Below are 66,465 nucleotides of genomic sequence, written 5' to 3'. Positions count from 1 at the left end.
GTCTGGCCTGGACAGATCCCTAACAGGTCACTCCACCAGGAGACAGGCCAGGCCGTGGCTCTGCCCGAACACTGGCGTTTACTCGCTGTGTGACTTTAGGCATCTCCTCACCTCTCTGAGCCTCAGTTTCCCCCTCTGTCACGAGGAGCTGGGGGGTAAGCTGAACATTTTCAAGCAGAACTCCTTTCTAGTAGAACTCCTTTCTCCAAAAAATTGTTTGCAGAAACCTAACATAGAGCAGAGAGGAAGGAAACCCTGAAACATATAGCTCCTTTAAAGTGTGTCAAGCATCGTCCTAAGCACTTGACGTTCACGACCCTGTCTCTCCTGACAGCAACCCTGCAGAGTGGGTGCTGTTAGCTCTCCATTTGACAGATGGAGACACTGAGGCCCTGAGGGGGTTGGTTATCCACAGCTAGTGAGTGTTGGAGCTGGGATTCTGAGGTGGTTGGATCTCAGTAGTGAAAGGAAAGTCTTTCCAACCCGTTGGGGACATCCCCCGGCACCCAGCCCATGATCTTCCATGCACACACACACACTCTGCAGCTCCTCTCAAGGTCTAAACCACAAGTGACTGATGAGACTGAGACACTGAGGTTTCCTGCCCCCCCAAAACCCACATCACTGATGCTGAGCAGGGCCTGGGAGGCCCACAGGGCCCTGCTTGGCATCATCACCGAAAGGTCCCAAGGCCCAAGGCCCATGGGCTACCAGCTTCCAGCCTGTGCTGATCTCTGAGCCGCGCTCACGCAGCCAGCAGAGCCCTGGTTTGAATTGTCCACCCACAGCCACCTGCACAGACCTTCTTCCTTTGAAGAATGAAGTCACAGTGCCCCCTTCAGACCAGGGGCAGCCAGGCCTGAAAGCCCACATGATCCCTCAACTATTCACAGGGGGTGCCTTGCATCAGGAAATTTAAGGAGGGGGATGAGGCCTTCCCAGGCAAGAAAAATGCCTTGGCATTTAGACTCAAGTAGACCTGGGTTTGAATCCTGACTCTGCCTATGGCTAGCTGTGTGATCCTGAACCATCTCAGTTTACTTAGCTAAGTCTCTGCCTTCCTGTCTGGTATATGGGAATATACCATATATTTATATTCCCATATATGGTATATATGGGTATTTATATTCCCATATATATACCACATATGGGAATATACATCAACCACACAGTATGGTCTTCAGGAGATGTAGCAGGCAGAGCACATAGTAAGTTCTTCCACTTCCCTTTGCCTCTACTCTGATAGAGAAAAGTAAGAATCACCCTGCCTTCTATCTGTCAGTAAACAATCATTTATTGAGCACCTAGTAGGAGTCAGAGAAAGGAAGACACACACAAGCATTTCTGATAGAGCTGCACTAATCAACGTGGTGGAGAAGGAGGAGGGGGAGGGGAGGGAAGAGAACTCCACTGCTCGAAGGTGTTCAACTAAGAAAAAGAGCCAGTGAAAAAGAGACTGGAGTGCGGGGCTTGAGGCATGTGCTTGGTCGCGTCTGACTCTTTGCGACCCCATGGACTAGTTAACCCCCAGGCTCCTCTGTCTATGGGGACTCTCCAGGAAAGAATACTGGAGTGGGTAGCCATTCCCTTCTCCAGGGGATCTTCCTGACACAGGGATCGAACCTAGGCCTCCTGCATCAGCAAGCAGATTCTGTATCTGAGCCACCAGGGAAGCTTGGCAATGGGAGATAGGTACTAACAAATTTATTGCAAGGAATTGGCTTATGTGATTGTAGGGCTGACTAGGCAAGCCCAGAATCTATCAGTGAGGCGATCAGGAGAGGCGACCAGAACTCTCAGGCATGGCCTGTGTACAAGTGGGACTCCTTCTTCTGGGAGACCCTGCTTCTGCTCTGTCAACTGATTAAGCCAGGCCCACCTAGATACTCAGGATGATTGCCTTCACTTAACATCTGACGAGGGATTTCAATAACACCTTCAAAACGCCTTTGCAGCAGCATCTAGGCCCCTATCAGGTTGAATGATGGGGGGCTGTAGCCTAGACACATTGACACATAAAACTAACCATCGCAGGGCACTTTGGGAGGCTCCATGAAAGGGCCGGTAACTGAGTAGGTCTCAACTTCAAAAGGTAGAAAGTGGGGACTGGGATTCAGGCATCGGGGGCAGCCCTGGCAAAGGCAGAGGGGGTGGGAACGTAAGAAAGAGCCTTGGGAAGCGGATGTGGGTCATCATGGCTGGAGTCCCATGGGAATACATTACATACAAAGGGATAGAAATCAAGGAATGGTTTAATAAATAACAATAAACCAACACGATGCATTCTCTTAAAGGCATCCTTATGATGCTATAGAACAACATGGAAAAATTTTCTTGGTCTGATGGTCTATGCAAAACCACAGGAGATGAAAGGCTGGTTGAAGGCATATGAAAAGAGTTGTTTGGGGATAGGATTCTGGGAGGTTTGAGCATTTTTAAATGCTCTACTGTGGTCATATTATCTCTTTTTTAAAAGGGAGACATTTATTTTTTTAAGGGGAAAGATTGGTATTAGGCTATCAGCTAGAATTGCTCGTTCATTCATTAAAACGACAAAGCTCAATGTCTGGGAAAGAAATAGAATAAGCTAATTCTAAGAAAGTGGAAACAGATGGAGACCAGCAGAAGACCCAGACTCTGTGAGGATGAGAGTCCGGGAGGCATGCCCTGTCATCGCTGCAGAAAGCAGGGTCGGTGGTGGGGGCCAGGGGGAGCTCTGCTTCTCCCGGCTCCCCCACTTCCCGCCAACCCACCCCACCTCCACACGTGTTTGCAAAACATTCCAGGCCCATAAAGTGTCCAAATGCCAGAAGGGCCTACATGCACGTCGGACTGAATGGATCTGATTCAGCTCTCTAGTTGTTCCTGGAACAGACGTTGAATTCCCAGAACCCCGTCCATCTCCCCACAGACAGCTCTGGCCTTTTCTCAGGGAAAAGGAGAAAAAGCCCCTTGGAAACTGTGCTCAGGCCACTTCTCCCTGGTATCGAGGCTGTTAGCATGCGTGCGGCACCACAGCCTCCCCTGCCCCAGTACTGACGGTGGTCTGCAGTTCACCTCGGTAACTGTCTATAAACAACATCCTTCCTCAGTGATCACGTGAAACAGATTTTAGAAGAAACCATTTATTCCAGGAAGGTGTCCCGGAAAGGGCTCTGAGCTGGGTTTGGGAGACCTTCCTTCTTTCTAGCTCTGGCCTCGACTCCAACCTGAGTTGTCTGCGAGATTTTACTTATTTATGGAGCAAGGGTTTTCCAAGAGACTGAGATGTGCGAAACACAGTACAGGCGCGGCGAAGGGTGGGGAGACGAGCGAGGCGAGATGAGCGAGGCAGGTGTTATTTAATACCACAGTTGCTCATGCGCACGCGCACACAAGGCTGTCGCAGCGAGACCGGAGGCAAAAGGCAAAAGTTGACAAGATCACCCCTCGGACTGAGGAGAGAACTGTGTGGTCTCACGGGCTTCCCTGGATCAGGTGGGCTGGTGATGTCCCAGCGACCTGCTCATCTCTCCGTGCAGCTGTGGAACTGTGTCTGTAAAGCATCGCTGGGGCTGTGCCACACGGGGGCTCCTGCAGCAGACTGCCACCCCCCCCGGGTCCCCCCCGGGTGGTGCCCGTTCTGGACACGTTCACCACGTGCTTTGTGCACTTGACATGGATGGCCTTGTTTGCTCCTCACAGCCAGCATCTGACAGTTGAGAAAAGCGAGGCACCATGAGGTTAAAGAGCAACCCGATGGAGGGGGACCAAATTCCAGGTCTGCCTCCGCAGCGGGTAAGCCTGACCACTGGGCCAGGCCTCTTGTTTGTGACCTGGGTTTTCGGCTGGACCCCTCGGGCTGTGTTTCCCTCTTTCTGTCATTCTACACACAAGCTCTGACATCTCCGTCACCTGTACAACTACTTGTTTTTTTCTTTTTTGGATTTCATTTTTTATTTTCTGGCCACACTATGCAGCACGTGGGATCTTAGTTCCCCAACCAGGAATCGAACCCACCCACCCCCTGCCCCCTCCCCCCTCCCGCGTTGGGCGCGGGGAGTCTTTACCACCGGACCATCAGGGAAATCCCACAACTATTTCTTTAATAGCGACTCGCTTCCGAACTGTTAACTGTATATCACCAACTTAAATGGAAAATGAGTATCATTTGTCACCAAAAATGCCCTGTTGAAATAAATACAATGGACCATAAGCAAGCCTGTTAAAGTCTGGTTAGATTTGGGTTTCCAGCCCAGGCGCTGGGCCTGCTAGTTTTGTTGAAAAGGGAGTTACAAACCATCAGAGGGGTGATGAAGACACACAGCCCCAACCTGACACTTTTCTCCAGGGTTAACCTGGAGTTAGTGTGGTTGCTAACCACATTGAAAGGAGTGGGCCTATGACTGGGGGTTATTTACCATCCAATCCACAACCCTCGCTTTGGGAACTGTCTCCCAGCTTCAGTACACACCCACGAAACACTGGGTGCAGTTGGTCACCCAGTCAGGGTTCCATAAAGGCAAACCCTGGCTCTGGTGAAAGTCATGCTGTGTGTCCTGGGGCAGCCACAGCCTCACAGCCCTTCAGAGATGGATTCTTGGGGAACCAAAATAGACTCCCCTCTGGCACTGAAATAGAAATGAAGAATTTCCCTGGTGGTCCAGTGGCTAAGACTCCATGCTTCCAATGCAGGGGTTTGCAGGTTCAATTCCTGATCAGAGAACTAAGACCCCACAGGCTGTGGGTGGCATGGCCAAAAAAAAAGTGGAAATGACTCTCAGCAGCACCAAGAGCCAGTGTTTATGTGATTCGACAGAAGGAAATACTTTTAAAGTTAAGTCTTCTTGGATCCAATTCTGAGGGAGATAGAGAACAAGTGAATCAGGATGTTGGATGTTTTTTTCTAAAACATCAGTTTGAAAAACAAAGGAAAATCCCAACTGTGGAGTCACCACCCCGTCACCTCCACACAGACACGAGGATCAGAGTCTGGGGGGAGCATGGGTCCATTCCCCCACCCCCAGCTGTGTCAGTGAGAAAACTGAGCTCCAGGGAAGGCTAAGGGACTCCCTCAAATAGCACCCAGAGGACGGCACGCCGACCTTTGCCAGCCCCTGTGTACCCAGGTGCCCACCACAGCCAGCTCCCCACCCCCCAGGCCTTCAGATGCACCCCGACACCTGAGTGTGTAATCCCCAGATGTATTAGTTCAGGTCCAGTAGTAGACTGAGAGGCCACGATCAAGCTGCCTAATATGCAGAGGAGTTTAAAGAGGGTCTACTTACAGTGTAGACAGCATGTGAGGGTGACCTCTGCGGACAACCCTTTCCTCCCAGCCCGAGGCCTGAACCACGAGAGGAGACGGCAGTTGTCAGAATCACTGGACTTGGAAAGCCCCCAATGAGAGCTGTGCCCCGGCGCTGGGCCCAGCCAGTCCCTGGAGGCCCTCAAGGGAGGGAGCTAGGAGCCAGATCCCCTCCTCCTTCCCCTCCCTCCCCCAGCCTCCTGCTGCTGGCCTGGGGCCAATCCCCACAGAAGCCGGACTGCAGCCCCTCCCGGTGTGGTCTCTGCATCCTGGGGCAGGGCCAGGGAGAAGCAGGAACGACGGAGCTCCCACACACGGAGCATCCGAAGCAGATGCAGGGAAACTAGAGTCGCCCCAGACCCCCACCTCCCCGCTGGTCTTCAAACCGCCTGCTCTCTGGACAAGGGAGACAGAAAAGGCCCCCACTTTGTTTTGAACAGGAGAGCAATGTTGACGGACATTAACAAACAATTAGGATCCCTACGGGCTGACTCTGCCAGAACCAGGCAGACCCGTACCAGAGGGCATGGTGGGGGGGTATCACTACCCCAGGGTGACAGAGCTGGGAGGCCCTGGGTTCCCTGGGTGGCTGTCACTGTCTCGATGGAAATGGTGACCTCGGCAGGCAAGCTGATGGCCCTTGCCTGGACAAGGAGCCCCACGGGGAGGGGAGCTCAGCTCCACCCTGCCCACCAAGTCTCCAGCACTGAGGGTCATGTCTGGCTTCTCCGTGAGACCATGAGCCCCTGGAGGATGGACACTGTGCCTGTCCCCACATCGTGTCCCGGCACTGGGTGTGTGACGAGTACTTAATAAATATTTAAGTGAAGACCCCCGTTTCTCTCCCTAGAGGAGAATGCATGCGTTTTATGGTCTCCAGTCCCACCATCTAAACATCTCCATTGTTTCTCCTCCAGGGAGGCCCTCACTCACCTCGCCCTCTGAGTCCCAGTGTTCTCGGCCTGGAAGAGACCAATGTTCCCATCCATTCATGAGGACACGGTGCCCACCGCTGCCTCCTTTGGGTGAGTCAGAGGGGCTTTACTATTTCCGGGACAGGGGTGTGGGCACTCTGGGGAACACCTAGCAGAACATGCCCCTCTTCTCTGGGACGATAATGGAAGCCCATTGGAAACAACACGCAACGTTAAATCCGGAGTCAAAAGTCCTCAAGGGCTGGTGTTCAAATCCCCCAGGGCCTGTCAGGGGCAGAAGGGAGAGGACTGACTGTTCTGCTTCTGGGCTGGGTGTTGCAGGAGGAGGGACACACCATACGGGGGGTCACATGTGAACCAGCGCAGGGTTGAGGGAAGATGTGAAAAAGAAGAGATGGAAACTCTGAAGGCAGCGCAAGAAATCAGACGGAGGCTGAGCCAGGTCTCCATGGAGACAGGATGTCTTCAACGCATGGCCGACATCCGAGGAAGGTCTGGACACTTTAAGGAGAGAATGTGGCGGGGGATGGATCTTGAGTGGAAGCAGAGAAAAGGGAGGGTCAGTCCTGAGGGGCCAGTGTTAGGGAGAGTGGGCAGTGGGGCCCAGCTGGGGCTTCCTATGGCAGGTGTGACCTGCTATGGGGATGACCAATGTTCGTCTCAGTAGAGGCCATGGAAAATGAGCCCGATCACTCCCAGTGAAGCCCTCCCCAGGCCACCTTCTAACGACCCTGTGGCTCCTCGGAGTCCGGTATGGGCCAGGTGCCATCCTTCTGGGAAGGACTACCTTGCGGGAAAATTAACAAGTAACATCAGGTGGGACACTCTGGTCTCTAGAAAGCCAGACCACAAGAGACAGCACTCCAAGTCTGGGGCTCTGGGGAAACAGGGCTTCTCTTCCTGCAGAAATGGGGCCAAAGGCTGGACCAAGGGGAGCACGCAGGGCAGATCTTACCTTCAGAGGCTCCGCAGAGAAGACTGCCAGTGTCCACGGGTCAGGACTTTAGGACTTGTCTCTGTTCCATGATGTCTGGGGCCTCACTTGGAAGACGCACAGGCTAGGGGACCAGAATCAGCCAGAGGTTATCTGGGGCCAGAGGATCCACACCCAGGGCGACAAGTCGGGGCCTCTGCACGGAGCCTCTCCATGTGGCTGCTTGAACATCCTTATAACGTGGCGGCCAGCCTCTTCTCGAGCAAGAAACCCAAGAGGCCCAGGAGGAAGCTGCAAAGCCACGCACGCCTTAATCTTGGAAGTCACACACTGCCACCTTGGGTGGAAAATGAGTCACTCAGTCTGGCCACATTCACTGGAAGAGGAATTAGACTCCACCCTTTGCAAGGAGGTTTATCAAAGAACTTGTGGACATATTAAAACCACCCTCCATGAGAAGAGTATTTCCAGTTCCATCGCTTGCTCCTTGAAGCACTCAGGGACAAAGCTTCGGACTGTCCTTTTTTTCTCTTCTTCTGCCTCATCCCTGTCACGTCCCAACATCTCGTCCACCTGCCAGAACCTGCCAGTGGCTTCCCCACTTCTGGGTTCTGCTCAGGCTGCTCCTTCTGCCTGGGGCGGGGCCCGTGCCTCTCGGCCCCTGTTGGCATGCTCTTCATCCTCTGAGCCCCAGCTCTGGAGTCACCTCCGAACTCCCCCACTCCTCCCACCTGGGTCCCTTGACCCTCCTGCCACCCCGAGGCCTCATGTGCCTCATTCCCACACTGGGTCTGAGGTGTCAGGAGCTCTGGTAGGGCAGGGATGTGTGGTGTCCCTTTCCGGCTCCCTACAGCCAAAGTGGAGCTCAACTCGGAGGAGATGCTCAAGAAACATGTAAGGATAAATTGCGTCGATGAGTAGGTTCATCACAGGTCCCCAGTCTGGCCCTTCCAAGATAGTCAGCTGCTCCAAAATGTATAGGGGCTTTTCCTGGGAAATCCCAGAGGCAATCAGCAGATTCTTTCCTGTAATCTATTGCTCAGCTCCTCTCCCTCAGGTCTACCCAACAATCAAACTGCCCAGGAAGAATCCCTCCACCTCCACTTTTCCCACATCCACCCAAAAGAGCACTTGGAACACATTCAGTTAATCCTGCCCTCTGCCTTGTGCTTTTAGCTTTTTGATATGTCTTTACACCTACTCTTTGATTTGAACCTTGCAAATAGCCACACAAGGCAAATCAATGAGAGAGTGATACTCTAAAGAAAAGAAAGTGGAAGCTCAGATGTAATTTACCCAAGACCACACAGCTAGGATTGGAGCCCATGTCTGTCTAAGTCCCATGCCTCTTTGTCGAAGGCAGAAAGGAACTAGCCTTAGAGAAACACTTGCAGAAAGTGAACTGCCCTCTGGTCTCTCACCCCAGAATGAAAGAGAAGCCAATGGGTTAATGATAAAATCAGCAATGTGAGAATAAGGACTGGGACTTCCCTGGTGGTCCAGTGGTTAAGATTTTGTCTCCCAAAGCAGAGGGTACGGGTTCAATCCCCGGTTGGGGAGCTAACATCCCACATGCCTCGGGGCCAAAAACCAAAATCTAAACCCAAAGCAATGTTGCAACAAATTCAATAAAGACTTTAAAAATGGTCCACATCAAAAAAAAAATCTTAAAAAAAGACAAAGAACCAAGAGTGGTGCTCGAGTTTGACACTGTTTATTTTAATAAGTTCACACACACACACAAAAAGGTAATTATTCTTGTTTATTGAACTGAGTGCAGTGCTTGGGACTTTTGGTACTTATCTCAGATCCTCACCACAATGCCAAGAAGATTTTGTTATTCCTAGTTTATGAAGTAGACCATTACGATCCAGAGAGGTTAGTTAACTTACTCAAGGTCACAAAGCTAATGAATGAGTCAGGACTGAGCCCAGAGGACTCTCTGACGTCAAAGCCCCCACCTCCCTTTCCGTCAAGCAACCTCAGTTCATCATCAATGCTATGCTGATGGAAGGTAGCGAAGCTTGACAGCTACCCTCTGCCAGGAAGAGACAGGGCGTGGGCAGATGGGCTGTGGTCTCGGAGCCAGGCTGGAATCCCCCTGTCTGGCATGATACCACTTTTCTCTTCTAATTAATGGCTCACTCACAGCCAGGCCACAAGAGGCTGAAAGAGACCAGCACCCTTAGGAGGAGTCCCTGTGATAAGGAAGGAATGTGCTGTGGATCTTCCCACCACGGAAGCTTCCAGGAGGGCCAGCATCTAAGACTCACGCTTGTTCATACGAGTGATGGATGCTGGCCAAGGAAACCTCCCAGTCGAGCCTGGAGGCCAAGAATACAAGCTCTCAGTTTAAGTGCAAGGAGCACAGGCACCTTTCCAAGACCCGCAGGGACTCAGATGCACCCGGACTGTCTATGAACACCGCACAGCAAGGGCCTGAGTTCCACCCCTAACCGGATGCAGCCCTTGCCCTCTGCGCCAGTTGCTGCTCCTTCCTCCCTTCACCCCGAGGTGTAACTGCCTCTTTTCCACTTTCTTGCAGCGCCGAAATGCTCAACCTCACCTCCCGGGTCCTTGAACCTGCTCTCAACGGGACTCTGCCCGAGAGCAGCAGCTGCTTGCAGTCCAACTTGGGGAACTGGCTCAACACCATCCAGCCCCCCTTCCTCTGGATCCTCTTCCTGCTCGCCGCCCTGGAGAACACCTTTGTCCTCAGCGTCTTCTGCCTGCACAAGAGCAGCTGCACGGTGGCGGAGATCTACCTGGGCAACCTGGCCGTGGCAGACTTGATCCTGGCCTGCGGGCTGCCCTTCTGGGCCGTCACCATCGCCAACAACTTCGACTGGCTCTTTGGGGAAGCCCTCTGCCGCGTGGTGAACACCATGCTGTACATGAACCTCTACAGCAGTATCTACTTCCTCATGCTGGTGAGCATCGACCGCTACCTGGCCCTGGTGAAGACCATGTCCATGGGCCGGATGCGCGGGGTGCGCTGGGCCAAGCTCTACAGCCTGGTGATCTGGGGCTGCACGCTGCTTCTGAGCTCACCCATGCTGGCCTTCCGCACCATGCGGGAGTACAACAGCGAGGGCCACAACGTCACCGCCTGCATCATCATCTACCCGTCCAGCGGCTGGGAGGTCTTCACCAACATCCTCCTGAACTCAGTGGGCTTCCTGCTGCCCCTGAGCGTCATCATCTTCTGCACCGTGCAGATTATGCAGGTGCTGCGTAACAACGAGATGCAAAAGTTCAAGGAGATCCAGACGGAGAGGAAGGCCACGCTGCTGGTCCTGGCCGTCCTGCTGCTGTTCGTGGTCTGCTGGCTGCCCTTCCAGATCAGCACCTTCCTGGACACGCTGCAGCGCCTCCAGGTGCTCTCGGGCTGCTGGTACGTGAAGATCGACATCTTCACGCAGATCACGTCCTTCGTGGCTTACAGCAACAGCTGCCTCAACCCGCTGGTGTACGTGATCGTGGGCAAGCGCTTCCGCAAGAAGTCGCGGGAGGTGTACGCGCGGCTGTGCAGGCCAAGTGGCTGCGGGTCGGCGGAGCCCAGCCAGACGGAGAACTCCATGGGCACGCTGCGGACCTCCATCTCCGTGGAACGCCACATTCACAAACTGCAGTAGCGGGTGGGGAGCAGCCAGCAAGCAGATGGCACCCGGGGCTACCAATGGGTGTGATGACGGATGGACGGCGGCTCTCGGGATGCGCCCCCAGGAGGAAGGAAGGCATCCCAATTGTGACCTTGGGCAGTGAGTCGGTGTCTCCAGTAAATTCCTGCCCCACCCAAGCTGTGGTGAACAGGGCTGCAAGGTTGGAAGGTGCACAACCAAGGGCCCCAGAAATAATGACAGTATTATCCTTCTTACTGGCTTCCACCCCTGGGCCAGTCTGCTGCTTCCCGAGGAGCAGAGGAGCCTGGGGACAGGGACAGGAGTGGCCGAGCTCCCCTCCTACGTGGTGTGTCACTCTGCCGGAGCACGACAGATCTCCAGAAATGCCACCCAGCCTTGGGGCAGCCGCTGAGAGGGCTGTGCACACTGGCTGACGTGTAGTTTTGGGTTTCTTGAATCCGCTCAGCTGGGACTTTGGAGGATGATTCCTCAGGTCAATGAAGGTTAAACTCTGAGTGATCCACAGTGAGAGCCCAGAGACCAGGACTCTTGTTTCCCTTGCAGAAAGACAAGTAGTCTGTGCCAAAGACGAACCCAATAAGTACTTACCCAGCACTTGCTCTACACGCAGCATGGAACCCTGTGGGCAAGAAAAAAGAAAATAATCTGTCCTGAAGGAACTTGCAGACTCACGATGATTCAGCAGCCACCCCAAGGCTGTTCTAGATGCGGTCAAGCCAGGCACTGTGGACAGGGCAGGGAGGAGGAGTCAGGCGCACCAGCTCAGAGGATAACTGGCTGCTCGTGGCAGCGTCCCCGCCTCGGTTTCCTCCCGGTAACACGAGGCTGTTGTGGGGATTAAAGGAGGTAATAGGCACAGAAGTACTTTGACAAATGAAAGGTGCTATGTAAATATGAGGCATTATTATGCCCGCAGAATGGGAATAAATTTATTCTAAGGAGAAAGACAAGTGCAGCAAAAGGTCTGTAGAAGAGAATCGGTGTTGAAGCTAATGGTTGTGGAAAACACGCATTAGTGTCTGACACACACTAAGTGCTCCGTATGTTAAGCTCCCTTCCACCACCTGCCCTTCCCATCAATTTGCACGCATGCACGCACACATGCACACACACACACACACATGCACAAGCATTTTCAGGAAAGGTCACCCCTTCCATGGAGGCGGGAGAACACCCTCCCCATCCCACCTCCACCGGATCATTCACCCCAAGAAGCAACTGCAGAGAGGCTGCGGCCCTGCCTTCTGCGGGCGGAGCCAGGTGGCGAAGGGCGTGGTGGGCAGCGATAGGTGGGGCGGAGGGCGGGTACCAGGTGTCTGGCGGGAGGAAAATGGACCAGCATCCTTGGCCCTTAATGGACAGGCACCTGGCCCCAAGCCCCAGGTCCTCCAGGGGGAATTCCTTTCTTCTTTTTCTACACATTTTATAATCTGCCTCCTGAGGCCGGCCCTCTGGGAGAACAGACCATCCGGACGCCAACATCAAGCTCTTACAGTCAAGACAGGGATGGGTGCTCAATAGCAATGGAGTTTAGGAGCTTCTGGTAATGTAGGCAGCACCCTGGAAGCACTCACTGGATCAGTAGATAGGTGATTCGTTAGTGGGCTCTCCCTGGGGAGGTTTTATCCTCCCCAGGGCCAGCAGGATTGGGATGGAAAAGAGCCCATAAATCCTGACCAATCCAGCTCTGGATTTTAAAAGAAAAGGGGTCACAAAAAGACCCCAACCCAGCCTTTGTTTTCTGCCATGCAAGCCCCTCTGCCCAAATAAACAGACACACTCATAGCTAGAGAAAGAAAACACGTGAAATAAGAAGTACAAACCGTTTCATACTAGAATGAAGTGAAACCATGTGTGGATGTGCTGGTAAAGAATCTGCCTGCAGTGCAGGAGACTCTGATCCAATTCCTGGAGAAGGGATGGGCTACCCACTCCAGTATTCTTGGGCTTCCCTTGTGGTTCAGGTGGTAAAGCATCTGCCCGCAATGCGGGAGACTGGTCAGTCCTGGGCTGGGAAGATCCCCTGGAGAAGGGATAGGCCACCCACTCTGTTATTTTGTCCTGGAGAATGCCATGGACTGTATAGTCCATGGGGTCGCAAAGAGTCAGACATGACTGAGCAACTTTCACTCACAAACCACATGCGTAATGAGAGTGGAGTTTCACGAAAGGAGACTGGGCTGGGCTTTGGGGTGTGAGGAACTCATTCATCAGAGGGTCTTTATGTTCTGAGGGTCTCCTGCCAGCAGAGCTCTGGGCTCCTAATGGCCATTTAGGGTCCACCCAGGGGCAGAGGAGTAATTTGTCTGTGGGAGGGGAGCTGCCCTGTGGGTTGTGTTGATACTGTGATAAAGAACATCTGTCCTGTGAAAGACCCAAAGAGCTATCACATTATAAAGAGGGATTATTTCACAAATGAGAAATGGGTGAATGGTGTAAATGTGCCTTTTCTGTCCAAAATAATAAAGGGATGAGGCATTTTTGTGTGGTTCTTTCTTTTGTTACAACTCCCAAAACTCTGAATCTTGTCACAGACACTGCCATAGGCAGTTAGAAGTCTTGAGTGCACGGGTTCCATTTATTTCCACTCAACCTACTTAAAGGCTCTGTGCTATAAATTAGTGGTGTCCAAACCATTGTAATTGCATATCTGTATAAGTAAAAAAGTTTTGATTATTTTTACCTAATATGTACACTTATTAACAGGTATTAAAATGTACACTCTTGAACATACCTAAGTAGAAATTTAAGAAATTTCAACCGTTTGAATATTTTCTCCCGTCCCACATTGGTGACTCAATAAGCTTCCATCAGGTGCCCATGAGACCCCAGGCGGTCGTAGAATCGTAAGTAAAAGTGAAAACGTGAAAGTATTAGTCGCTCAGTCATGTCTGACTCTTTGCAAACTCATAGACTGTAGCCCGCCAGGGTCCTCTATCCATGAAATTCTCCAGGTGGCTCAGATGGTAATGAATCTTCCTGCAATGCAGGAGACATGGGTTCGATCCCTGAGTTGGGAAGATCCCCTGAAGAAGGGAATGATTATTCACTCCAGTGTTCTTGTCTGGAGAATCCCATGGACAGAGGAGTCTGGTGGGCTACAGTCCATGGGTTCTCAAAAGTCATAAGGATGACAGCAATTCATTTGTGCACGTGATATGTATCTATTAAGTATCTTCCATTTGATTTCCATTTGGAGAGGTCTAGATCAAACAGTTGTCTAACCACTGCTTGCATTCTCACAGTGATGGAGAACTCATCACCCACTCCATTTTGAGACCCCTTCATTATTCATGTAGTCAATCATTCATTAAACAAAATTTGCATTCTGTGTCTACAGAAATGGCACTGCTCCATCTCTTCATCCATCCATCTCTGCTAGAAACCTGGGGTTCATGGTAAAGAGGAACAACCATCTCTGTTATTCCTTCCACCTAGTGAATTGGTACCTTTTTAGATTCCCCCCAAGTGTTTCCTGGATCTATCTGTTTCTTTCTATGTCTAACCATCATCTCTTATTGGTCTCCCCAACTCTGACATTAACCACTGCCATCCCACGATCTCCCAATTCTCATTTTCCACTGTGCAGCTACTGACCTCTTTTAAGAAGGCAAAGGCAATGATAGGGAGGCTATACACGTAAAGAAGAATGTTTAGAACGTGATGACATAAAGCAAGATTCTCTACGACCCACCTCCTAGAGTAATGGAAGTAAAAAGAAAAGCAAACAAGTGGGACTTGATGAAACTTAAAAGCTTTTGCACAGCTGCCGGAGTCCAGCTCCAGCAGCCACAGAGTCAGCTTGAAGGGATGAGCGGTGTCAGCAAAGAATGATGCAGCCTCTGACTCCAGGTGCAGGACTACGTGTTCATTTCAAGCATCAGGTCTTCTTTTATACTTTGACAAAAGCATTAGGTCAGAGGTTTGACATTTTCAGTTCCCCCTCACCCAGGCTTATTGTCTCATTGTTGCCCTTCAAACAGAGTTCCTGCTGATTCTCTTAGAATCATGTTTACTTGTGATTACATTGTAACTCATGCTTATGTCTGGGCTGCGTACCACATTCCTCAGTTTATTTCTTATCTTTCTAAGTCCTGCTTGCCCCTAGTATCCTAAGCTCACTATCTCCTAAAAAGGCTTCTAACTATTCTTAATTATTTCTAAACCTTAAACTCAGCAAACTTCCTTTGCCATAAACATTTCCCTCACAAACAGGTCTCAGATAACAATCCTTCCTATGGCCTCAAGCTGTGGCCTACGTGCTCATCCTGGGACATTCTTTCCAAAAATCCTGAACAAATGTCAATGGTTACTTTATAGATTATTTTCTGGGCACAAGTGCAGAAGGCTTTGTGCTTTCTCATGCTTCTCTCAAGAACAATAAGCACCTTAACATTCTTTCCTGCCAACTCAACCAAAGAAAGAAAGAACAAGTCAAAATCACAAAACCTAACTCCTTCATCCTGGGACCGTGCCTGCAGGATAAGGAGAGGGGATTGGGGCCATACCTCCATTTTGTCAGTAATGCCTAAAGCGGCCCCCAAAATGCAACAAAGGAAACTATACGCAAGGTGAAAAGACAACCCTCAGAATGGGAGAAAATAATAGCAAATGAAACAACTCACAAATAGTTAAGTTTCAAAATACCTAAGCAGTTCATATAACTCAATACCAAAACAACAAACAACCAAATCAAAAAGTGGAAAAAAGACCTAAACAGACATTTCTCCATAGAAGACATACAGATAGCTAACAAATATGTGAAAAGATGCTCAATATCACTCATTATTGGAGAGAAGCAAATCAAAACTATGATGAGATATCACTTCACACCATTCATAATGGCCATCATCAAAAAGTCTACAAACAATAAATGCTGGAGAGAGTGTGGGAACCTTCTTGCACTATTGGTGAGAAAGTAAACTGATACAGCCACTATGGAAGATGGAATGGAGATCCCTTAAAAAACTAGGAATAAAACCACCAGATGACCCAGCAATCTCATTCCTAGCAATATATTCTGAGGAAACCCAAAATGAAAAAGGCACATGTACCCCAACGTTCACTGCAGCACTATTTACAATAGCTAGGACATGGAAACAACTTAGACATCCATCAACAGATGAATGGATAAAGAAGTGGTGGTACATATACACAATGGAATATTACTCAGCCATAAAAAGGAATGCATTTGAGTCAGTTCTTGAACTTAGAGCCTATTATACAGAGTGAAGTAAGTCAGAAAGAGAAAGATAAATATCATTTCAGTTCAGTTCAGTCACTCAGTCATGTCTGACTCTTTGCAACCCCATGAATTGCAGCACACCAGGCCTCCCTATCCATCACCAACTCCCAGAGTTCACCCGAACTCATATCCATCGAGTTGGTGTTGCCATCCAGACATATCATCCTCTTTTGTCCCCTTCTTCTCCTGCCCCCAATCCCTCCCAGCATCAGAGTCTTTTCCAATGAGTCAACTCTTCACATGAGGTGGCCAAAGTATTGGAGTTTCAGCTTTAGCATCATTCCTTCCAAAGAACACCCAGGACTGATCTCCTTTAAAATGGACTGGTTGGATCTCCTTGCAGTCCAAGGGACTCTCAAGAGTCTTCTCCAACACCACAGTTCAAAAGCATCAATTCTTCAGCACTCAGCTTTCTTCACAGTCCAACTCTCATATCCATACATGACCACTGGAAAAACTATAATCTTGACTAGACGGACCTTTGTTGGCAAAGTAATGTCTCTACTTTTCAATATGCTCTCTAGGTTGATCATAACTTTCCTTCCAAGGAGTAAGTGTCTTTTAATTTCATGGCTGCAGTCACCATCTGCAGTGATTTTGGAGCCCCCCAAAATAAAGTCAGACACAAGTGTCTGACACTGTTTCCACTGTTTCCCCATCTATTTCCCATGAAGTGATGGGATCAGATGTCATGATCTTCGTTTTCTGAATGTTGAGCTTTAAGCCAACTTTTTCACTTTCCTCTTTCACTTTCATCAAGAGGCTTTTTAGTTCCTCTTCACTTTCTGCCATAAGGGTGGTGTCATCTGCATATCTGAGGTTATTGATATTTTTCCCAGTAGTCTTGATTCCAGCTTGTGCTTCTTCCAGCCCAGCATTTCTCATGATGTACTCTGCATATAAGTTAAATAAGCAGGGTGCCAATATACAGCCTTGACGTACTCCTTTTCCTATTTGGAACCAGTCTGTTGTTTCATGTCCAGTTCTGACCAGCATATTGGTTTCTCAAGAGGCAGGTCAGGTGGTCTGGTATTCCCATCTCTTTCAGAATTTTCCACAGTTTATTGTGATCCACACAGTCAAAGGCTTTGGCAGAGTCATATACTAATGCATATATACGGAATCTAGAAAGATGGCACTGATGACTTTATTTGCAGGGCAGCAATGGAGAAACAGATGTAGTGAACAGTCTTGTGGACGTGGGGAGAGGGGAGGAGAGGGTGAGATGTATGGAGAGAAACTCACATGGAAACTTACACTACCATTTGTAAAATAGACAGCCAACGGGAATTTGCTGTAGGTCTCAGGGAACTCAAACAGGGGCTCTGTATCAACCTAGAAGGGTGTGATGGGGAGGGAGATGGGAGGGAGGTGCAAGAGGAAGGGGACATATATACACCTATGGCTGATTTGTATTGGGGTAGTGTCCCACCACTCTTGGGATAAAGTTCCACTTCTAAAACGTGGCTTACGAGACCCTTCATTAGCTGGCCTCCGGCTTGCCTCTTTCCCTCTCCTCAGTCCCTGGCTCATTCCCTACCCTCAATCCATGTTGGACACAAGTGTCTGGCAGGTATTTCATTCCCCCTCTGTTGCCCACACTTCCCTCCCTGCCTGGACCCCAATAGGACCTTGAGTTTGGAGAAAGCTACCCACAAGTGTGCCAGGGCGCTCACTCATCGAGGGACTTTGTTCACGGATGGGGCGTGACTCAAGAAAGTCTGGGATCCAGGGGTCTGAGCAGGGCTCTGAGCAGACAGAAACAGGGCCAGAAAGCCTCCCTCTCGCCTCCCTCCCACCTCCCTCTGCTCTCAGCCAGGTAGCAAGAGCAGCTCTCATCTCCTCACCCTTCTTGGCCCCCGGAGAGCTGATGCACTGGGGAGAAGTCCAGGTGGGTGTCTGGTGGACTCAGAAGCAAGCAATAGATCCAGCTCCTGAGTCTTCCCTGGGTAGAAAGGGTGAGGGCCCAGTGCCCAGAGTTTCAGACCGTCTGTCATCTGCCAGGTGCCTTGATGGGAACTAGTGCTGGTGATGCCGGCTCCCAGCAGTGATAAAGCCACTTATGATTCAGAGGTGCAGACTCCATCTGTGGACTCCCGTAACACATTCCATCACTTCCTAGTTCCTCCATCCCCGGGCATGCTGCAGAGCCTCACACAGCCCTGACCTCTGGCCAAGCCCCGGGAGGATGTAGGGGTCCGAGTTGAGCAAGCAGGTCACAGTTTAGCAATAGCCATGGCTGAAAGTTTAATGGTTTGTTTGTGGGTTTTTGGCTGAGGTTCAAGGGGCCCCATGCAAATATCTCACCCTCTACTGAGCTCTTATTTACTTTTTTCTTTGCTGCTGTGGTTAACTACAGGATATCGAATATAGTTCCTTGTGTGGTACAATAGGGCCTTGTGGTTTATCCATCGCCGAGCTCTTTTTAGAACTGACCCTCATGACCACTCAGGTAGGCAGGTGCCTGTCTCACTGCTGGTTCAGGATGTGGAAACAGGAAATAACCTGCTCAGGCCATGTGGTTCTTCAGGAAGGTGCTCAGAAGCCCGCCTGCTCTTGGTGTGTTTGTGACTTGGCAGGTGGATGCAAATACTGTCACAGAGGAGGCTCCCGAGGTGAAATCATGCACGAAGGGTATCCGAGCCTCAGCTTGGGCTGTTTCTGCCCCAATAAACAGACTTTGTATCTTCTGGGGCTTGTGAATTCTTGCTTCCTGCAGAATCACCTCCCCAGAGGCAGGTGGTTGACACCGTACAATGAGATATTTACTGAGATAAGATTTCCATGCCTTGTTCATTCCAGTGGCTTTTAGTGAATTCACAGGGTTGCGTAACCATCACTGCCCTCTAATTCCATTGCCTTCCTCCCTCCACATCCATTAGCAGTCACTTCCTCCCTACTGCCTCTGGAAGCCGCTGATTTTCTCTCTGTCTCTAGATTTGTCAGTTCTGCACATTTCATCGAGCTGGAATCAAACACTGTGTGCCTTTTGTGCCTGGCTTCTTTTACTGAGCCTACAGGGAGATATAATGTTGGATTGTAGGGGAAGAACCGTGCAGGCCAGGCCTCAAGTCCCTGCCATGCCACCTATTCACCATGTGATCCTGGCAAACCACGCAACTCATTTCCCCCACACTGGCCTTTGGCCTCGGTTTTCTCATCTGTGAAGTGGGCAGATAGTACAATAAGTATACCTATGTCATACAGAGCTACTGACTCCAGAAACTTTGGAAACTGTAAAGGGAGGCCCCAACTTGGTAGAGACTGCTCTGGACTTGGAGTCAGGGCCCTTATCCATGCACCAGCCCTGTAACTTCTTGGCTGTGAGGGTTTGGAGAAAATCAGTTAACTTATCTGAGCTTCTGGAGGGTTTTGCCTATAAAATGAAGATTCGGGTGTTGTGAAGGTTAAGTGAGGTAAAGGTGCTCGAATGAGTTTAATAGTGTCTCCTTCCTTCCCCAAATTCACATCCACTTGGAACTTTAGATATTACCTTACTGGGGGATAAGGTCTTTGTGGAAGACCCTTCTCTGGTGGCTCAGATGGTAAAGAATCTGCCTGCAATGCAGGAGACCCAGGTTTGATCGCTGGGTTAGAAAGACACCCTGGAGAAGGAAATGGTAACCCACTCCAGTGTTCTTGCCTGTAAAATTCCATGGACAAAGGAGCCTGGCAGGCTGCAGTCCATGAGGTTGAAAAGAGTTGGACATGACTGAGCGACTAACACTTTACACTTTCACTCTCATACAGAGTGAGGATGGGCCCTAAATCCAATGAGTGGAGTCCTGATGAGGAGAGAAGAGGGTCCACAGAGACACAGAGACGGGAGAGGTTGGAAGCAGAGGCCCGGAGCGTTGGGATGTCAGGATTGCCACCAGAAGCTGGGCAGAGACAGAGGACAGACTCCCCCTCCAACCCTCCAGGAGGAACCAAGCCTGCCGACGCCTTGACTGCGGACTTCTGGCCTCGTGCCGTGCAAGAGAATAAATTTCTGCTCCCTTAAGCCTCCCCGCACGTGGTACTTCACTCCAGCCGCTGTAGGAGACCAGTGCAGGTATTTTCACAGCTCTGAGCGAGTGTTCACCATAGAGATGCTGGTCCCAGTAGACACAAAGCCCTTCCCCCAGCAACGGAGGCCAGAAGCAGACACTCCAGGTTTCCCGCGGGCCAGCGGTGCTAGTTGGTGATAAGAAGTTTCCTAAGAACGAATGGGATGCGGCATCTTACAGAATCTCAGAGGTGTCTTTATGGGGAAGATACTGAGGCCTCCCTCAAGGTACTGTAGCTTTCTGGGGGCTGGCCCAGACCCCAGAGCGTGTGCGCCATAGGCCTCGACACCCCGTCTCTGCTGACCCAGCAGCGGGACTGCCCCGTTTCTCTCCTCCTTCCTCAAAAGGCAGGCGATTCCGGGAGCCTCAGCCCAGGTTAAGAAGCGGCCACAGGGCCCAGCTTCCAGCTTCCGGGCAGCTCTGTGGCAAGCCCACATTGGTGGGAGATTGTTTATCAACAAGCCTGAAAGATGGCCCAAGATGAGCTCTGAGGCTCCTCTGAACACCTCCCTGCACGCTGAGTCACTGCACAGCCGGCTCAGTGGGCAGCCAGGCACCCCTGCCGGTTCCTCCCCCAAGTCCTGGCGGAGCCGGTGGACCTTACAAAGCCTTCCTGTTCTCGAGCTACCACTGGCCCATGCAACAGGCAAGTGACAAAACCAGAGCTGCTCCCGCCAGCTCCTGGTGAAGGACCACTGTGTCACCATCATCTCCTGTGGTCCCCAAACGTGGAGAAGAGGCCCTCTTCACAGATTAAGAGACTGAGGCTCCAGGCAGGCGAGGGGGTAGATAAACTAGGCGCTTTGGATTATACATCCCTCTACTGTACATAAAATAGATAAACAACAAGGACCTACTGTAGAGCACAGGGAACTATATTCAATATCTTATAAAAACCTATAATGGAAAAGGATCTAAAAATTAATTTTATATACCTGAATCATATTTATATGATATATATGATAAAAACTGAATCACTTTACTGTACACTTAAAAGTAACACAATATTGTAAATTGTTATACTTTAATTTTTTAAAATGGTTTTAAAAATCCAGAAAAAATAAAGAGACTGAGGCCCCAGGAGGTGGTATAGGAAATAACCCAAGTTCACCCAGTTCAACAGGGATGGAGCTGGGATTTAAACTCCTTCGAGGTGACTCATTGGCCAGACGTGCCCACCCAGACTTCCCCACCAGACCTTAAGGACTGGGGTCTTGCTTTGGAATCAGATTCTTTCACAACGTACTGGTCCCCTTAGAGGAAGATAAAACAATGAGACCACTGACATCTTGACTACTGAATGGCCTTCGGGGTAGTCAGACCCCTCCCCCTTCAGATCCATCACGGAAGAAGAGAAACTCTCCTTTGATGCCCACCTCCCCCTCCCCTTTAGTTGCCCAAATTCTTCCTCTTCCACTCAGTACTGACCCCCATTTTCGTCTAGAGCTATAGGGCTCCCCTTCCAACGTTTAAGCTATTCTGATGCTATTATTTATGTACTCATTGGAAAAGACCCTGATGCTGGGAAAGACTGAGGTCAGGAGGAGAAGGGGGTGACAGAGGATGAGACGGTTGGATGGCATCACTGACTCAATGGCATGAATTTGAGCAAACTCAAGGAGATAGTGAAGGACAGGGAAGCCTGGCAAGCTGCAGTCCATGGGGTCGCAAAGAGTCAGACACGACTGAGCCACTGACACTCACTTTCAACTTAAGTCCAAAACCAGCCTTTTGACTCTGTTTCTAAGAACCATATTCCTGCCTTTATCTTCCCCATCTTCATAAGTGGTACCACCCAGTTACCCCTAGAAAATTCTTTGCTGCTTCTCTCTTCCTCATTCACCAGGTTCTCCTGGTTCCACCTCCAAACAGCATCTCAAATCCATCCTCTCTCTGGTTCCTCTTCCAGCCTTAAACCCTTCCAGCCACACAGGAGCTAGGGTGACCTTTCCAAATGTTTAAAACCCTTTGGTGGCTTCTTGTTTCTGGGGGATGTGCCATCCTGACACTCCTTAAGGAATGAAGGAGCTGCTACTCCAGGTGCTGAGATGCTGCTCAGTTAAAGCCCTTCTTCACCCAAGATCATGCCATCTTCCAGGGAATCCTTCATCCAATGGCTGAGAGAAGGAGGGAAGCCCAGCCCTCCTGCCCCAACTCAGAGAGCTCTGAAGGGTCATCCCATCCAGGAGTTTTCATGGGTCTGTGGAGGCTTCTCTTAAGACTCCCCGTAGCTCACTTCTCCCTTTGTCCAATCCTTCTTCCTTCCTTTCACTTTCGCAGGTCCTCCTCCCTTAGACCCCCTGCAACCTGCAATGCCATAGACCTGGGAAACTCTGAACTCTATCAGCTGTTGTGCCAGGCTCTGTCTTGGCTGGCCCTGCCACTGTTCACCTCCTCTCCAGCGGTTCAACTTTCTACACTTGCTTCTTCAGCTCCTCACGTCCATCAGGCTGTTGCAGCCTCAGGACCTTTGCTTATGCCGTTCCCTCTGCCCACACTGAGTTCCTTCGACTCTACAATTGGTTTCTCTTCTTTCTCCCAGTTTTCCCCCCTGCCTCCATGACCTCCCTCAGTATGAACCCTCACACTTTCTCTGTTTTGTGGAACACCACATCCTGAGCTGTGTCTTTCTAGAACTTGCCACAGTTACAATCACAAGTGGTTTTCTCTGTCTGCTGGTCTGTCAAGGATGACCCTGAGTCTTGCAGAAAAGGTGAAAATTCTCTTTAGCATTCAGTTCACCTGTACACAGAGTTTTGCAGCACAGAGAAGCATCCCCAGTTAGGGAGACCAACATGATCTATGTTAAAGATAAACACTCACAACATCAACTCTGTCTCCATTAAAAACATATGAGCACTCCTGGTTTTTAAGGAATGAACGTGCAAGCGTGCTCAGTCATGTCCCACTCTTTGCAACCCTGAGGACCGTAGCCCACCAGGCTACTCTGTCCATGAAATTTTCCAGGCAAGAATACTGGAGTGGGTTGCCATTTCCTACTCCAGGGTTTTTAAGGAAAAGGAAGGTATTGGCTTGGCCAAAATGTTCATTAAGGAACATCTTATGGAAAAACCTCCCTAAATTTGGGGCAACCTGATACTTCATGCCCCTATTTTTCACAATGCATGTGGATCAGTTAGGCATCTAGGTTGACTGGCCCTTCCCCAAAGATTACACAGAGAAAAGTCATAAAACTGGGAAACGCTACATCAACATACATGCATTCAGCTTATCCTGTGAACATCTATATAATGTGATATTGACAGTTTTCACGCACATGTGTGACCTTTAGGACGGCTCTCAAAGTAGTCAGGGCACCTTCTCAGATGAAGAAACCGAGGGTCAGAGCGTGTCCAGGACAGTCTGGGTCCTCCAGTTCTCTTCTGGGAGTCTGGCAAGTGGACAGCCTCCCTCTCTGTACCCACTCTCTCAGATCTAAAACTGTTTTCTTGTATTATTTATTTGGTTTTGGTTGTGCTGGATCTTAGCAGCCATGGGTGGCTTTTCGCTAGTTGCAGTGAGCAGGGACCCCTCTCTGGCTGCGGTGCACAGGCCTCTCATCGCAGTAACCTCTCCCGTTGTGGAGCATGGGCCCTCAGCGCTCGGGTTTCAGAAGCGGCAGCATGTGGTCTCAGCAGTTGCAGTTCCCAGGCTCCGGAGCACAGAGTCAACAGTTGTGGCGCATGGGCCCAGCTGCTCTGAGGCCTGTGGGATCCTCCCAGAGCAGGGCTCGAACCCGTGTACCCTGCATTGGCAAGCATCTACTCTACTACCAGGGAAGTCCCTCTAAAACTGTTTAATTTCCTTCTCTGCTCAAACCAAGAGCCTTCCCCTAAAGGCCACCTGCACAGGGCCTGCCCCAGGGTAGGACCTATGAGATCTCACAGAAAGAATAAGTAAATGGGCTAGAACAGAGGTAAGGGTTAGAACTGGGTTTTCTGACTCCAAGCTCCAAGTGAGTCTTCCACAAATACATCTGTGTACCTGGGCATTTATGATATGCATGTGGGTCCTTTCATCTACAGTGTTTTTCTCAGCTTGCCTGCCATCCAAACTCCTATTCATCTCTCAAAACCCAGCTCAAATATCCCTCCGCCATGAATTTTCCCAGCTCTCCGCTGAGCAGAATTAAATCCTTTCAGTCTTGACACTCAGACGGAACTTTGGCACTTCATTGCCACTTTGCATTCTGCAAAGGATAGTCCCCAGATGTCTGTCTGTCTTTGTCCTCAGCCAGACCAAGAGCTGTTTATGGGACCAGTGAGGGCTTTGTTCATCTCTGTCTCTCCAGTGCCCACAAAGGACCTGGCACCCACACGTAGTTTGGGACATATATGTTGATATAGAGGCAAGCTGTTGATATTCTTGTATATAAATATTGTGTCATCCCAGAAGTTTATTTGGGTTTTTCCATGAGATGTTGCAGAAAACTCAAATGAATTTTCTGGCTAACACAATAAATAGGTTTTTGAAGTCATTCAGCAGATATTTGTTAAGTGCATGAACCCTGTTATAGGAGTTGTGAACAAGACTTTAATCAAAAGCAATAAACCCTTTGCTGGATGCAGCTCACATTCTGGTGAGAGAAAGAGGAAGTAAAAGATAAACAGATGAATTTAACCAGGTGATGATAACCACTGTAACAAACCGTGAAGGCAGCCAAGTGGAGGGGGGATATTTCAGGGAGGGGCTCTCTGTGTGAGGACCACACAGACCTGAGGGAGTGAGTGTGCAGGTCCCAATGAGAAGGGTGCTCCAGCCAGAGAGACTGGCCAGTGCAAAGGTCCTGAGGTAGGAGACGAAGTGGCTTATTCAAGACAGAGTGAGGAAAGAACTTCCCTGGCTTCCAATGCAGGGGGTGTGGGTTCCACCGCTGGTTGGAGAGCTAAGATCTCATACGCCTCCTGACCAAAAAACCAGAACAAAAGAGAAGCAATATTGTATCAAGTTCATATAAAGACTTTAAGAAATAGTCCTCTTAAAAAAAAAAAGAAAACAGAGCAAGGATGCCAGGGAGCAGGCAGAGGCAGTGAGAGGGACACTCAGAATGCAGCAGGGGGCGGGCCACCGTGGCCTTGAGGACCTCTATCAAATCTTAGTGTCGTCCTGGGCCTGAGACAGGACACACCATGGTCCAACTTCGGCTTTCCAACACACAGGAGCATAGCCAGTGCTCTCCGGCCAGGCCCCTTCCGAGTGCTGCCCTGGGAGGCTTCCTGAATGCCAGCACGTGCCAGGCCTGGGCTGTGTTAGCTCCCGGGATCCTCCCAGCTTCCCTAAGAGGAGGGTCTGGTGGGCCCACTGCCCAGTTAAGAGAACCTGATCTCCTCGAGCAAGGCCAACGTGGGGAGGGAGAGTTTTCTGTGAATTTTCTTAAACATTCCTATTTCACGGCACCCCTGTCCTGGCAGAGTTTCTCTGCAGGGTGACCGGTGTCCAGAGCCCTTGGCTTCTAAATGGCCATGAACGCAGGCCAGGGCAGCGCCCGTGGCTGCCTGAATGCCCAGGACACACAGGTGGGCAGCTGTCTCTCCCGTAGATTTCTGGGTTTTTGTGCTTTGGTAAACCTACATGGAGGATTTTATTTTTATCCCCCTGACATCAGGACCCCTTGCTCTGACCCCACCCCTCCTGCCCTCCCATCCCCGGTGCTACAGTTGGGTTCTCTCCAACCGTGACGCTTGCCACACTTGGCTGCAAGTGTCTCTTGCACGCCTGCCTTGTCCGTGTGACCGTGAACAACCCAGGGTGGACACTGAGCCATCCTCTCTGCCTCTGGCTCCCAGCTTGCACCTGGCCCCAGGGAGCTGCTCCCCAAGTGTTTGCAGAACAGGAGGGAACGCGACCAGACCTGTGCTCACAGAGGAGCAAAGGTTAGAGTGGGATTTGAGTGACAGCTGGACTTGAAGCAGAGACAGAGGACTGAGATGTGATTTCTAGCGAATGCTCACAGGCAGGCGAGTCCAGATGTATTAGGCCCATGGGACCACCCTGTCCGCTGGAACAAGACCCAGGTCAAGGCCGGCTCCGGGCGAAACAGCAGGACCAACAAGGAGCCTGTGCATTCCAAACAGTTGGGCCGGTGAAGTGACAAAATCTGAGTGCTTCTGAAATATTCATCTCGCCCAAGGATAGACTGAAAGGAGAAAACTCAGAAAGCAAGGAGATTGGTTTGGGGTTCTTTGCTGCAGAACTTATTCGTTGCAGGAGTGTTTAAAACTCAGATGGGAAGGAATGCTCGGGCAGGGGTGAAGCGTACCAGCTGGACAGAAATGAGAGCACTGCCTTTCATCCTGGCGGGAAGTTGCGCTGTGGTGCTTTTCCTTTCTTCATCTGCAGCGGGGTCAGAGAGACGCTGGATGTTGTAAGGACTAAGTGGGGCCCCCCACCCCAGATGCTTAGCATGTAGTTGTCATTCGTAGAGATGTGCTGGGTGAAATATACCAGTCTTTGACCTTGAAGAAGCTGCTGGATGTGACTAGAAAGGAGAAGAGACCAGTGACTCCAAGGTTTAGCTGCTAAAGAGCTGGAAAGTGGCACTGAATGCCACGGTGGACATGACCTGTGTGTCCCCAACCTCGAACTCCAGCTCATCCTTTCCTTGAATCTGCTTCGAGCATCTTCTGAGCCCACCGTACCTGCCTGGGGTCCCTCCGTGTTAGCATTAAGGACAATCCCAGGGAAGGTCATCTGACCACCCAGCTGGCCGGGCTATCCTCTGTTTGTGGACTGCAGCCCTGGGTCTTCCACCGGCCTCCTCTTTGTGCCTTAAGATGGTATCTGTTGTAATGACTTAAAATTTTTTTTTTAATTTATCGGTTGCATCGGGTCTCAGCTGCAGCCTGTGGGTTTAGTTGCTTTGCAGCATGTGGGATCTTGGTTTCCCTACCAAGGATCAGACCTGCGTACCCTGCATTGGAAGGCAGATTCTTAACCACTGGTGGTCACTGGACCACCAGGGAAATCCCTTATTGTAATAAATCACTTTAAATTGGTTACAATAATCATTTTAAACCTGTTAAAATAATTTTAGGGGCTTCCCAGCTGGTATCAGTGGTAAAGAACCCACGTGCCAATGCAGGAGACGCTAGAGATATGAATTCCATCCCCGGGTCAGGAAGATCCCCTGGAGAAGGGCATGGCAACCCACTCCAGTATTCTTGCCTGGAGAATCCCACGGACAGAGGAGCCTGGCGGGCTACAGTCCATGGGGTCACAGAGTCGGACACAACTGAGCACATTAAAAGTCAGTTTTATTAATTAATGTTTATTAAGTTCACAAACAGTCTGAACAAAGCCTTTCACAATCCACTGCGTGATTCTCGATCAGAATACAGACTACAGGAATTCTGAAGCATTCTTTATTCTTCTGATATAATGATCAGAGGATTGTGATTTCTACAGTTTATGAAACAGGGGCTAATTATTTTTTAGTAAACATGGGTGTACATTAATTTTATGACCTTTAAGGGATGGGTTACCTATACTTGTCTTGGATACCTGTGAAGCAGCCGGGTCAGCTAGTATTTGTGACTTCTATCTGTTGCTTTTGTGAATACCTACACCTATACCCCCAAGGCCCAGTACCCAGGGGACTTTTACCCCGAGCGGCTCACACCAGGCCCTGCCACACCACTGTCAGTCTCCTCCCATCTTCTCCACGTTCCAGCAATCCGCGGTCCCTTCCTACACGTGGGGTTCCTGCGTCCTGTCCTCAGAATTCAGGCTCCCACACCCCACAGCCCCAGAGGCAGAAGGAAATCCTGTCTTCCCCGGAAATCCACTTCCCTTTTTGCATTGCAAGCAAGTGACAGTGGGAGCATCCATTTTTTTTTTTTTTTTAGAAAACTTTTCATCACACACATGGGGTGGGGCCCCCAAGGCCTTGGGGCCACAGGGCCACTTACTCGGCCCTCTCTAGTGCCTGTGACACACTGACAGTCCCGGCCATGTGGCCCTGCCATACACAGGCCACTTCTCATAGTCCATCCTCAGCATGAGATGAAGCCACGTCCGGGCCTGCGAGCCCCACCTCCGGGCAGGACTGGTGTCATCATCTCTTGTGGGTACCCCTGTGCTGGAGCAGGTGGACATCTCCTGAGACCAGATGCTTCTCAGAAACAGTCCTGTCTAAATGCATAGCAAAGGGAGAAAAAACTAACCGCCCTCTGTGGCTGGGAGGGCTGGGAGGACTGGCAGGTGAGACCCCGATTTACGTTACTAATCAGGAAGCACTGGGATTTGGGGAACTTCCTCTGGTCAAAATCTACCCCAAAATGATGGTAGGCATCCTTGGGACTTTACAGTCTCAAATATTTCCTGACACGAAAGGTCCTTCCCCAGAGATAGATTCCCGCTTCCTCCCAAAAATACACATCTGCTTCACAGAGTGTTCCTTAAAAAAAAACCCACAAAACCTGCTTCCACAAGTTTAAGACGTCCAGCAATGTGAGCAAACTGCTGGCAAGTTCCCAAGCGCAGTTTGTCCCCACTGAGATGTCATTATCAGAAAAAGGAGACGGTGAAAAGGCCAGATTCTGAAGACAAATGGGATGTTTTCTGCTCCAGACACTCCATGTTCACGGCCACATCAAGAAACACAAGCAGAGCATCCGAGAGGCAGGGCTGGGGTTTGGGGAGCACTAGGGCCTGAGATTTGGGGGTCACTCCCCAAAAGCAGGAATCAAGCCCTGGTGTGGAGGCATTCTCCTGCCATCAGGGAGGGCGCTTAAGAGCACCTTCGTTTTTAGCAGCTAAAATAAAAAGTATTTGGCATTTGGCCCAAGGCTCTTGAGGTCTGACTCTCAAAGAAAGCCTGAAATTTCTGTCTGAACATGAGGTCCTGAATGGTTCAACTTGGCATCTGCAGATGTACATCAAAAACAGACTTCAGAACTGCCGCGGGGGTTAGGGAAAGTGCATCTGATCTTACTCAGCTCTGCATACCACATGAGTCAAGCTTTCTGTGGCTAGCTGTTTGCTTAATGGGGTCCACAGTGATGGATTCTTGGCAATACACCTTTCATGATCAAAATTCAAAAGGAGGCATTCAAGTCAGCTCCCAGGAAATTTGCTGCAGAACCCCAGGCATTCAGGTCCCCAGTGTGAGCAGACCAAGTCATCACTCAATGTCCATCAATGCCCGGCGAAGCTTGTGGGGCTCAGTGACACCAAAATGTGTTTCCAGGGTGGGTTGACCGTTATACCATTCTTGGGCAGGATTGCAGGCCTTTCCAGATGTTGCCAAAGTAGCGATGGAGATGGTAGCTGAGTAATCGCTTGCCAGCCCCTAAGTGCAAAGCAGATTTCATTTCAAAATCCCAGTTTGTTTCCTCCATCTGAAAGACTCATTTTTTCAGCAGTCCAGCCAATGACATCATCATCAGAGCGGGGGTTATGTAATTTAAGGCCACCACGCTTCCACGGTGCTTCCCAGAACAGAAAACATCTCCAAAGACAGCTCTCACCATCAGAAAGCCCAACTGAAGTTGTGATCCCTTTCATTTTGCCTGAGTAAGTAAATGAGCATCTTTTTTTTCTCTCTCTTACAAAAGTAAAATAGAAGATCCATACCTCAGAAGAACGTTTCCTTTTACAACTTATACTGGCAGAGTTTTCAACTTTCTTTGGATGTATTTTTTAAACATAATTTTAAATCAATTTAAGAGACCTGTATCCCATGCCTCCTTTGGGTTTTAGCTGTTTTTCCAGAAGAGAGGAGAGAGGACGTTTGAAATAGGAGATTATTTCCAGCATCTCTTTACCGCAAACTCACATGAAACATATAGAGGCTGAATACAGCCGTCAGAGCCCCGTGTGGACTCTGACCAGTTACAGTCTATGAATTCTGATTATAGAAGTCAAATTGGTCTCCAAGGATCACTTACAAAATTTCATAACACTAATAGCTGGTTGGGTTATTTGTGGATTGAAAACAGCTTCTTATATTGAACAAGGTATTTTATGTCAGGTAAATATGGGAGGGAAGGGAGATAACTTCACATGTTCAACTTTATAAGAAATGTTGTGTGTTGGTTACTTTGTTAAAATGGTGATAGCCAGAAACAAACATATAAAGATTTTACAATGTTGTAAAATATTAGACAAAATAAGCCTACTTCTCTACTAAGAGAAATTGTGTTATCTGGCCATTTGTGGTGGAACATGATCAAGGTTTTCTGATTTTTTAAATTAGATTAAGCCTTCTTGAAAATTCTAAAAAGGAAAATATAATGAATATTAAATATCTGTTTACTATTCATAAAATATTTAAACTTTTATTTTTTATGAAAATTGTCCTTTGAAAATATGAGTCTAATGTTATACAGATATTCAAAGATAAGGATTACATCATGTAAAAAAAAATTGAACAATTTTTTGAAGTTTTGATTCTAGTCCATTTTCCCTTAACTTAAACGTTTGAGGAAATCAAAAGGAAATGGAAGAGAAAAATGCATGAAACTGAGGAATAGTTTTGCTAAGTGATACGCTGTGATGTTATTTTTCAAAACTGCTTCTTGCTGAATTAATAGATGAAAATTAAAGAGAAATTCAAAATAAAAAAACAGTATCTTATGATGTCACTGGGTTGACATCCTTTAATATCTGTGTCTGTATTTCAAATGCCTTTATCGTCACCTCACTGTTGAAACGGGGATTAATTTGAAGAAGACTATTTTGTTGAAGAAACAGCACATGCCGATGTTTTCATGTGGGGAACTCAGAAAATACCAGATGGAAATTACAGAATAAGTCATCTCTAACATACTTGCCCAGTATCACTTGTGAGTTTTTCAAATAGGATCAAATATGACTAATAATAGCAATAGCTGCTAGATTCTGACCACATACTACATACCAGGCAAATATCAGAGCTAAAACTCGGAGCAAACAAAAGAAGATTTCTGCTCTCTGGCCAACTTTACATAAACATGAGCAGCAGCTGGTAAAGACCTCCTGAAAATAAGCTCGGCTTGAGCAGACTCACGTTGTGGCTGCCGCGGCCACAGACACAGCCGGGTCCCCTGGGATGGAGGGGCTTGTCTGCTGAACCAGCCAGACTCGGGCTGAAGTAAGAGGTCTCTGCAGGCTGGGCAGGTGACAACCCCTGGTTTTCTGGGCAGGGTGAGGCCTTGCCCCATGTATTAGTATCCAAATGGGGTTGGGACAAATTAGCACAAACTCAGGGGGCGCCAGTGGTAAAGAGCACGCCTGCCAATGGCAAGAGACGTAAGAGGCGCAGGTTCGATCCCTGGGTCAGGAAGACTCCCTGGAGAAGGGCATGGCAACCCACTCCAGCATTCTTGCCTGGAGAATCCTATGGACAGAGGAGCCTGGTGGACTACAGTCCAGGGGATCGCAAAGAGTCGGACATGACTAAAGCAGCTGAGCACGCACACACAGTGCCTTGAAACAGCACAAAATTATCTTACCGTTCTGGAGGTCAGAACTTTAAAGTCAGCTGTGATGAACTCAAGTCAAGGTGTTGGCAGGGCTGGGCTCCCTCTGGAGGCTTTTTCCAGCTTCTAGAGGCTGCCTGTGTTCCTTAGCCTGTGGCCCCTTCTCCATCTTCATAGCATCTTCTAATCTCTTTCTGATTCTGACCCCCTCCCCCACCTCCCTGTTTCACTTATAAATGGAACCGCTTTCATCTGTGATGACATCAAGCCCACCTCCATAATCCAGCATCTTCTCCCCATCTCAAGGTTCTTAATCCCATCTGCAAAGTCCCTTCCTCCATGTAGGGGACATATCTGCAGGTCCCAGGGACCAGGACATGAACATCTTTGGGGACTGTTGTTCTGCCAACCCCACATCCCTGGGGTTTGGCCCCAGCTTTGGTCTGGCGGTGCCTGGGCAGCTCCTGCTTCTTGCTACCCTGTGGTCCCTGAGGAGCATACAGGAGCCGGGCCCCATGCACTGCTCCCCAAGGCCACCCTTTCCTGCCCTGTCCACACTTCAGAGGGGACTCAGCCTCCTGTCTCACATGTTCAAGGTGACCTGGAGGAGGAAGGGGAGAGAAGCTAAGCAGAGCGATCAGGGGGTTCTACTGGTGCCCACAACAAACTTCTTCCCTCCCTCCAGCTCCTTCTTAAACCTCTCGGGGGTGAAGACTCTGAGGCTGGAGATGAATGAGAATCCCGCTGCCAGGAAGCCAGGCCTCCTGGAGCTCAGCTTTCCAAATTTAGTTGCTTAGTTTCCTAGTGTGCTGGGTGCCAGGTAACCCTTGAACTGGTCCACAGCTCTCAAAAAGCAGAAAAGGGCTCTCTTGATACTTTCTAACCTAGTGTTCCAACAGCGGAGTAGCCCACGTGAAGGAGAGGCTGCTTACACTGGACGGATCAGGATGCTTGTCATCATCATTAGTAGTACTGTTACTGCTACTGTACTCACTGCTGTGATTATTGTTGTTGTGCGGTTTATCACTATTCAAGCCTCGTATTGGATGCTTTGCAACCTGCAAGGGGATTCTACAGGCTGGATCTCACTCAATCTTCACCATGACGCTTCGTAATAATTGCTGTTCCTCCCATTCTACAGATGAACAAACTGAGGCTCACAGTTTGGGGGCCCCAGGACCTAAGCCCAGGCTCCCTGACCCCAGGTGTGTTCTCTTTATGGTCACAGCACACTGGGTGAAAGAGGCCTGGACTCTGAGCTGAGCCTGGAAGAAGAGTCGTGCATAAAACAGACTGGCTCCCTTCACTGGGTGAACATGGGCAAGTCACTTCTCTTAACCTTTGTTTGCTCATCTGTACAATGGGCACAAAGACAGCAGTCCTCCTCCCAGGCAAGTTGTCAGGACTGGGCTACCTAAAGCCCAGCACAGCCCGCAGATCACCGGTGTGGCTGCCAGTGAAGGGTCAGGTCAGGTGCAGGGGGCTCACTCTGCACCCCAGTGTCTGGGGAGACTGGGGGTGAGGCTATATGCGGGCTTTCCGTGGCACATAGAGCTTCCTCAGCATGAACAGAGAAGCACACAGGAAGGAATGGCGTGATACCCAGTGGCGGTTTTAGGAGGCAGCTCCCACCCGTGTGTGTAGTGCAAGGGGGCTGGAGGTGGGAGCCTGTGCTCACCACCTCCTGAGAAGTCAGGTTTCCTGGGTGTGTTGCTTTCCTGTGGCTAAAATAGCAAATCACTATAAAACACTTCCAATGATTGTGTTATATTGATGGAGTTATAAAGCAGTTCAATCAAAAGCTATTTTCAAAAAATATGCATATTTAATTACTTTGGGTTGGTCAGAAAGTTCTTTCAGGTTACAGAAAAACTCAAAACTTTTTGTCCAATGCAATATATATGTGCGTTGCATGCTTGCCGCTTCAGTCGTGTATGTATATGTATATATACATCCACCAGTGAATTAGTTATATTATATTAATATAGCTATAAAGTGCTTGCGTGCACGCTCAGTAGCTTCAGTTGTGTCTGACTCCATGTGACCCTATGGACTGTAGCCCGCCAGGCTCCTCTGTCCATGGGATTCTCCAGGCAAGAATACTGGAGTGGGCTGCCATGCCCTCCTCCAGGGGATCTTCCCAACCCAGGACTGAGCCCACATCTGCTGCATTGCAAGTGGATTCTTTACCACCTGAGGCACCAGGGAAGCCAGTTATAAAGTAGTTCTAATTAAAAACTATCTTCAGGGACTTTCCTGGTGATCCAGGGGCTAATACTTCACGCTCTCAATGCAGGCATCCCAGGTTCAATTTCTGGCCAGGGAACTAGATTCCAGATGCCACAGTTGAGACTTGGCACAGCCAAATTTAAAAAGAAAAAAAAAAACCTATTTTCAAAAAAAGTATGTATTTAACTATGTATGTACGAAGGTATATGCATATATGCACACACACCAACAAATTGCTTATAAATATTATATTGATGGAGTTATAAAGTAGTTCTAGTAAATGTTTTTCCCCCCAAAATCTAAATACATACATAAATATAATAGCAAAATGAAACATTTTCTTTATGTTAAACATTACAAAATATTTTAAGCAATATAATTAGTTTGGGTACATATCCATGTGCTACAATCAGTTTCTTAGGCTTGTACCTGACTCTCATATGTCACTGGCATTTTCAAAAGAATGTATTTTTCTTTCAGTATGGTCTTATTATTTTGAATGGTCCCATATAATTGCCTGAATTTTTTCTTCAAATTTTATGGTTAATAAATTGAAATTAAGCACCTTCAATTGTCTCTTCTCTTGGGCCAGAATACATTTAATGAAGATGGTCTCTCTGCAGGTGTTGAGGTATCTGACAAACTCTGAGCAAATTCTGCCAAGCAGAGGCTATTCTCAAGTCTGACACTTTGCATACAGAATTATGTAAATATTTCAACCCAGATATTTTCACAGGTGCTGTCTTATTGCGTTAATTTGAGCTCCTTCAACAAATATTTTTAGCACATTAGACTCTTCAAATACGTTGTAGCTACTTAAGAGTTTTGAAGGCTTTGTCAAATTCAGATACAGCAAATTATGGGCTTTCTTATTTCATCTCATTTTTGTACAGAATATGAACTTCTCCAATTGAAAAGATTCTTCCCACAAACTGAGATATTCCAAAGCTCATTATATAACTCAAAAATTAAATTTTCTGTGTCATTTGACCTCTCCTCACTTAGTTTGATCATTTTCTCCTTTCCTCCTTTGGCTATAAGTTTCCGTTATTTTCTGCATAAAGCTTTATTTTCCATAACTACGCTCTGCTAAAAGCTCTAGAAGCTGTTGTTTGGCGCTCCATTCCTCATTGATTTAGAACAAATTCAGCAAAAATTCTCAACTCTGCTATAACAAATAGTTTAATAACATTTTAGGGCACTTAGAGTCCACATCTTCTAAAATTGATTGATGAAGGACAGCAAAGAAAGAAAATACATGCTAAAGTTTTTTTTAATTCCTCATCAACTTCATCACAAAAGTTTGCAGTTCAGTAAGTCTGAACTACGAAACTTACGCTGCAAAACTTTGTAAATCTTGTAAACTATAATGAAATTTGGGGCGTTTCAGGTGGCGTAGAAGAATCCACCTGCTAATGCAGGAGATACGAGAGATGCAGGTTCGATCTCTGGGTTGGGAAGATCTCCTGAAGGAGGAAATGCTAACCCACTCTAGTATTCTCGCCTGGAAAATTCCATGGACAGAAGAGCCTGGCAGGTTATAATCCATGGGGTCACAAAAAGTCTGACACGACTGAGCAACTGAGCATGTACACACAATTAATGAAACTTATATGCAATTACACATTGGGTCTGCACTGCAACTTGTTGGAAGTACATTTCTGCTTCACTGGTCTCTTATTTTAGCAAGAGTATTGTTGTCTCTGTGACACGGCCCCACCAAAATGTGTGTGATCATCAGAAAAACACAGCTTTCTTTCCAATGTGAACAATTTAAATTGAATTTAGAATAGCATTCAGAAAATGTCCATTGTTTCACTTTGCCAGGGTGAACTTTCATAAGTTTTGGCTTTGATTCCATGAACTGGATTAAAAAATTGAATCATGATTGAAATTGACTCATTTTTCTGTTTGAAGACAGTTATCAAACTGGCTCCGCTTCACTGCCTGTGGATTTCTTATGGAACTTTCTCATTAATCAGCTATCACTTCTATTGTAGTGTGGGTACAAGAAAACGTGATGCTGAAATGAGCTGACTTAAAGAATACTTGTCTGCTCTAAGTGAAAAGTCATCCTTCCAGGGTGACCTATGACAGTATCTTCTGCAGTGATAAAGTGAAATTGATGTTTTTGGGCTGATCTTTGAAAAATAACAGTTTCTGAAGTAGCAGCTTTGTGTCGGGTTTCCTTGCGGTCAGAGAAATTGCTAAAGGCCCCCTTTGTGATGTAAGCACCAATATTTTGTGCAAGTTACATACACATTCATCAACAAGTTCCCAGAGACAGAAGTTCAGGGCTTAAACTGTCATTAAACTTTTTTGCTCGTTGCTGCCAGAAGGGCTTATTGCTAAATTGAAAAATATCACCAAATAACAAAATAAATATTTTGCTATGGATTTATGCCCTGAAATCAATGATGAAATAAGAGCATTCCTATTATTCTTTATGCTCTAGGTCAGAACTCTTTAAGCCGCCTCCTAACCCCTCACTTCCCGTGTCCTCTGCGGATGGGTCAGCTGGCAGCCTAGCAGCTGGTTCTCTTCTCTGCCTACACTCTCCTTTGGTGATTTCACCCCGTCCTGTGGCTTTAAATACCAAATACCATCCATGTGATTACAACTCCTAATGATGGGGACTTCCCTGCTGGTCCAGTGGCTAAGACTCTGAGCCCCTAGTCTTTGAGTTTGAGGGGGTTTGAGTTTGATCCCTGGTCAGGGAACTAGATCTTCCAAGCCACAGTTAAGAGTTTGCATGCCATAACTAAGATCGAAGAGCCCTCGTGCCACAGCTAAGACTCAGTGAATCCAAATAATATAATACAATAAATATTAAAAACAAAAACAAAAAAAACCACCTCCCAAGGATGAGGATGTATCACTCTCTCAGACTTGGTCTCTTGACACCAATCTTGTGTAGCTTACTACCTTGACAGCCCCACCTGATGTCCAACAGACAGCTCAGCCCCACAGGTCCAAAGGTCAAGTCCTGACCGTCCCCCCCAAAAATTTGCCCTGTCTCCACTCCATAATCTCCAGCTCAGTTGATGGCAATTTCATATTTCCAGGTTCAGTTCAGTTCAGTTCAGTCGCTCAGTCGTGTCTCTTTACAACCCCATGGACTGCAGCATGCCAGGACTCCCTGTCCATCACCAACTCCCGGAATTTACCCAAACCCATGTCCATTGAGTTGGTGATGCCATCCAGCCATCTCATCCTCTGTCATCTCCTTCTCCTCCTGCCATCAATCTTTCCCAGCATCAGAGTCTTTTCAAATGAGTCAGCTCTTCGCATCAGGTGGCCAAAGTATTGGAGTTTCAGCTTCAACATCAGTTCCTCCAATGAACACTCAGAACTGATCTCCTTTAGGATGGACTGGTTGGATCTCCTTGCAGTCCAAGGGACTCTCAAGAGTCTTCTCCAACACCACAGTTCAAAAGCATCAATTCTTCGGCGCTCAGCTTTCTTTATAGTCCAACTCTCACATCCATACATGATCACTGGAAAAACCATAGCCTTGACTAGATGGACCTTTGTTGGCAAAGTAATGTCTCTGCTTTTTAATATGTTGTTTAGGTTGGTCATAACTTTCCTTCCAAGGGGTTAGCGTCTTTTAATTTCATGGCTGCAGTCACCATCTGCAGTGATTTTGGAGCCCAAGAAAATAAAGTCAGCCACTGTTTCCCCATCTTTTTGCCATTTCCAGGTTCTCAGGCCCAAAATCTAGGCATCATGCAACCCCTCCTTTCTCATGACACGTACACAATTGGAAAATTGTGGTGGTCCTACCCTTGGAATATGTCTAAAGCCTGGCCACAGCTCATTGCCTCCACGGCTGCTCCTCCCGGGCTAATGAGTTTATTCACTGAGCTTCCTGTCATTGCCTCTCTCCTCCCACGAGGCTAGAAGCACCTTGAGGGCAGGGCGGGTTGGCTGTTTGTTACTGCTATCCCAAATGCCTAGAATTGTGCCTGGCAAGGTAGTGGGTGCTCAGTACATACTTGTCCAGTGGATGAACGAATGGAGGGACCCATGTTTTGACCCGATGTGAATGGCGCAGCATGTGGCTTTCAGTGTCACAGCGAGAAGGTCGGATGAGGAAAGTCAGGCTCAGCATCACAAAGCGATTACCTAAGTCTGCAGAGCCAAATAGACTCTCTGGAGATCAGCTGCCTTAGGCGGTATTTTGTGTTGGATACTATGAGTTGTGCCCAGCTGAAGATCTCTCAAGCATCACTGAGGATAAGCAAGATGATAACAACAGTTAACAGGTAGCAAGTGCCTACGGAGAGCCAGAGACCATTTGAAGCGCTATGCATACGCTAGCTCATCCAAACGGGGGGAGGGTTTTTAGGTGTGAAGCCCCAGAAACTCCACACCTTCTACTATGGACTCCACCCTCTCCATCCTACTGGTCCCAGTTCCAGTGGACCAACATCTCTGCTGGCCAGGTCTCTCCCTTGCTTTGTTCTGTCTTCAGCCATCAGCCACTGTCTCCTGTCTGCCTAGATGGTGAGCACTTTCAGGGGGCTGGGCCCTGTATCTCCAGTGTCTGGCAAAGTGCTGGCACAAAGTAGGTGCTCATTAACTATTTGTTGCACTGCTAATCATAATAGCATGGTTGTAAATAAGACTCATCCTCCCCTTCCACTGAGTGCTTCCTCTAAGCCAGGCGACAAGGTCAGGTTTTCCATAGATACAGTTCTTGACATAATCCCACAAGAAGGATACGATTAGCTCCAATTTTCAAAAAGGAAAATAAAACTCGGGATCTAAGTGGCCCACAACACATGGTTGTGTCAGGATTTGAACTTGGGGCTCAAAGCCTTGGTCATCTTTTCCTTTATACTCAGAGTTGGCAAGCTTTTTCTCTAAGGGAAAATTGAAAGTGTTAGTCAGTAGTTGCTCAGTCTTGCCCGACTCTCTGAGACTCCATGAGCTATAGCCCACCAGGCTCCTCTGTCCATGGAATTCTCCAGGTAGGAATACTAGAGTGGATTGCCATTCCCTCCTCCAAGGGATCTTCCTGACCCAGAGATCGAACCCTGGTCTCCTGCATTGCAGGTGGATTCTTTACCATCTGAGTCACTAGCGAAGCTCTAAGGGAATGGATGATTAATATTTGCAGGCCAAATGGCCACCGAGGCAACCACTCAGCCCTGCACACCCATGGCTGATTCATGTCAATGTATGGCAAAAACCACTACAAATTGTAAAGTAATTAGCCTCCAATTAAAATAAATTAATTAATTTACAAAAAAAAAAAAAGACCTCTGCTACTGTAACACAAAATGTAAATGAATGGGTGTGGCCATGTGCCTAGAAAACTTCATTTTCCAAAACCGGAGGCAGGCTGGATAGGTTGCGGATTAGAGTAGGCTGCCTCCTGCGTGATGCTCTGCCTGCTGTTCCTCGCAGGTCACCGTGAATGGCGTCCTGGGCCCTCCTGGAGCTCCAGACTCCCAACCAGAGCCAGCCCCTGCCCCCGAACGTCACGTCCTGTGACGAAGCTTGGGAAGCCTGGGCCCTGCTGCACCGAGTGCTGCCCACCTGCGTCCTCTCCATCTGCCTCTGCGGGCTGCTGGGGAACCTCTTCGTGCTGTCCGTCTTCCTCCTGGCCCAACGGCGTCTGAACGCGGCAGAAATCTACCTGGCCAACCTGGCGGCTTCTGACCTGGTGTTTGTCTTGGGCTTGCCCTTCTGGGCAGAGAACATCCGGAACGAATTCAACTGGCCTTTCGGAGCGCTCCTCTGCCGCCTGGTCAACGGCATCATCAAGGCCAACCTCTTCATCAGCGTCTTCCTGGTCGTGGCCATCAGCCAGGACCGCTACCGCGCGCTGGTGCATCCCATGGCCAACTGGAGGCGGCGGCAGCGGCGGTGGGCCCAGGGCACCTGTCTGCTCATCTGGGCCATGGGGGCCCTCCTGAGTCTCCCCACCTTCCTGCTGCGCTCCATCAAGGCTGTGCCGGAGTTGAACGTCTCCGCCTGTGTGCTGCGGTACCCCCACGACGCCTGGCCCTTTGCCAGGATGGTGGAGTTAACCCTGCTGAGTTTTCTCCTCCCCTTGGCTGCGATCGTTTTCTTCAACTATCACATCCTGGCAGCCCTGCGGGGGCGGCGGGAGATCAGCAGGATGAGGTGTGGAGGGCCCAGGGATGGCAGGACCACCGCCCTGATCCTCACCCTCGTGTCCGCCTTCCTGCTCTGCTGGGCGCCCTACCACTTCTTTGCCTTCCTGGAATTTCTGTTCCAGGTGAGGGCTGTCAGAGGCTGCTTCTGGGAGAATTTCATCGATCTAGGCCTGCAGTGTGCCAACTTCTTTGCTTTCGTCAACAGCTGCCTAAATCCAGTGATTTATGTCTTTTGGGGCCAGCTTTTCAGGACCAAAGTCTGGGAACTTTATAAACAATGCATTCCTGGGAGTCTGACTCCGGTAGCCTCGTCTCATAGGAAAGAGATCCTCCAACTTTTCTGGAGGAATTAACACAGCAGGGAGCCAGGAAGTGTGGCTTCCTTATCCATTATTACTGACATCATAAATACGGAGAAGGGGGCAACAGAGGGTGAGATGGTTGGATGACGTCACCGATTCAATGGACATGAGTTTGTGCAAACTCTAGGAGTTGGTGAGGGACAGGGAGGCCTGGTGTGCTGCAATCCCTTCTGTCACAAAGAGTCGGACACGACTTAGTCACTGAACAGCAGCAGTGGACTGAATGATCCCCCATCACCCCCCCCGCCCCACATAACCAGGACCTCTTCCCTGGAGCCCGAGAATGTCTATGTGGTAATGGGGACTTCGCAGGCATGATTAAGCTAAGGATCTTGAGATAAGGAGGTTACCCTGGGCTATTTGGATGAGTCTAGTATCATCACAAAGTTCTTTACAAAGGGCAGGCAGAAGTGTCCAAGTCAGAGAAGGTTGGAAGGATGCAATGAAGGGGCCACAAGCCAAGGACTGCAGGTGCCCTGTAGAGGATGAAATGGCAGGGAAATGGACTCTCCCTGGAGCCTCCAGCAGGAACCAGCTGTGCTGACCTCCTGACTGCAGCCCAGCGACACTCCTTTGGAGGCCTGACCTCCAGAACTGGAAGATAATAAATCTGTGTTGTTTTTAATAAGTCACCGAGTTTATGGTTAATTTGTCACAGTGGTAGGAAACAAATTTCCAATAAGCATCTCTTACTGCAATTCCAACTGTCCTTCCAAAATGTTCTAGGTTAACTACCAGGAACAGAGAGATGATATAGCTAGAGATCCTATCTGCAAGGAAGTTACGGAGATCAAAATAATTACAGTATAAAAAAAGTAAATGAGAAATCACGTACGGGTGACACAGACCTGTGCCTAGGGCATTCAGAGGGAAAGAGGATGGGCTCCTTCCAAGGAAACCAAAATAGAGGTTGCAAAGGGAGTCAACTGTGAGCCGAGTTTGACAAGGCGTAGACTCTGGTACGGGCTTCCCTGGTGGCTCAGCAAATGCAGGAGATGCGAGAGATGCAGGTTCGATCGCTGTGTCAGGAAGATCCCCTGGAGGAGAAAATGGCAACCCACTGCAGTATTCTTGCCTGGGGAATTCCATGGATAGAGGAGCCTGGAGGGCTACCAGTCCATGGGGTCACAAAAGAGTCGGACACGAGTAATCGACTAAACAACAACAGGAACCTGGTACATGGAGAGAGGGAGGCAGAACTGGGACACACACGTAGAAAGTGCGGGCTGCGGGTGAAAGAATGCTTCCATGCCTTTCTTGCTGCCAGGGTCCCACTGGTGACCCTGAGAGGGTCTGCCTTCCAGGAGCTCAAGGCAACAGGGATGAGAGTTAGGAGAGCGTCACAGAGCGGGAGCATCTGCTGTCAGGTGAGAACACACAGAAGGGACGTCCAGCCTTGGGGGCGGGGAGGGAGCCATCCAGAGGGGCTTCCTGGAGGAAAAGACCTAAAATCCCCAAAAGACAAGCAAAACGGGGGAAAGGAGTGCTCTCAAGAAAAGAAACAAATCAGACCCAGAGGCAGGAGGGTTCACAGGTTAAGAGGGAGAAAGAAGGAAGGAAGGACGAGGCGGCCAGGGAGGGATTTGAGGTTTGAGGAGAAGCAGGTGTTGGGAGGATCTCTGATGGTCAAGGGCAGGAGGGAAGCATGGAGGTGTTTCGGGGGCTGTGAGCGCCTGGCTGGAGGTATGCATTTTTTCTAGATGATCATTTTGTTTGCTTGTTTCTGGCCCTGCTGGTCTTCATTGCTGCTCTAGGGCTCTCTCTAGTTGCAGCAAGCGAGAGCTCCTCGCTAGCTGCACTGCAAGGCTGCTCGTGGCAGTGGCTCCTCTTGCTGTGGAGCACGGGCTCTGGAGTGAGCGGGCTCTGTAGTTGTGGTTCACGGGCATAGCTACATCTCTGCATGTGGGATCTTCCCGGATCAGGGGTGGAGTCTGTGACCTCTGCGTTGGCAGGTGAATTCTTCACCACTGGACCACCAGGGAGCCCACATGCATTTCTTATGTGAATTAATCACTCTGGCCAAGCTCAGTGGGCCCAGGTATGGTGGACAGCGGACTGCTCCAGGGGTGGGATTTGTCAGATGAGCAGCCATCATTTAAGGGTGTTGGGGATTTTGGTGGTACTATGGAAAATGGCTAAATTAGGGAAGCAAATGAACATCGGAGATGAGGGAAGCAGAGTGACGCTGATATGGTTAAAGGACAGGGGTTAAAGGGAGCATCCAGAGCAAGGTAGAGGCAAGAAAAATAGGAGGTTGTGGCCACAAAGTAGGAAGGTTTGCACTGAACGTTCCACAGGTGGGGCCACCCCAGGATAGCACAGGATCAAGGGTGCCCATGCAGGCTCCCCTGGTGGCTCAGTGATAAAGAATCCACCTCCCAATGCGGGGGACACTGGTTCGATCCCTGGTCTAGGAAGATCTCACCTGCCTCGGGGCAACAAAGCCGGGGAGCTGCACCTAGGATCCCAAGTGCCCCAGAACCCTTCCTCTGCAACAACAGAAGCCACCGCAGTGAGGAGCCCACGCACCGAAGCTAGAGAGGAGCCCCCACTCGCTGCAACTAGAGAAAAAGCCTGCACAGCAGCAAAGGCCCCGCACAGTCAAAAATTAAATAAATAAATAAACTTTAATAGAGTCTATTAATTAAGATTTCCCTGGTGGCTCAGACGGTAAAGCATCTGCCTACAATGCGGTAGAACTGGGTTCAATCCCTGGGTCAGGAAGATCTCCTGGAGAAGGAAATGGCAGCCCACTCCAGGATTCTTGCCTAGAGAATCCCATGGATGGAGGAGCCTGGTAGGCTACAGTCCATGGGGTCACAAAGAGTTGGACACAACTGAGCGACTTCATTTTCACTTTTCACTTTCTTTAATTAAGATAAGACAGTCAAAGACCAGTGAGGTGGGGGGTGGGCAGTCAGGCAGGCAAGGTGCTGGAAGGACCTGGGGAGGAGAGGTCAGTGGACCCAGTGCCAAGGACAGTCTCCAAGGAAGGGTTGGGGAGAGGGGATCTCTCCTGCTGCACAAGAAGGACCCATCCTCATGGGACATCAAAGAAGACCCAGGTTCAATCAGGAAATGGCAAGGAGGCAGTGTTCCTGGAGCCTGGTGATGGAGAGGCAGGCAGGGGCTGGGCTGTCAGACACCTGTGCCATCAGGGACAACCCTTTGATCAGCGGCCCAGCTCCTGTCGGCTTCCTGGAGAGCGGAGAGAGAGGTTTAGGGGGCCTGCATTTAGGTCAACAGGCAGGATCCCGCCTCCCCACATATCCACTCTGGACCAGGGGGTGTTTGACAGATATTTAAATTCCATAAAAAGTCCCCACCCTTGGGCTTCGCTTGCGCACTTGGAAGCTCTTACAGCCCAGTCTGCACGCCTTCGTCCACTCAGCTGATGTCTATTAAGCATCTGCTGTTGCCAGGCGCTTAAGGCGGGATCAGAAGCAGGAGACAAGGCTGAGGCACAAGCCTGGTCCTCTTAGGGCTGGCCTCCTGGGGCTTCCCCAGGACATCAATTCTTTGGAGCTGGGTAGCAGCGCTGCTGCCAACAGGCAGGCCCCCTCCCCAGGGGTGCAGGCTGGACTCAGCCAGCTTGCTTGACTCCAATGCAGTGCCGTTTCTGAGCCCCTGCATAGGACCCAACAGCATAATGGCCAGAATGGACAGAAGCATCCAGGCAGGAAGGGAGAGCTGGAAAGAGAAAATAAGACCCATTCTCTTGCGCACAGATGCCAACATGTCCTCTACCCTTCTTTCTTGGGCCCTTCTTTAAAGTTGTGGCTTCAAAAATCCTGACAGGGCTCACGAAAAACAATCCCACATGCTATGGAAGAGCGTGCTGGCCTGAGAAGTCACGGCATTGCTCGTTGACCTGAAGTTCAACAGCAGACGGTCAACACGGGCTCTGATAAGCACACAGATGACTTATGGGAAGCCTGTCACATTAACCAAAGCACAGCACTCGCTCCTACAGCTGGGGAGCTGTAGGCCATCCCACCGTAAGAATTCTGTTGTCCTTCTGCTGGGAAGGTTAATTACTCATTTGCAGGTAGAAAAATTCCTACCTTGGTTAAAAGGATCAATGTTGAGGGAGAAATGAATATTTCTGAGTTCCCATGGCTCTCGTTGACGTGCTCGCCTTGGGTATTTCACACCTGGGTCCAGGCCCAGGCTCACCTTGTAGGGCTCACACCTGGCATGGCCAGATGAATCAGCCATTCATCTGGTGGGGTTTATCACTGGTGGCTCAGCCAATGCAGGGGACACTGGTTCGATCCCTGATCAAGGAAGATCAGGCAACTAGGAGTCCACGTGCCTCAGAACCCGTGCTCTGCAACAACAGAAGCCGCTGCAGTGAGAAGCCCGTGCACCGCAGCTAGAGAGGAGCCCCATTCACCGCAACTAGAGGAAAAGCCCGCACAGCAAAAGACCCAGCACAGTCAAAAATTAATTAAATAAAAGTTAATGGAACCTATTAATTAAGAAAAGACCCACCCTCCCAACTCCACACCCCTGTTTTTTTTTCTCTCTCTCTTCTGAAGGGCTGAGTACAGTTTCTTCTCCAGCCCACTTCCAGCTTCGAACCTGTCCTGTGAATCCATGGCTGCCGGCCACCCTCCCCCATGGCAGCCATCACCCCAACTGTCATTGAAAATAAGCAGCGCTAAGCCCCCCTAAATCCCAGCCTGGGGAGTCTCCCAAGTGTTGCAATGGACACAGACGTTTTCTTGTTCTCCGGAGATGAGTCACGGGTTTGATGAGGAGCAGGTGGGAAGTTTCCTCCTGTGAACTAGAAGAGGCTTTAAATATCCTCAAAATGAGTGCATGTCAAACTGGTGCAATCTGAAAAATTATATGGTCAGCTTCCTGGCTGTGATATCATACCATACTCAGACGTTACCCATAACAGTAAAGAGTACAAGGGATCTATGAATCTAATAAAAATTTTAAAAAAGAAAATATCATCAAGCTCAACCTCATTTCACAGATAAGGATGGGTGGAAATTCACTCAGTGATCGGGAAACCCAGCCCCAAGATGGGTGGAAACTTACTCAGTGAGTGGGACTCCTGCAGCAGAGCTTGGTCCAGACCAGGGATGCCCATGAGACTGGGACGTCAGAGAAGAGGCCTGAGCACCAGGGATCCTACCATCTGAGTTGCCTTGATGGTGGCAGAGCTCCCTGTATCTGGGGTAGGATTTAAGGCAGTGGGCAGGAGGCCAGGCTTACTTTCCAGGAGATTTTGGAGACAGAAGATATCAGAAGGCCATGCCAGTCAACAGAGATGCTGAACAGGGATGTCATGTTCAGGCCTGCATTCCAGAGAGATCATTTCACAAGAACATAGGACAATGGCCGGAAGAATGTATCAGTCATCTATTGCTGCATTAAAGAAAAAAAAAAAGCCCAAACAATGATTTAAAGCAAGCACCTCAGCTCACAGTTCTGCAGCTGACCACTTGGGCTGGGTTCAGCTGGGTGGCTCTTCTGCTGGTCTTGGCTAGGTTCACCGGGCCCACCTGTGGTCAGCAGCCAGTTACCTGGTAGCTCTGCTTCTAGGGGTTGAGCAGGGAGGTGCAGTAGACACAAAGCTGACCTCAGATGGAGTCAAAACACACAATGGATTAGGTGTAATGAATGATGGGGACTGGGGAATACCCCAACTCTGACCTTCCCAAACTCAGATGGAATCAGAGCAGGTAATTCATTCAGTGCTTTGACTACACGTATTGGTGTCCAATATGGACACTTAAAGGAAATCAACCCTGAATACTCACTGGAAGGACTGATACTGAAACTGAAGCTCCAGTATTTTGGCCACCTGATGTGAAGAAACAACTCATTGAAAAAGACCCTGATGCTGAGAAAGACTGAGGGCAGAAGGAGAAGAGGGCGTCAGAGGATGAGATGGCTGGATGGCATCACCAGTGCAATGGACATGAACTTGGGCAAACTCCAGGAGATAGTGAGGGACAGGGAGGCCTGGCATGCTGCAGTCCACGGGGTCGCAAAGAGTCAGACACCCCTGGGCAACTGAACAACAATAACAATAATTGTGTGAGGCATGGGGTGCAGAGTAAATAAGACCTTTCCTCCCCTCAGAGGGTTCACAAGATGTGGAAGAGACCATCCAGTGCAACCTGTTCAAAGTACTGATGGAAAAACTGAGGCCCAGAGTGCTTTGCCCGGCACATGGTGATGCCATCCATGTGGCGTCTGGGGTCAGAGCCAGCTCTTCCCCCACCATGCCTATTCCTCTAGCCCAGCAAGTGGCTCCCTGGAAAACACTTCCTAAGAACTCCTTATCTTTCCAGTGGAATCGCCCTTGCACTCTCCTGGGAGAGACATGACTGCTGGTCTCCAACAATGCCAGTTCTCCCGTCCTTCTGGGAAGCAGGCGGGTTGAACTTCCTCACCCTGTTGGAGTTAAGTGTGGTCTTTGCACTCCTTTGCCCGGTGTGAAGGCAACCTGTGTGTTCCTTCTAGGCAAGAACATTTCAGAGCACAGCTCTCCTCTTCTCTGCTATTGCAAACCCAGACAGTGGTGTCATTAAGAGGTGGAGCCCATCAGCCTGGATCCCTGAGGGACTATGTACCAACAGCCCTGTGTTAAACGCGAGTGAGAAATCTATGCTTGTTGTTTCAAGCCAGAGAGCTGGAGGATGTTTGTTACTGCAACAGAATCCAGCCCATCCTCACTGATTCGCCAGGTTTCAATGAGGAGGGGTTGCTCCCAACCTCTGGGCCTCTTGCCCACCCCTTAACTCCTCTCTGAGGAAGAAAAGTGACTTAGCTGATTGACCAGTTTTAAGAAAAAAAGAATTGAACTTGCAGAGATCAGCACCCCCGTCCATATTCACTCTTTGGAAAGTGCTGTCTGCAGACACTGGGCTTCTCTCAGCCATGAGGCTCTGCCCTAGAAGGAGAAACTCAGCATGGGCCTATGTGGGTAAGTCCGCCTGACTCTGGGATTCAGAACTAAGAAGCCCACTGTGGCCACACGCCTGAGCGACACCGTCTGATCAAGGTCTTCTCAGAAACAAAGATAACGTGGCAGCCCCATCTGCTGACTCTTGTTGCCTCCTTTTGTTTAAAACTTAGACACGAAAACAGGACTGTCCTCAAACCCCAACTCCTAGTTTCCTGCCCATCCCATACTCCAAGGGACTCAAATTCCAAATATCTTGGATAAAAACATGGACAACTCAGACTTCCCTGGTACCATGGATAAGAATCTGCCTGCCAATGCAGGGACACGGGTTCCATCCCTGGTCTGGGAAGATCCCACATGCCATGGAGCCACGAAGCCCGTGTTCCACAACGCCTGAGCCAACGCTCTAGAGCATGAGTGCCTCAACTACTGAACCCCAAGCTCCTGGAGCCTGCGCTCGGCGACAGAAGAAGCCACTGCAGTGAGAAGCCTGGGCGCTTCAGCTAGAGGGCAGCCCCCACTCACCAAAACTAAACAAAGCCCACTTGAAGAAATGAAGACTCAGTGAACTTAAAAAAAAAATGAAAGCCTGGTATGTATGTCACTTCTGTCTTGTCCGACTGTTTGCGACCCCATGGATGGTATCCCTGGAGAAGGAAATGGCAGCCCACTCCAGTGTTCTTGCCTGGAGAATCCCAGGGACAGGGGAGCCTGGTAGGCTGCTGTCTATGGGGTTGCAGAGAGTCAGACACTGAAGCGACTTAGCAGCAGCAGCAGCAGTAGCATGACATCCCACCAGGCTCCTCTGTCCATGGGACTCTCCAGGCAAGAATACTGCAGTGGGTTGCCGTGCCCTCCTCCAGGGGATCTTCCTGACCCAGGGATCAAACCCACACCTCTTACGTCTCCTGCATTAGCAGGTGTGTTGTTCACCACCAGCGCCACCTGGGAAGACTGATGGTGAAATGCGAATCTGATTCCTGAGAGTTTTGGCACAAGTGTTCTTGACACTAGACACTTAGGCAGACAGCTCTCGGATGGGAGGGCCGTCCTGGGCATTCTAGGCTGTTTGGCAGCATCCCAGGCCTCTAACCACTGGATGCCAAGAGCGCCCGCCATCCCCAGTATGACAACCTCAGAGTCTCCAGATGTGACTGAATGTCTTCTGGGAGCAAAATCACCTTCCATCCCTAGCTGAGAACCACATTTTGGCTAATGTGATCCAGTTACATTGACAATGGCCTCAAGGAAAGGCTAGCGATCTGGGAGGACTTCTCGGAGGGGGAGGATTTCAGCGCTGAAGGACTGAACTTAACAAAGGGAAGCGGAGGGGCCATGGTCCTAGGAAAGCGTGTGCAAAGGGAGGCTGGAAGGCCAACGGAGATAAAGTGTTGGCGGACGGGTACCACACATGGTACTGTTGGGACAATTAAATTGCCAAACAGAGAATCACTCAGCATTGCACACACGGTCTATGTTTGCTAATCTCACTCCAGCAGAGGCTCTCCTCCAGTCCAAACACTGACATCAGTTGATAGCAACCAGCCATCACTGATTCTGGCATCACTCCCCGGGGCTGAACAATGAATCCCCCACCCCCGACCCGCACCTGTGGCTGCTCCCTGTGGCATTTTTCCTGCATCGCACTATAGACAGCCTTGTGATGGGCAGGGGTGGGTAAGATCGGGAAAGAGGGAGAAAAGGCAGGAATGCGATTCAGTCATAATGAGCAAAATACCACATTTTAAAGAAAGACAGGATCCGGCAGACTCGGCTGAGAGGGAGGCCACTGAGATGAGGAGGGAGGTGCGGGGGCCACATTGTCTTTAAAATGTTCCCGCTTGGTTCATCACGGGCATTTTGCATTTATTCTGAGTTTTTAAAACCGTTGCATTCGGGGAGGGTGGTGGGAGGGAGGTTCAGGGTTGGGAACTCATGTAGACCTGTGGTGGACTCATGTCAATGTATGGCAAAACCAATACAGTATTGTAAAGTAAAAAAATAAAATTTAAACAAACAAACAAACAAAAACGGTTGCATTCAGGCCTCCCTGGTGGTACAGTGGATAAGGATCTGCCAGCCAATGCAGGGGACACGGGTTCGATCCCTGGTTCGGGAGGATTCTACATGCTGTGAAACAGCTGGGCCATGCACCATGGATACTAAATCTGTGCTCTGGAGCCCACATGCCGCAACTACAGAGGCCCGTGTGCCTGGAGTCTGCGCCCTGCAGGAAGAGAAGCCACCACACCCAGGAGCCCATGCACGGCAGCAAAGAGTGTCTTCCACTCACAGCCACTATAGAAAAGCCTGCACGTAACCACGGAGACCCAGCACAGCCTAACTGATTCAAAAGAGCACATGGCATTCAGTTACTATCTTGGTCAATGCAGTGCCTCTCTACACTGCTGCTGCTGCTAAGTCGCTTCATTCGTGTCCGACTCCGTGCGACCCAACAGACGGCAGCCCACCAGGCTCCTTTGACCCTGGGATTCTGGAGTGGGTTGCCATTTCCTCCTCCAACACATGCATGCATGCTAAGTCACTTCAGTCGTGTCCAACACTACGCGACTCTATGGACAGCAGCCCACCAGACTCCTCTGTCCACAGGGTTTACCAGGCAAGAATACTGGAGTGGGCTGCCATTTCCTCCCCATGCCCCTGTACACTACCCCCTTCCTGAAACTCTGTGCCCAAGGGAGGACCCGGCCGCCTCACCTTAGGCCCAGCCCTGAGTAGTGGGATTCGGGGACGGGGGTTGCATTTTCCCAGAGGAATGAATTAGCAGAGAAGCTCCTCTTTCAGACTCAATTTACGTACTGGCTCCCCCACCTCACAGGGAAAACACAACAAAAGATCTTTATATGAATATAAAGCACATTTCAGTTATCTCAGGTCCCAAATATTCCCTTATCAACTTGCTGTGAACACTGACAACTTTCACAAGCTCTGGGGATTGAGAGAGGGGCCAGGCGTGGTATTTACAGGGAGAACTTAATTGTGAAATCAAATGACATTTTTATATTCAATTTGAAGTCATGTCCTTGACTAAGAGGAAGCTGCCACAGACTAGCCTTGTGAAAGGGTTGGGATAATTAGGATTTTTCCAAAACCTTCCCACTCTGTGTGGGGCCAGGATTTGCTCAGGTTCAGCTGGGCTACGGGAGCTTGGTGGGGCAAATGCAAGAAATCAAAGTTCCACTCAGGAGGAGAGTGGGCGCCCCCTGCTGGCATCCAAGGAGGAATGCTCTTTCCCCAGAAATGTTTTCGCACAAATTTTCAAAGCTAAGTCCTTTGGAACATACAGCAGATATGTTCCAAAGTGTAACAAAACACGAAATGTGAAGAGACAACAATTTCTCTTGAGCCCTGTTGGTGGATACTTACGTACATACAACTTCTACAAAAGGGAAATTGGCACTCAAAACAGCCACTCAAATTTTAAATGGATGTCACATATCATTGATTCGGTGTTTTCCCTCGTAGTGATCCATCTGTGAGATAAACTAAGACAGGCTGCAGATCAGCTGAGACAGGCTTGGACATGGGACCCTTTGCTGCAGTGCTGCAAAGCTTGTGTGTGTGCTAAGTCACTTCAGGCGTGTCTGACTTTGTCTGAGCCTATGGACTATAGCCTGCCAGGCTCCTCTATCCATGGGATTCTCCAGGCAAGAATACTGGAGTGGGTTGCCATGCCTTCCTCCAGGGGATCTTTCTGAACTGGCATCTCTTATGGCTCCTACAGTTGCAAAGCTTACACCAGGAAAAATGTTTCCTTGAGCTACAAAATACAAAGAAACTATTTGGGACTAAAAATAACTGCTTGGGAAAAAAAAAAAAAAAAAAACAACACCTGCATGTATGCTGTAGGTGGGGCAAATTCTGGACAAAAGATAGAAAAAGACCAAAATCTCAACTGCCACTTCTGAGCAAAAACAAGGTGTTGGGAGAAAAATCAGGGTCCTGCAATGCCCCTTGCACATATACCTAAGCCGGGGGCAAACCACCTAAACCACCCCTCCAGCTTGATCCCTGGACTCACCCCTGCCCTTCACCCCATATGAGGAACCAGCTTGCCCCCTCTTGAGAGCAAGCAAGCAAGCCTGTTGCATGTTTTCATGCCCTCCTGCGACTGCAGGGGCCCCAGTAAAGCCTTGCCTGAATTTCTCCTGATTGGGAAGGCCAAGAATCCTTGTCCATGGGATTTTCCAGGCAAGAATCCTGGAGTGGGTTGCCATTTCCTCTTCCAGGGGATCTTTCTGACCCATGGATCGAACCCGTGTGTCTTACGTCTCCTGCATTGGTAGGCAGATTCTTTACTGCTAGCATCACTTGAGAAGCCCGGTTAGTATGAAAACCACTGAAAAACTGAGGTGCAGCCAAGTTAGGGGACTAGCTCAAGGTCAGTCTTTGGGGTAGAGAGTGGGCTGAAACCCCAGTTCAGCAAACAGGACATAAAGACTAAAAAGATGACTTTCAAAATGAAATCTGGTATGAAAGATTAAGAAGAGTTTTGAAGAAAATAGTATTTAAAAGAAAACAGATGGGATGAGGGGAAAGTAAGTAAAACCAGTTTAAACTTAAATATTTGGCCTTAGAAATGTTCATTATAACATTTCTGTTACATATATGAAAAGAGAATCTCTAACAATTGAGCTATGATATTGATGAAATGAAGTGAAATGAAAGTCACTCAGTCATGTTCACCTCTTTGCGACCCCACAGATAATCCACGTCGACTCTATGGACATGAGTTTGAGTAAACTGTGGGAGTTGGTGATGGACAGCGAGGCCTGGGGTGCTGCAGTCCATGGGGTCACAGAGTCAGACATGACTGAGCAACTGAACTGAACTGAACTAAGATAGTCCATGGAATTCTCCAAGCAAGAATACTGGAGTGGGCAGCCAGTATTGATGATATTGATAATGATTTTTAAATAGCATAGTTTTTTGAGGGTTGTGGGGATTGTACATAACTTACTAAATGTTAAGTGCTTTTCAAGTCATAGCCTTGAGGTCTTCATTGCTCTAAAAATAAATAGGCCACATCTGGGCTGACAAAGGCTCACATTAGGTTTTGGAAGCAACGTTAGTAACTTGGCAGCGAGCAGTCATGTTTTCCTTTATACCTCAATGAAATCTAAATGTAAGAGAATGTTTTGCCCTCTTCTGACAGCCTTAGAAATTCTTACTGTAAAGATGTGCTAATGTTCATTTTCCTCAGAAAACCCAGAACCGCAAAGACTTTGCCTCCAGCACCCTCCTTGACTTTTATTTCCACATGCTACCCAAGATGTACCCTTCAAGTTAAATTTCCCTGGAACCAGTCAATCCTGAACATCAGGCTGAAAAGGGAACTGGCTTCTCTGGCTTTCCTAGAGCTGCCCTGGCTCTGTGTTTAATGCCAGGAAAGCAGATGTCTGGATGGCAGCGAAAGAGGAGACCAGGTGGCATCTTCAAAATCAGGAATTCCAGTTCTAAGACTATTTTGAGTGACTTCTCCTTTCCTTGGCTTCTGAAAATGCCACCCAATTTCTCAGAAGCAAGACAAATTGATTTTTATAAGGAACAAAAGGCTGGAATAATTAGCCATGTCTAATCTGTCTTATATTAGATGTTGATATCTTCTCAGGGGGTTCCACGTTCCCCAGAGTCGAGGACCATATCTTTCATAGGACTTGCCAGGTGATGCTACTGGTAAGGGATCCACTTGAGAATGCAGGAGACACAAGAGATGCAGGTTCAACTAATCCCTGGGTTGGGAAGATTCCCCTGAAAGAGGAAATGACAACTCACTCTAGTATTTTTGCCTGGAGAATCCCATGGACAGAGGAGCCTGGTGGGCTAGAGTTCATGAGGTCACCAGGAGTCGGACACAATGAGCACACACACACATGTATCTTTCATATCTATACCAGGGCATTACTCATCGCAGGCATTCAGGAAACGGTAACCATAATTTCTAACACTTAGATGGTGCTTACTATGTGTCAGCCACTATTCTAAGCACTTAGCATACCTGAACTCAAATAATCCTCATAAAATCCCATTATTAGCTCCATTTTATAGAGGAGGAAACTGATGCACAGAAAGGTTCAGCAACATCCCCAAGGCCACACAGCTAACAAGTAGTGGAGCCTGGTTTCATATCCAGGCTGCTGCTGCTCCTGCTGCTAAGTCACTTCAGTCGTGTCTGGCTCTGTGTGACCCCATAGACGGCAGCCCACCAGGCTCCCCGGCCCTTGGGATTCTCCAGGCAAGAACACTGGAGTGGGTTGCCATTTCCTTCTCCAATGCATGAAAGTGAAAAGTGAAAGTGAAGTCGCTCAGTCGTATCCGACTCTTCGAGACCCCATGGACTGCAGCCCACCAGGCTCCTCCATCCATGGGATTTTCCAGGCAAGAGTACTGGAGTGGGATGCCATTGCCTTCTCCGCATATCCAGGCAGTTTGACTCAAAAATATACATTCTTAGCCACTACCCCGGTGGCCTCCAATGTGTCTGCACAGTAGTCACCTGGAGAGCTCCAAAACATACCTTCAAAAAGGACATTTAATACATAAAACTGTGATTTAATTGGTCTTGGGTTTTGGAATTTTTAAAAGCTCCTCGGGTGATTCAAATACACTGACAAGTTTTGAGAACCATTACATTATACTATTTTGCCTCATCCCTCAGCCAATGTTTGCTGAATCTAATTTTGTTTGCTCCATGAGGAACTGCTTTCAGGAGTGTAAACAAACAAAGAGGGGGAAAAAAAGTCCAACTTGGTTGTATCAAATTACCTTGGAGTGTAACTAAGTGTAATTCCAGCAGGGCATGTGCTAAGAGCATGGGTCTGGAGTCAGACATTCTCTGATTAAAATCTCTGCATGTAGCAGGTGTGAGTGGAAAATGTTGCCTGCCGATCAGTAAACAAACAATGGCTACAGCCACCTAGCCGCTGCAGCTGCCCTGGTAGTGAGGAAAGGCAGGATGCAGACAAACGGGTTGCCTGTTGCCGTGCCCGCAACCACTGCGGCTGGCCCTACTGCGTGTACCCCAAGGGGACTCAGGAGGAGAAAACACCAGGGGCTGAACCCAGATAGCTGAGGCGCACACCAAAGGAACGACGCAAAGGAGTCTAGACTCTCGCACCTTCCCACCCCCCCCCCCCCCGCAGAAAAGTGCTAAAGTCCTTAACTTGAGACGTGTGTCTTCTTCAATTAACAGCTATCTTTGGATGTCCAACCACCCGGTATTTGCAAAAACTTCTATTTACTTTGGCTCCCTCCATACCTCTTTAGAGAAGTCGCTCAGAGCTATCTGAGAGGCTGTCTTCTAGGCTTGAAATGCTAAGAAAGGCTGTAAAATAAAAAATAATTCTCAACCTTGAGGTTGTGGTTGTCCCCCCCACACACACACACAGGAGTCTGGCTAGCTTGTCAACAATCCCCATTTCCTTCCTGGGCATACAGCAAGACTACATTCCCCAGCTTCCCTTGCAGCTGGATGGGATCACAGCTGCAAGGTCAGCTAGGTCAGATAGGATTCTGACCAATAGAATGTGGGCAAAAGTCTCCAGCCCTAGGCGATCCTCTCTCGGCTGTGAGCCAGAGCCGCAAGATGGAAGAAGCCCGGGCTCCTCCATCACCACTTGGAAGAGGGCTGCCAGATATTCAGGAGCACTGGACTTGATGTAAATGAGAAATAAACTTTTTTTGTTAAACTGCTAGGATTTGGGGGTTTATCTGTCATCAGCATATTAAAAAGCAGAGACATTACTTTGACAGCAAAGGTCCGTCTAGTCAAGGCTATGGTTTTTCCAGGAGTCATGTAAGGATGTGAGAGTTAGACTATAAAGAAAGCTGAGCGCTGAAAAATTGGTGCTTTTGAACTGTGGTGTTGGAGAAGACTCTTGAGAGTCCCTTGGACTGCAAGGAAATCCAACCAGTCCATCCTAAAGGTGATCAGTCCTGAGTGTTCATTGGAAGGACTGATGTTGAAGCTGAAACTCCAACACTTTGGCCAGCTCATGCGAAGAGCTGACCCTGATGCTGGGAAAGATTGAGGGCAGGAGAAGGGATAACAGAGAATAAGATGGTTGGATGGCATCACTGACTCAATGGACATGAATTTGGGTAAACTCCGGGAGCTGGACTGGGAGGCCTGGCATGCTGCGGTTCATGGGGTTGTGAAGAGTCGGACATGACTGAGCAACTGCATGGAACCGAGCTGTCATCAGTGACTAACGTTTGTTAACTAGCACGTTGTATGGCTTTGGGTAGGTGACTTATCCTAAGCCTCTTGTGTTGGCATGTGCCGAATGAAGACAATAGTATAAATGCAAATTGTGTCTGAATGCTGGACAGCTTTCATTTGCCCCCCTCAGATCCATTCTCCACCCCTCTGCTCCGTTTTCCACTGTGCTTTCTGCCAGGATAAGCTTGAAATACTGGACTATAGGCTCAACCTGTGAGAAGCTCCAGCAGGAAATGGGAGGGCGGGAGCCCAAGGAGGCTAAATAGTTGTCGCACCCCTCTGGCTCCTTGGCGCCACCTAAGGCCACAGCCACTGTCCGGCAGCCCTCTCCTTCAGCTACAGGTTCTGTGAGTCACTGCGTTGTCCCTCAGGCCTGTGAGGAGGCTTAGCCTCAGTATCCCGAAGGAAGCAATAGAGGAGAAGGAGCCTCACATTCCTGCAGCCAAGGGGAGCAGGAAAACGTCAGCCATGACCCGAGTCACAGACCTGAGGCCCGGGGAAGACCCAGAGTCAGCTCTCAAGGCGCTTCGGGTCTCCTGCGCCCCTGCTCACCTATATGCTAAGTCCCCTCCTTACACTGCCCTCGGTCACCTCAGTGGCTGGCTGCTCCCTGCCAGGACTCCAGCTGATGGTAAATGTGAATGCCATGTTGTTGAGGGCTGAACAAAGTAGTAGTCACATAGCAAATACTTAACACACGTTGACTTTAAAATGAGAGATGTGCCACAAAGTGTCTTGACAGGAGCGTGTGCTATTGTAAAGAGGTGAGAGTGGCTGGGCCTGTCTGAAAATTATCATCTTTAAGCTGAGATAAGGAGGAACCAGGCAGAATATTCTAGAACGTAACGTGGGGAAGCTCTTAGGCACTGTTCTCACTCCAGGTTGCACATGATTTTCACCAGGGAAGCTTTCAACCCAGCAATTTGCACCAGGGTTTTTTTTTTGCCACCCAGAGGACATTTGGCCAAGTCTGGAGACTTTTTGGTTCACACAGCTGGGGAGGAGGTGCTACTTCCATGTACTAAGCCCAAGGACGCTGTGAAACATCTCACAATGTGCAGGACAGACCTGCATAACGTAACCAGCCCCAAGGGCAATTCTTTAACTGGAAGGACTCTAATTTAGCCCCATTCCCAGCCTTATGACTGTGACTGGAGCCCAACCAGGGGAGGGGAGAGGGGTGAAGATGTAGGATAAGCAAGTTTGTCAGACTCAAGTACTCTAAGAGCCTTTAACCTCAACTTTTTAGCAGAACTTCTTTCTTGGTTTCCTTATTAGTGAAGTTTTCACTAATTTAGACAACTGCACCTCTTAAATGAAATCCTAGAATGAGCATGGGCTTTGGGAGTCAAACCAGGAGACCATGAGCAACTACCTGACCTCTCTGAACCTCAGTCTCCTCCTCTGGAAAACAAAGACTATTATAACCACCCCTCAGAGGGGCTACGAGGTTATGCAAATAATACAATACCTGGCTCACAGCAGGCACCTCACAAAGCTTCGCTTCCCTCTCTCTCACAAGTATGGGGGAGAATGGATACATATGTATGTATGGCTGAATCCCTTTGCTGTCTACCTGAAACTCTCACAACATTGTTAATTGGCTATATCCCAATATAAAATTTAAAAAAAATTTTTTTAAAGTCATGTGTGAGGTATGTTGTGACCCATGACTTTTCTCTGATGGTGCAAAGTGAACGGTCATGTAATGAGATCTGTCATCAAAGCATCTTTCAAAGTATTGTCTTTAAGAATAAATATTTCTTTAAAATATTCCTAATAAGATTCCTCCAAAAAGAACAGATTTTTCAAGTATTTATCTAGGTCCCTAAGACCAAAACTATGTTTGCTGCAAGTCTACATTTTAGAGATAAAATAACTAATGCAGCAATTAATATCCAAAAGGGGGAAGGAGTGGCAAACTCTAACAGAATATGCCCTATATACTGATATCTCAGAAACCGGTAGTAGGTAAGCTACAAGATTTACTCTAAGTACCAGGATCAGAGGAAGACCATTTCCCAAGAACAGGATCTGACACAGACCTACCCTCTGCTTCGAAAAATGTTAATACAGGCTTTTTATACAGGGAGCATTTCTTGGAGAGAGAGACCATAGTGTTTAAAGCAAACTCCGAAGAGTAAATATTTTAATTTTCTTCAAGAATATCCTTAAATGCATAATACTTTAAATAGTCACACTAACAAGTTAACATAGCCACAAAAATACTCATACAGCATCAGTATTCTTAGAGTATTTACATTTAGAATTACTTCCATGAGGAAACAGCAATGACGACAGTCAACATACACGACGTGCTTTTCACTTGTGGTGAGATCAATTCAATGTCCAAAATAAATCGGGATGGATTAACGTAAGAGCTGAACTGGAGTCCCTACCAAATTTCGCAATGGAAAAGCAAACAGTCCTGTTGCCAACAGTCCTGTGTGACTGGCAAATTATACAAACAACATAAGACAAATCCAACTAGAAATTGGAAGCTGCCATGTCATATACACAAAATACATGGGAAACAGCAAAGTAAACATATTCTTAAAGGAGGGACTGCGATTTCAACCCTGCCCCCTGCCACCCCCGCCCCTCCACCCCCGCCCAAGACACACACAGCACTAGAGATGCCCTTGAGTCAGCCAGTATCAAGTCTACAATCTCCTGAAATACATCAGATAGCACTCTGGTGTTTTCTATGAGGCTACATGCTTGAAACCAAGGGGCTGACACTGGGTACAGGAGGCAAAAAAAATGTGCAACACCTCTGTTTTTCAAAATCACTGACATTTCAAAATATGAATTGTTGAAACTCACTTAAATTTCGTATCCCCCGCCCCAAAGAAACTAATTGTGATGTACTAGACGGCCTTCTCTATCTTTGACTTGTAGACACTACCATGAAAAGGAAATTCTTTTGATTAAAACTGGCTGACTTGCAACTGTGCATATAAAGTCTATTACAGGGAGCAGAGTGCCTAGCATGATCCTGAAACTATTGAGATAAAAATATATTGGCATTAAAGCACTCAGTTATTCTCAATGAAAAGACTGACTGTATCTTCCAGTAAAAAGAAACAAGATTTCTTGGTAAGGGGATTCCCCCTGCTTCATTATCTATACACTATCTAAACAACTTTCCTTTTTAACCTGAGACTCACAAACTTATATTTGATTTATTCAATTTGGTACCAATGGGTACATCCAATTGATGCATCTGCAGATAACCAAGTATTACTTTGTATTTGCATAGGGCCTTTTACTTTCAAGAGGCTTAAAGAACTTTACAGACATTTTCTCTCATGTCTTAGTCACGTCAAGAGGACGTTAAGGGAAGCAGGGAATAGACTGCTCGCCACAGACCACTAGCCCTGCCACAGTCCCCATGAAGTTGAGGAAAGACACTCCACAAAGGTCTGAGAAAACTGAAGCAAAGCAGAGTTAAATGATTATCCTTAAGTCAGGTCACGTGGCTTTTATATATAAGATCTAAATTAATGTTAAGATAATAAACTGTTAATCCTAAAACTACTTAGTGCAAGTGTGGACTTCTGGTTTAAAACTGCTGAACTCCACCTCTGCCCTGTCTCTTCTCTCTGGTGAGGGCAAGCTTGAGGCACACGACCCGACTCGACAGTACCCGAGGGTGGCAAGCGGCCCCCAAGCAGCAGGTGTAGTTGTTTGGCCTGTTTGAGAATTGAACAAAGGCACCAAACCTACAGAACAGTTTTTAAAGGAGATGGTTAAAAAGTTATTCCCTTAAAAACTGAAACTATTTCAACAGCATTTAAAAGTGACACATAGCAGGAGCAAGAAATACTAGTTTTTTTGTCTTTTTGCCATTTTAGGCACATTGCTACTTGGGAAGATTTTTTTTTTCTTGAGTTCTGTATTATAAAAATATTGATGTTACATACATGTGCTTAAGTGGGAATCCAAATTGGACTCAAGCTTTACTAAAATGGAAGTCTTTGCTATGATATCTACAAAAAAATATGCCATCCTATCTGTCCTAAAAGGCGAGCGCTGAGCAGACATTGTACTTGTAAACAGTAGCCGTCTGTGGACAGACAGGCAGGGAACCCGGGGGATCCCAATCAGCCCAAATCAAGAGAAGACGTCACCATGGCCCCTGCTGCCTTTATAATGTAAGGCGGTCTTACTGTGCTCCTGTAAGCCTGTGAGGTTCTGAAACTCACTGATGCTTCCTGATCGAGCTTGCTTACCTGGACCCTCGGCGGGATACACACACGGACTCAATGCAGCGATACATGGACATGCTCAGTCTGCCCCATGCAGAGGTCAGCCTTGAAGGCACCGTTCAGAAACACATTAGTCGAAGAGATCAGAGACCTGGAGGAGCCGGGTGCCATACGGCCAGGGCTCTTGTTCAACAGTGCCACCTGTTCAAGGTGTCACAGGCCTGGGGCCCACGACTAAGTGCTACATCCCACACCATCATTCACACTTGCATGCTTGCTCGCACATGTGTGCATGCTCCAATCATCTGAAAATCTCTGCTGTCATAAGAAGCCCCTTCATTTACATAGGGGGACACTGAGGCTTAGAGCTGAATGTCTTGGCAAAGTCACCACTTGGTAAGTCACAGACCTGGCCGCACAAGCATCCTGCCGACACGCTTTACTGTGTCAGCGTGGCGTAAAAGTTCGAAAAGACACTATTAAAAAAGAAAAAAATTAAGGATATTTAACAATGGCAAAGTGTTCACACACACACAGTTCTTCCATGTAAACACCTCAGGTAAAGAGCATCTTGGTTAAAGTGACAACGAACAGACCCTTGACACTAAATCTTTCTGAGACACAAGGTTTCTGATCCCTCAGGTAGATTCTATCAAAAGCAGGTGCAGGAGGGCAGAAGAGACAGCCATGGAAATTACATAATAAAGATATGCTTAATGGGACTTATAAACCCAATCTGTCAAAAAATGGGTCCATTTGCAACTCAGAGTACAGAGAAGAGGATGATTATTTCTCCCTATACTAATTAAGTTCAATTAGATACAGTATGGAAAATATATTTAAAAGTTAAGGAGAAGGAGATTTTATATTTTTAAATCTGAGCATTTTTCAGTTTGATTACTCATCACAGATACCATACCCAGCATGTTCTGTGTAAGGGAAAATGCTGGGATTGATGCACGGGTGTCCAGAGAGCACCCCAGAAGCAGGCTGAAGCTTCATACAGTAAACAGCCATGATTCGTGTTTACTCAGGACCACATTCTAGGTGGGCTCCATCCAGCTGGGGTCTAGGGACAAATGGTCCTCTGACGCTTCAATAGGTGGTTTTCTGAGCACTGGCCTTTCAAGTTTTTCAGCAGTAAAAAGAGAACAAGATAGAATTACACGCTACTTAACAAAATTTTACAAATTTTAAATGTTCAGATTTTTGCTTTCTTGTAGAAAGTTTCAGGAATGAAACTGATTCAATGTCATTTTTCAAACCCCAAACTGAAAGTAGTTCTGAAATTCAACTTCAACTTGATGACATCCCCCCATTCTAGGAAATGAGAGAGTTCACATCATGACACTTTAAATAGAGGATGAATACAAAGTCCTATGTTTTCTTTCTGCTAGATTAATCTAAAGTCAGAGATGGAGTTCTGGAGAACCATTTCCTTCTCACATCTAGGTAATGATCTGCTTAACATTAACCAAAATCAATTTGAGAAAGTGTTCCCAAGGATTTTGGAGTAAATCCTAGCATTGCATCTATGAATATGCTCTAAGAGAAGCAAAATATTCATGGAAGCATAAAACAACTTTACCTTTAAATAAAAATACTTTATTCATTCCTGACAGAATATCAAAATGTACATTGTTAACCAAGTAAAAATGGTGCTTCAAAATAGCTGACTAGGGCATATTTGGAGGATTTTTGGCTAATTTCAAAAGAGTAAAAACCACTTTCAATCTCCCTTTCCACAAACCACTTTCAATCTCCCTTTCCACATACCCCTAATAAGCTTGCATTATACCTGCTTAAATTTGAACAAATAAACAATTATATGGGCCCCAGTTCATCATAGAATGCACATTTTCATTACACTTAGAATAAACGAAAGTCACTACATTTGAGTCACCTTCCTTTGCCAAAAACCTTCACTTAGTCCTCTTTATAGTTTGTGTAACTCTGTAAATTACATGTAGAATATAGCACATGACTTGTATTAATCTAAACACACAAAACACACACACACATAATAAAGTGCAACACAACAGAACAAGTCTGCGACATTCATGTTCTTAAACTCCCATAGAAGGATTTTCTGAGCAAATGGAAACGACGTTCTTGACGGCGTGAACACTAAATCCAACAGACTGGGTTATTTTTTCCTCACTGATATTTATATTGAAAATCCTATTTGCTTTTATTTTCCCTGTGGCTTCTGTCTCTCATTTTTAATGAAAGTTTTGAAGCTGTGATTCTCTTTAAACCTGGAGAAAAATCAACTCCTTGGAGCAACGTAAATATAGTGCTTTCAAAGTACTCAAAACGTTTCTGAGCACCCTGTACTGTAAAAGGAGGTTTCCAATGACAGCTTGTCTGTAACAAGGAAGATTACAGTCATTTTAATAAAAGCAAGCATTTCACTAACTTGGCAGCAAATGCTTTACGGACTTTTGACACCAGCCACCAAATATGTTTACTGGAAAGTACCAACTAGCCCTAAAATGTCAAAAGGTTTTGGTTGCATGTTGCTTTGATACTAAATTATTTCACTAAGAAATGGTTTTGTTCCTGAGATGAGCACGGTCACAGTAAATGAGCTCCCTCTGACGTTGCTGGTGGGACCCTCTGCTCCACATCTCGCCCCCTCGTCTTCATCAAGAATCTCGTCTGAAACATCAGTCATCCCCATGGCGCCACTTCTGCGACTCGTCCTGCCGAACATCTGGTCTGATCTGGTTTCTCATGCCACCCAGGACGTTCGATGTCGCTTCTGTGGCGACGATCAGAGGTTTCACCACAGCCGGGGGGAGCTGGCGCAGGACTTCCCCCACAGCGCCCGTCACCCCCCGGCTCTCGTGTTCCCGAGCGGCAGTTTCATAAATGGTCTGAGCCGTGTCTGCGATTCCCTGAGGAAAGAGGGGAGAGAAGGGAGTAAATCACTGCTCAGAAGACTCTAAATAATCTCGTAACACACTAACTATAGAGTTCATCAAGAGCAGGTTTGTAACCAGACGGAAATCAAAGCAGAAACTGTACTTTTGAGATTACCCAGAATAATTACTTTTATGACAATTCTAAGGGAAAGTGGTAGTCCTTCGGTTGTGTCCAGCTCTTTGTGACCGCATGGACCATAGCCCACTAGGCTCCTCTGTCCATGGAATTCTTCAGCCAAGAATACTGGAGTGGGCTGCCATTTCCTTCTCCAAAGGGAAAGTAAGGGACAATTATGACTCAGCATTTTGTTGTGACACTTACGTACAGAAAATGTAGCTAGACTATACAGTTTCACACAGGGATGTGCACGGAAATAGTTAATACTCCAAGAATAGCTTCTCTGGCACAATTAATCACTCTGGTTAAATCAAATTTAGCAAACAAAGCTTCCTGAATAAATATAATCACTAAATGAACATGGCGATTGCTCCTGTGACTCAACTGCAACAGGAAAACCTAATTCTACTGAGCTCCAAAAAATAAGTTAATTAGTTTTAAATTACTGGCTATGCAGCAGAAAAGATAACTGGAACATTCAATTAAGATAAGAGACTAAATAGAACACTTTATTAAATAGAGAAAACTCTGAGAACACAAAGCAGGAACATGTTTAATAAGCAGAAATGAAGTTTTTGCAGCATTTTTCATCCTTCTTACAACTGTGTGACATGAAAATAATCATGACTGCTGAGCTTTAGAGCTGAACATGTAAATGTGTGGGTCAAGCCAGGGTGGTAAAACGTCGCACGGTTGTCACTGGTCAGTCGTCACATATGGGTTTCAAATCTCTCCCGTTTGTCTAACTCAGGATCCCTAAGGGCCACAAAGCACTGTCCTCTTGTGACCATTTCAGTGAAGGGCATAGAGAGAAGAACTTCACACTCTCAGGGAAATCGAGGAACCTTGTCCTGGCCCCAAATCTAGTCCGCACTTTCACAATCTGTGAAGTGAAGTGTTAGTTGCACAATCGTGCCTGACTCTTTGTGACCCCATGGACTATAGCCTGCCAAGCCCTCTGTACACTGGATTTTCCAGGCAAGAATACTGGAGTGGGTAGCCATTCCCTCTTCCAGGGGATCTTCCTGACCCAGGAACCATCGTCTCCTGTGTCTCCTGCACCAGCAGGCAGATTCTTTACTACTGCGCCACCCGGGAAGCCCAAAGTGCTGCATACCCAAGTGCTATAATATCCTGCTGCCAGTAGCCCCTGCTACGCCTGAAAGCCCAGGATCGTTTTTACAAACCTGATTTCTAACATGTCTACTGATAACTGGCCCAATCCTGACATCTACAGGAACAGAACTGACAGGTAACCAGCTCTCTTTATTCTCCCGACTAAATCTCTTTTTAAAGAGAGGTGACCAATGGCCTTGCCTTTATTTAGCCATTAATACATAGCTTTACTTCAGTGGTCTTCCTGCATTTGGAACCACAGAGATTACTTTTGTTAGGTAAAAGACTGTCCTAAGGCACTTCTGTCTGTCGGAATACAACAGGGGAAAATATCATTAATGAAATCCTAATACACAAATAATAAGTAAAATTGTTAGGGAAAGCACACTGATTGAAACCGCCCACCCTGGCCAGGCACCATAGTAACCATTTGCATGAGTTGTTTTATGACAGGAGATCCTGATAAGGAATACGGAAATAATAAGCCACCACCAACTGGAAGAGTTCAGGAAAGGTCTAAAGGAGACACCATGTGTCCATCCACTTCCCAGAATCCCTCTCGCTAGCATCCGTCTTGGCTGAGTGATGCGTGTGCCACCAGGAAAGACTCTGAATTAGAATGATTGGTCAGAGACTACCCGGAAACTAATCCCATCAGCATAAAACCCGAGACTGCGAGCCACGCAGCAGAGCAGTTCTCCTGGGTTCCCTTACCCTACTGCTCTCCACCCAGGTGCCCTTTCCCAATAAAATCTCTTGCTTTGTCAGCACATGTGTCTCCTCGGACAATTCATTTCCGAGTGTTAGACAAGAGACAGTTTCGGGCCCTGGAAGGGGTCCGCCTTCCTGCAACAAAATGACCTCAAACTTCTCATATGTCAATTAAAAAAAGAAAAAGATTAAGACAGGGAGGGAATGCTCCTGTCAACATCCATAAAGAACCAGGATTCACCGGTGCAACTAAGTTACAATCTGGCAATGCTTAATAAATCTGGCAATGCTTAATAAGTCTCAGGATTCAAACAGTTACAAATCACCAATTCCACCTTTAACAATCTTTTACACATGTGAACAAGTCAGTTCAGTTCAGTTCAATCGCTCAGTCGTGTCGGACTCTTTGCAACCCCATGAATTGCAGCACACCAGGCCTCCCTCTCCATCATCAACTCCCGGAGTTCACAAGGGGCATTTAAATGACATTCCAATAGTAGTATTTTAGGGGAAAAAATGTAAAATGTCCACCAACACGAAGATAAATAAATTATGCTATATTCACACAATGAAACATGATAAAAGTTTAAATCAGACCTACATATATCAACAAGGATGTATCTTAAAAGACAAAATTTACAGATATATATGATACCATTTATGCTAACTTTTAAAATATAAACAATAGTATTTGCTTATGATGACATACTTATATGAAACTATAAAAATATGCACAGAAAAAAAATGTACCATCTTAAGGATTGTGAATGCATGGGAATGGAATTAGGGTTTGCGATTAACCTAAAAAATTTTGCTTTTTAAACAAATCTGAGGAAACCAGCAAAATACAAACATGGGTAAACTTCCCTGGTGAGTTCATGGTGTTTCTACCACCCTTGCTTGCTTCTGTCCATAAAGAGACCAGTCTTTCCATGAGATCGCTAGCCTTCTTGAGAGCCTGCAGGCCAGGACGTAGCCCTCCCCTTTCCTACACACACATCTGCACTCATCAGTGGCAAAACAGTCCCAAAGCCACCCCAGGGGTTCCTTCAGAACAAAGCCCAAGCCCTGCTGCTCTTCAGACAAACTCCAGGAAAGGACGCAGACTGCTCCTGGTCCATTCCCTGGAGCAGCCACTTACCTCCTTCACAACACTGTAGGCCTTGGCCACCCCTTCCCTCAGGTCCACTGGCTGGTGGGCTAACCGGTGATGGGGGAACCTTCTGACCTTCTTGGGCTCGATAGAAAGGGTGCCTGGAGACACCATGTCATACGCAGTCTCTGCTGCTGCCTGGATCATTTCATCAGAGAGGAAAGAGTGGGTCAGAACAAAGTCTGGGGAGTTATGCTCCAGCAGCACACTTCCTAAGGGGAGTGAGGAACAGCAGAGGGACTTGCACCCTCAGGCAGGCCCTTCTGCAGCAACCAGAATGCATTCCCTTTATAACGAGAACGTTAACGTATATATTAGTATCTGCACTGAGCAGCTTTTTTCAGTTCCTCATCTCTCCTCTGAGAACACTCTGTTACCAGGCTAGACGAGAATGCATGGTCTGTGCACAACTGGGTAAGGACAATTGGAGCTTAATACTTACTAGCAAACCTGAATACAGCTACTATCAGCTCTCTAGTGCCTTCACTGCATTCAGCTATGATCTTCCCACATAAATGTGGTGAAGTAAATCTGTGGCTAACTTAATAGTTATAGTTTACCTGAAATAGGCAAACAAATTTGACACTGTAGTCCACCACTTTATTCTACTTATTATTTAACAATGGACAGCTAATCAAAAAAAATTTAATGATACTAAGTCATCACAAATAAAATATTCTCAGTATTTTATACATTTTCACAGTGCCATTTTAAAACCAAAATAAGTCAAGTGTTTCTAATGGCTCTCCCTCTTTCTGGAGATTAAGCTGGTCTATGGAAAGATACCTGTATGGTTTGAACCATTCTGTTTGTGAGCTCAAGAGCAGCCATCGCCGTCGAG

General features: G+C 47.9%; 3 protein-coding genes across 5 annotated transcripts in view; 2 read left to right on the top strand and 1 right to left on the bottom strand.

Annotated features, from left to right (window-relative positions):
• Positions 1 to 6,204: 6,204 nt before the first annotated feature.
• BDKRB1 (bradykinin receptor B1) lies at positions 6,205 to 40,847 on the top strand. Of its 2 annotated transcripts, none has more exons than XM_040257086.1 (3): positions 6,205 to 6,312; positions 29,457 to 29,607; positions 39,138 to 40,847. In XM_040257086.1, the coding sequence occupies exon 3, from the start codon at positions 39,148 to 39,150 to the stop codon at positions 40,204 to 40,206; it is 1,059 nt and encodes a 352-aa protein (XP_040113020.1). In that variant the 5' UTR covers positions 6,205 to 6,312; positions 29,457 to 29,607; positions 39,138 to 39,147; the 3' UTR covers positions 40,207 to 40,847. The 2 variants fall into 2 exon arrangements, with proteins under 2 accessions (XP_040113020.1, XP_040113021.1); XM_040257087.1 differs by having other exon boundaries at positions 6,235 to 6,312; positions 29,454 to 29,607.
• On the top strand, positions 6,225 to 13,940 carry BDKRB2 (bradykinin receptor B2). Its single transcript, XM_040257085.1, has 2 exons — positions 6,225 to 6,312; positions 9,702 to 13,940. Exons 1-2 carry the CDS (start codon positions 6,263 to 6,265, stop codon positions 10,789 to 10,791), a joined length of 1,140 nt encoding a protein of 379 aa, XP_040113019.1. The 5' UTR covers positions 6,225 to 6,262; the 3' UTR covers positions 10,792 to 13,940.
• A 16,661-nt stretch (positions 40,848 to 57,508) lies between the features above and the next one.
• ATG2B (autophagy related 2B) overlaps positions 57,509 to 66,465 on the bottom strand; it is a 77,671-nt gene continuing 68,714 nt past the window's right edge. Inside the window, exons 40-42 of one of the 2 annotated variants that reach the window (XM_040257082.1) lie at positions 66,411 to 66,465; positions 65,613 to 65,762; positions 57,509 to 62,499 (exon numbers count right to left, since the gene is read on the bottom strand). The exon at positions 66,411 to 66,465 is cut by the window's right edge and continues 100 nt beyond it. In XM_040257082.1, coding sequence (XP_040113016.1) covers positions 62,269 to 62,499; positions 65,613 to 65,762; positions 66,411 to 66,465 — 436 coding nt within the window. In that variant the 3' untranslated portion in view covers positions 57,509 to 62,268. The remainder of the gene's footprint in view (positions 62,500 to 65,612; positions 65,763 to 66,410) is intronic. The other variant, XM_040257084.1, reaches the window with a different exon arrangement.

This window comes from Oryx dammah, unplaced genomic scaffold, assembly GCF_014754425.2.
Source record: "Oryx dammah isolate SB20612 unplaced genomic scaffold, SCBI_Odam_1.1 HiC_scaffold_16, whole genome shotgun sequence".
NCBI classification, from domain to species: domain Eukaryota; kingdom Metazoa; phylum Chordata; class Mammalia; order Artiodactyla; family Bovidae; genus Oryx; species Oryx dammah.
Note: the sequence above shows the minus strand (reverse complement) of the source record. Positions and strands in the feature narration are given on the sequence as shown.

Excerpts from the sequence above, each read along its gene's own strand:
- BDKRB2 (XM_040257085.1), top strand. The coding sequence starts at position 6,263 with ATGTTCCCATCCATTCATGAGGACACGGTGCCCACCGCTGCCTCCTTT. Across the intron at positions 6,313-9,701 it reads CCCACCGCTGCCTCCTTTGG|CGCCGAAATGCTCAACCTCA; the intron begins GTGAGTCAGAGG and ends ACTTTCTTGCAG.
- BDKRB1 (XM_040257086.1), top strand. The coding sequence starts at position 39,148 with ATGGCGTCCTGGGCCCTCCTGGAGCTCCAGACTCCCAACCAGAGCCAG.